This window comes from Panicum virgatum, chromosome 1N (genome assembly GCF_016808335.1).
Source record: "Panicum virgatum strain AP13 chromosome 1N, P.virgatum_v5, whole genome shotgun sequence".
Taxonomy (NCBI): Eukaryota; Viridiplantae; Streptophyta; class Magnoliopsida; order Poales; family Poaceae; genus Panicum; species Panicum virgatum.
In genome coordinates this window covers 39110916-39183004 of record NC_053145.1, presented here as the reverse complement: position 1 = coordinate 39183004, position 72089 = coordinate 39110916, and the positions used below count along the sequence as shown (strand labels likewise).

The 72089-nt window shown below is 46.4% G+C and overlaps 1 non-coding gene across 1 annotated transcript; it reads left to right on the top strand.

The window, feature by feature from the left end:
* Positions 1–33832: 33832 nt before the first annotated feature.
* Positions 33833–33941, top strand: LOC120657749. Its single transcript, XR_005668289.1, has one exon. It is a non-coding gene; the product is annotated as a small nucleolar RNA R71 (small nucleolar RNA).
* The last annotated feature ends 38148 nt before the right edge of the window (positions 33942–72089 follow it).

Genomic DNA, 72089 nt, shown 5'->3' with positions numbered 1-72089 from the left:
ACAAAAGGACTTTAGTTTTATTCAGTTTTTGACTTGATTTTGGCTGAAGTTCAATTGAGCACATGTCAATTGAAACACCTCTCATGAGCCAACAAAAATTTTGTGCACATTTTTGAATTAAATTTTGAGTAGCTTTTCATTTTTTTTTCTTTTTCCTTTAATTTCTTTTGTATGATTTGTCTTTTATTTGATCCTTTCTCTTTAAATTAATTTCTCAAATTTTTCTTTTAACTTTAACTAAGGTACATTGATTGGATTTAAAGGTGCTAACACCTGAGGTGTCACATACCTAAGGTTTTCCATCTAATCTAACGGATCTATCCTAACATGAAGCATGAATTGCACATATAGAGTAAACCATTGATAGATATGAGTGTTGTGTAAAGGTTGATCTCATCCATGAACATCGGTAAGGATAAAGCATGACCGAAGGTATGACTAAGCCTATCACACGCATTCTAGTTGTAGTTCTAGCTAAACGAGTAAGCACAACATGCATCTCATCCAAAGCCTCTTTAAATTGCGACCTCTAAATTGACCTCGAAACCCCAATCTTACACAGGCCACGCCCTGTCACGGCGCTCCCTATCGGTAGAGTAGTTTCAGAGCACGAAGATGTGTCGAACATCTTTGGCATGTCCGGCATGATCCCCTAGCCACCACGGCTACAAGAACACCCTAAGTGACCTATCTTAAGAATAGATCTAAGAACAAGTGCACCAAAGAAAGAACGAAATAAACAAAAGAGGTACTCCCAAGCGTCAACCCAGGAGATACTTGATCGCTAAATAGATCGGATGACAAGAAGACATTATTCATATAATAGATTCGTTTGGATCGTCACCACCGAGTACATACCATCGACGACTCCAACTATCTCATGAACTCCACCATGATACAACCACGCAGGGAGGCCATGGTAGCTAGGGGCGGCCTAAACCATCTCCTAGACAACTTCAAAGACTTGCGGCGGCCGTCGTCTCCCTCCGGTCTTGGCCCTAGATTTTCGTCGAGTTCTGGGTGGATGGATGCCCCGAGTTGAATAAGGTGCGAGCTATTCATGAATCGAGGAAGCCACTGGTCGAAGGGGAGGCCGAACCGCCTCGGAAACGGGCTAGGCCGGCCGGCTCATGGGCCTAGGCCGGCCGGCCTACCCTCTTTCGGGCCCGCCTCGGTCTCATCTTTCGCGTGTAGACTCGTCGCATCTTCTAGAGTTTATGTCCTTCACGATTGCGCCCCTTTGGACGTCGTTATCTTGGAGATATCTTCGAGGAAAGGATAGGATAGGGAATCCTTCCTTAAATCTTCATTTGCTTTGCTTAATCCCGAAGTATCTTGATCTCATCTTCGTGGGCTTGGTCCTTTGGGCTCTCTTGGAGGATGGATGTGCATGAATGGGCTTCGAATCAACATGGGCTTTGGTTTTTTCTTTGGGCTTTGGCCTTCGTCTTTCTCCGTGTTAGTGCTCGATCACGGGCCTCATCATTTCATGCTCCAAAATAGGCCAAAAACCTACAAAAATGAAGTTCCTCCAAAATATATGTGCAAATGTGAAAATGACCAATAATTATGCCGGAGTTAGGACGGTTAGTGATTTTGATATTAAATTCATGCCATTATCAAGGATAAACAAGGGATAAAATGGGTACTTAAGGAAAGCCAACATTCCCCCATGCTTAAACCTTGCTCGTCCTCAAGTAAGTCCAGGAGCTTTGCTTATAAAGAAATCAGCGTTGCCTCTCAATGTCCTCTTTGCACTTAGTCATACATAACAAGACATATTGCTCTCTCAAGTATTTAGCATTTAAGTTCATGTTGTAACTGGCTACTTTTTCATTATGGAAGATAGACTAGCAATTAAAGAGCAAGCCACAATAATAAATAAATGCCATGCTCTCAAACTTAAGCGAACTTCAAACCTTTACCTTGTTTCATCGTGAAGAGTTTTCAAAAGAATGCATATCAAACATAAGTGAGGTTCTCTTGCAAAAGATCATGGAAACACTCATCTCATCAAGTCGCTCAAGCCCACATTAGATTGTCTTCAACCTATTCTACTCATATATAAAAGTGGAAGGCTTATGTGGAGCTTGGTAGGTAAAAACAATCCTAGCAAAACATTATACTTGAAATATTATCAAACTAAGAGAGAGATCTAATGGAATTACCGAGACTAGTCAAAAAGGCCATTGGAAAATAATGTTGGAGAGGGAGAATGATAAAACACACATATTTAGATAGGTGGACATGTGCAAGTGGCAAATGGATGATCCCGAGACACAAATAAAGTTCTCATTATCGGATTACACATGGTTGGAAGATTTGAGTATGGAATAATTCTTCAAAGTAACTTGGAATTTTTTTTGAGGGCAAGTAACTTGGAAAATTAATAAAGCCAAAAAGAGCTAAGGAGCATTTTATTCTTCGCTTTTTTTCCTTTCATTTTTTGTTTTATTTTCTCCCTTTTTTCATTTTTCTATTATTCTCTTTCTTTCTTTTTTTCTTTCTTTTTGCTCCTTAGAACTTTTGATAATATAGAATACTTACCCAGCCATCCCCCCATGCTGGAACGAATGCTCGTCCTCGAGTATGAATAGTGGGAGAACCAACTAGCTAGGGGAAGTATCTCAAATTCACCTTCTTCGTAGAACCGCTTGAATCTCTGGGAGCCTTGTCTCCCAAAACTTTTCTTTATATGGTGCCCTTGATTCTTTTGATTCTGTCGAAATGATAATCCATACTCAAATTGGATTGTGGTCAAGGAGGTAATCACAAAAAGATATTTTTGGTTTAGGGTGGATATCCAGCGAGGTTTGCAAAATTCCCAAAGTAGAAACTCACAATGCATGGATAAATAGGCTAGCAAAAAGATGGTTACACAAAAAAAAAACGGAATGATCAGCTTCTTAGTCTCATACCAAAGAAATCATTCTTAATCCAACTCATCAAAATATAAGTTTGCAATCTAAAGGTTTCATCATGAAAGAATATGTATGTATAGGCTTTGGTAGGTAGAACTTCGCAAGAGATTCACAAATGTAGATAGTATAGGAATTAAGTTTTCAAATTAAACAACACAAGATGTAAGGTCATCGGCAGACTTAAATCAAAGAGCAACATAGAATATGTGGGTCTAGAATTTAGTCATTTAACCTCCACAAATAAAAGAGCCGGTATTTAATCATTTTAATTCCATTTAATTGAGAGCAAATGGTCAAGTCATATACAACATTGCGTAGGTAAAACAAAGCAGCAACTTTCATCATTTTTCCATAAGCAAAAGGCATTGCCAAAATGTATCAATGTGGTGAGCACAAATTATGGTGAGCCTACACTTATTGAAAACAAAAACAAAACTAGGTTGTCCTCCTAGAAGCCATGTGATAGGTTGAGAGATATATACAAAGTTTGCATCTATGGTTGAAGGCATATATGTACAAGCATTTAGAAAAAAAGAGAGTTGAGGAAGAATTACCGTTCTTCTCGATGCTCGTAATGAAGTGTAGCGCGGCCTCCCCCACACTTAAGCATTGCGCTAAGCATGGAAGAAGAATCATGAGCATCTTGTGGCCACCGTGATTATCTTACTCTATGAGTTATTTCTTCCTTGTCCAGGAAATCCTCCCCATGCTTAGCTTGATGCTAGGCGTGGAAGGAGAAGATGGACCATCTTGCAATTCTTGAAGTCCTTCCCTCATGTGTATGAATATCATCTTCAATGTGTCTTCACCTTTGTTGCCTCAATTTCCTTCAACTTCTTCTTGTACTAAGTCATGGTCCCAATCATTGCTTCACATCGTCGTCGCCTCCTTCAATTCCTCGTTGTCCCATTGCTGCCTCATCTTCACGAATTTTTCTTTCAATTTCCAAAACAGAACATGTACTGAAACATTGCTCCATTGTGAAGTGCACAAATTTTCATTTCCAACGAGTCCTCATTCACCCAAAATTGATTCCGAACAAGAGAGTTATGTCCATTTCATCCCAGCGCTGCAATCTGACGAATTTCAGAACGCACAACGTGCAATGTTCTTGCCATATCTCCTTGTACGGGTCTTCAAATTCATTGATCTTTGATGCGTTGGAACATGAATTTCATGGAGCTTCTGAATATCAACTTTTTCTTCCTTGTACATCTCTGTCCATGTGTAAAATTTGATGAAAACAGCGGGGTTTGCTCTCGAACTTTGGAGATGTTGACAAATTTGATTTCTTCTTTGATCACGAATTCATGGGAACGCTTTGTCATGCCTGCAAAATAATCAAGTGCACACACTACCCCTGGGGTGACGGTCGGGAGTAGAGACAAATGCCAACAAACCAACCATCCCTAGAATCTCAATTTGTGGGATAGCTAGCTTAGCGAAATCTGATGAGTGTATGTGTGTGCAAGTGTAAATGCAGATGAAAGGAAGATATATAAATAATGACAATGTTTGCCCCAAGTTATAAACACCATGTTTACAACTAGGTTGCTTAATTTTCTATATAGCCATAAAGATATAACCGAGGTCAAAACACCATGTTCATTTGAAGGTTAAAAATTCTTAACGACGCAAGAAAGGTAAAGCGCATTGCAAAGCTTATAAATCAACCTAAAGCAACATGAGAACAAAATGGATTGCTATCTTGGTCAAAAGAGCTTAAAGATGGAGGGAGGCAAACAAGTTTAAACACCATGTTTACACAAGATTGCAAAAGGTAAATGCTATCATGATAAGCATTACATGGATAGGAAAGCATACATCAATAAGATTGAGACCAAGCTAGCAAAATGAGGGCATGAACAATGGAATGGATGCAAAGTGCAAATGCAAATTTAGCAAAAACAAGTGTTAGCAGGGTTGAAAGGACCTTTTGATGTTGTTCCGCAACTAGCTTATTCAAAAATAATTGCTAAGAGTGACAAAAAGCCTCCGCGACACTTCATAAGAAGTGAGGCTTTTGTCAATGAAAAGGTTATTTATCGAAAAGGACCAAGCAACCGAGCTAACAAGGTTTTAGAAGTAGGTTTATGGGTTTCCTATATTTTTGGCTTAAAATAAAAATTTTGAAGAGAGAGTGTTGGGTATAGAAATTCTATCTAAGGTGGTTTTAAAAAACTAGAGAGAAACAAAAGTTAGATTTTTTTTGAATGAAAAACATAACCTATGGTTTTAGGATTGCTCTATGAGTGATTTTCCTAAGGGTTTTAGGATCTGAAAAGCGAGGCTAGTCAATGTTTTTAGAAAAAGTTTTTTTAAAATGCAACATGCAATGCAATGCAAGGGTGAGACGAACAACATGGTATGCAATGCAACACGGGGTGGGTGAACAAAATGATATGACATGATGAGGTGGTCTAAAACAAAACAAAAAGTTAGCCTAAGTTAACTAGCCACAAGTTTAGAATCAAAGGGTGGTGTAATGCTTCATAAATCTCTCTAAAAGACACAAAGAGAAAGACTCAAAACACTAATAGGCACACAAAAAGGTCTACAAGTTTCCCAAGATTAAATAACAAAGTGCTCCCTCAATAACATTTAGAATGAACAACATGAAGTTGTGGTTTTTGTTAGAGCAATGGTACAATGTTACTTGATATTCCGATTAAAGAGTGCAATGTAAACGGCCATATTAATAAAATAAAAGATCGGGTTGCCTCCCGCAAAGTGCTTCATTTAAATTCATAGAGCTCGACTTTCTTACCTTCAAATTGATGCGAAGCCATGGTCCTTCATGCAAGAGGTGAAGGTGTTCCATGCAGCTTGATGTCGCCTCTTGTAATCCATCATGGTTTGCTTGCAACATCTTCATTTGTCGAAGGTACACCGCTTGTGTCTTTATTTGTCGATGTTCTTGGGGTCTTTGTTTTGTTCTTCTCCTCTGAATTTGATCATGTACGCTTGATGAAAGCATTGCCCAAGCTCCTCCTCGTAGTCGTCATCGTTATCTCCTCTATCTTGTTCCCATTATGTTGCTCCTGCCTTGGATTTTCCCCTGTATACAGAATAGAACATATACCAAAATATTACTCTATTGAAAAGTTTATGAAATTACCTTTCCAACAAGTGGTCATTCGCTTTAAATGGAGTCCAAACGAGAGAGTTATGACCGTTTTACTTTAGCGCTGCGTGCTGTCCAGAAAATTTCAGAGTGCATGACCTTCGATGTTTTAGCCATAACTTCTTGTAGGAAACTTCGATTGACTTCATTCTTGATTCATTGGAACTGGGACTTCATAGGGCTTTTAAATATCCAAAAATATACTGCAATTTTCTTCTGAGGTCGAGTAGAATATTGATGATAACAATGACTTCTTACGAATCGATCCGAAGATGTCGATGATCTTGATCTTGTGGTCTTCGAAGCGTCTTGTTGTGCATACTTGGCTTCAAGGTCATCACCATTGATTCACCAGCGAGTAGCATGGCTCCAAGGGTCTATCTCCCTAGTTCTTGCTTTGCCTAAGGTGTCGGGATCGAAGGAGGCTCCCGTGCTTCGTGCCGATGATCATAGCGGTCTCTTTCTTTGATTGCACTCGACTAGAAGCTTCTTGAGCATCCCATGGAGAAGATGGGTGACATCATGGTTCCTCTAATATTGTTTCCTCCAGCGTTGGTCAACTTCAAATCATCAACTTTTGTGCACAAGGTCCTCCAAACATCTTGCGACATCGTCATCACTTTCTCTATTGTTTGTTGCTCCCTCTTCTTCGTTGAATTCCTTTATCATCATGCACAGAACATGTACCAAAATTCTACTCCATGGAAAGCCTTATGAAATTACCTTTTCAACGAGTGGTCATTGATCCCAAACGGACTCTGGATGAAGAAGTTATGGTCGTTTTACTCCGGCACTACGCTCTGTCCCGAGACATTTCAGAACGCGCAGCGTTGAAAGATTTTACCATAACTCTTCACACCGATCTCCAAAATTCATGATTCTTGATGCGTTGGAAAGAATACTTGATGGAGCTTTACAATATACAATTTTCTCTCATGGTACTTCTCTGATCATGGATGATAATCTCATCACAACAGCAGCACTTTGGAGATAATGATGATCCGATCGCACGATTTTCTTTTTGGGCATACTTCACATCTATTGCTTGAACAAACAAATCTCCAAGAAACATTAGTCTTCAAAATTAATTGACACAGTGGCATACCTTATTTATCATCTTTTGCTTTGGGGAGTGGGGACTCGATAGCGGATGCTGGGCCACTAACAAATGTTAGCACCTACCACTAAAGAGCGAATCTTGATGTTGCAGCCGTCATGTCGATGTGGACATTGTTGATATTCCATGTCGAGGCTCCTCGATCATCTTGTTGCCCATTGTTGAAATTTGTTGAAGTGGATTATGGACTTCTCGAAGTCCAAGTTTGGTGTCTAGCTTTTTCCACCTGCTTTCAAGGACACAAACAAGAAAACAAGGGTATATGCAATAATAAAAATTAGGGTTAGTCCAAAAAACTAGATAGATCGCCCTAGGGTTCGAGTTGCCGATCCCCGGCAATGGCGCCAGAAAAGCTTGTTGACGCTCCTTAGCGCCCTAATTTATGTACCGCAAGCGCACGGATCATGATAGATTTTCCCTTAGAGTACTCCCCCAAGGTTTATCAATCCGTGGATCGACAAAGAACTACCTAAGGTTTTCCATCTAATCTAATGGATCTATCCTAACATGAAGCATGAATTACACATATAGAGTAAACCTTTGATAGATATGAGTGTTGTGTGAAGGTTGATCTCATCCATGAACATCGGTAAGGATAAAGCATGACCGAAGGTATGACTAAGCCTATCACATGCATTCTAGTTGTAGTTCTAGCTAAACGAGTAAGCACAACATGCATCTCATCCAAAGCCTCTTTAAATCGCGACCTCTAAATTGACCCTCGAAACCCCAATCTTACACAGGCCACGCCCTGTCACGGCGCTCCCTATCGGTAGAGTAGTTTCAGAGCACGAAGATGTGTCGAACCCCTTTGGTATGTCCGGCATGAACCCCTAGCCACCACGGCTACAAGAACACCCTAAGTGACCTATCTTAAGAATAGATGTAAGAACAAGTGCACCAAACAAAGAACAAAATCAACAAAAGAGGTACTCCCAAGAGTCAACCCACGAGATACTTGATCGCTAAATAGATCAGATGACATGAAGACATTATTCACATAATAGATTCGTTTGGATCGTCACCACCGAGTACATACCATAGACGACTGCAACAAGCTCATGAACTCCACCATGACACAACCACGCAAAGAGGCCATGGCAGCTAGGGGCGGCCTAAGCCATCTCCTAGACAACTTCGAAGACTTGCGGCGGCCGTCGTCTCCCTCCGGTCTTGGCCCTAGGTTTTCGTCGAGTTCTGGGTGGATGGATGCCCCGAGTTGAATAAGGTGCGAGCTATTTATGAGCCGAGGAAGCCACCGGTCGAAGGGGAGGCCGAACCGCCTCGGAAACGGGCTAGGCCGGCCGGCCTACCCTCTTTCGGGCCTGCCTCGGTCTCATCTTTCGCGTGTAGACTCCCAGAAGGATAAGACTCAAGGCCATGAAGTATGTTCTGATAGGGATAACATGTTCTACAGGACCTTGGAAGGACTACTGCTTAAATGTCTGGGACCTTCAGAGTCAAATCGGCTCTTGCATGAGGTTCATGAAGGAGCCTGCGGTACTCATCAATCGGCTCATAAGATGAAGTGGCTGATTAGGCGATCGGGTTATTACTGGCCCACTATACTCGAAGATTGCTTCAAATATTACAAAGGATGTCAGGCATGTCAGAGGTTTGGCAAAATTCAGATAGTGCCAGCATCAGTGATGAATCCTATCATCAAACCGTGGACATTCAGAGGTTGGGCCATGGACATGATTGGTCAGATCAACCCGTCGTCTAGCAAGGGTCACCAATGGGTATTAGTTGCTACAGATTATTTCACAAAATGGGTAGAAGCAGTGCCCATGAGGTCAGTAGCGTCGAAAGATGTGATCGGCTTTGTCAAAGAGCATATCATTCACAGATTTGGGATTCCTCAAACTATTACGACCAATGGAGGGTCGGTTTTTATATCAGAGGAACTCATGAAGTTTGCCGATGACATGGGAATTAAGCTAATCAGATCATCTCCATATTATGCCCAGGCTAATGGACAAGCTGAAGCATCCAACCAGAGCCTCATCAAGCTCATAAAGAGAAAGATCGATGAATATCCTAGGCGCTGGCATGAGGTTTTGTCAGAGGCTTTGTGGGCATATCGTATTTCATGTCACGGATCCACCAAGACATCGCCGTATCATTTAGTATATGGCCAAGATGCAGTGCTACCATGGGAAATTACGGCTGAATCAAGGCGTGTCGAGTTCCAGAATGATCTATCTGCTGAACAGTATGCAGCCTTGATGAACGATAATGTGGAGGATCTGACAGAGCTAAGGCTTTGGTCACTGGAGAAGATCAAGGAGAATAAGGCTAATGTTGCTCGTGCGTACAACAAGAAGGTCAGGCCAAAGAATTTTCAGGTTGGAGACTTGGTTTGGGAGGCAGTATTGCCATTGGGAACTAAAGATAGAAAATATGGCAAGTGGTCTCCGACTTGGCACGGACCATACAAGATTGATCAAGTCTTACCTGGGAATGCATACATGCTTGAGGAGCTAGACGGTGTCAAGTTTCCTGTTGTTGTTAATGGTCAACACCTCAAGAAGTATTTCCCGAGCATGTGGGAAAGCGAGTAACAAGAGCCGATGAGATCCATCTGGCTATACTAAGATAGGCCAACACATTGAGTTGGCCGGTAAAAAAAGAAGAAGAAAAGAAATAGGCCAACACGTTGAGTTGGCCGATAAAAAAGAAAGAGATAGGCCAACACGTTGAGTTGGCCGGTAAAAAAAAAGCCAACACGCTGAGTTGGCTAGTAAAAATACATATGAGAAGCAAGATAGCCGATGTGCGACCATCGACTTAAGATGTTTTAAATGAGTACAAGTTTCAGGTTTAATAGGCCACATCAGATGTTTTCTGAACAGTTCTACTAGTTCAGGATTTTTTCTATGGCATGGATGGCGTCCGCACGTACAGCATCAGCTCTTGCAATGATTTCTTCGTCGTCCTTGTCATCGCCTGATATTATCTGTCGACTCAAGGTGCTTATCTCTGCAAACTCTGTCTGTATTTGTTCAGTCATTTCTTGGGCTTCCTGCCTAGAGTTTGCGATCGAAGCCTGCTCCTCTTGGATTAGTCTTTGGGTAGTGCGGACCTTTTCTTCAAGTTCGATCAGTTCCTTTTCCAAGAGGTTGAGTCGTCTTGTGTTCTCGGAGATATCAGCTTTAGCATCCAGAGTTGCTTTCTTTTGGTTGAGGGCTTTGCACTTTTGAGCTATGTCAGTTTTCAGAGAGACTTGAGAACGACGTGCTTCTATTCTTTGTTGAGCTGCCTTCGCCTCTGCCCGAAAGAAAGGAAGATGGCCGGCTGGCCAGAGTTTGACTCGAAGTAATTCTGGAAGCTGGGATTCTATCTTCCCAAGAATTTCTTTTATCTTGCTGGAATCATCAACCAGAGCAGTGATTGGAGCGGATAGTAGATCCTTGATGAATTGAAGCTAATTTGCCAAGTTAGCCGATTGCTGCAAAGATGGTGTTTCTGCTCTGGGCGCAGTTAGACCCATTGATGCTGGGTCAAAGGAAAGCAAACCTGAAATATCAAAGCCCTATGGACATATTTGGAGTTAGAGCAAGATGCATTTATAAAGCTATCGGCTGAATCAGAATTGGTTCTCATGAAAGTTACCTGTTCTGAACAAGAGGTGTTGATCGGCTCTGGTGTAGCTGATCCTGTTGGATTGGAGGTGACAACAAGGGCTTCGACTGTGTTAGCTTGTTTGCCATGCATATCCGTCAGAGTGTCTGAAGTTTCAGTTGTTCCAGTATCAACTTCATGAGAGATGATTTCGTGTTGTGTTGGGTTATTGGTTTCAAGGATGTCTTCAGTTGCGTCCTGAAAATAGAATTGCAGTCAACCAGAGTACCTGTGTATGCAATAAAGAAGGAGTTTTTGAAAGATGAGTTACCTGGTTGGTGTCGAACTCCGATGGACTCGGGGGAGCTGGTGCAGGTTTCTTGATGACTCGCCTCGTGATCATCTTCCTTTTCTTTGTCAAGACTCGGGGGGCAACACTTGCAGAAGTTTGTCTCCGTTTGGAAGCCGACTGAAGTAAGTTTGGGTGAATAGTCATTATCACTTTCTTCATTGACAGTGATCCTTTGCAGAAGAGTACATTAGGGGCGATTGGAAGAAAGTGGAATGGCTCCCCGTTGCTGGTCATAGGTTCTGGACCATCTTGTTGCTGCAAACAGGGTGAGTAAGAATTAGACAAGTGGAAGGATGGGTGATCTAGAAAGAGTAAGGTGCATAAATTCAGTACCTCTTCCTCAGGGATTACATATTCAGGATCAATTTGCTGCAGTCGAGGACCTAGAGCTTTCCTGAATACATGTGTTTTCCACATTCCCCACCATGTGCTGAAGTCGATTGATGAGGAGGTGAAGGACAGATCGGCTGGTATTGGAATGTGGAGATCATCAAACATGCCGTAGCATCTTGAACTGGTGAAGCCGTCAGGCAGATCGGCTTTGCTCTCCACCAAGTGGTGAATATGGAAGTGGGGAGGGACCTATCCTAGGCCAAATTGCCGGGTTGATATGACCGGTTGGTAAGATTCATAACCTGGCTTGATAATTCTGTTAGAAGTGCTAATGCCAACAGGAAGAAAGCCAGGTCGGATCATTAAAGAATATAAATGCCGAGTGCTGTCGTCATCGGCAAAGCTATCTAATCTGAAGGCAGTTGGGTTCTCAAAGGATTCAGATTCAGTAAATGGGAAATAGAGTGGATTATCTAGTCCTTTGTAGAAGATTCTGAACCAATTTGCTGCATCTGCTGAATTCAGTTTATTGCCAGAAAGACTAAATAAAGATTGGCCATAGCTGGTACATCTGATTGGTTTGCCACTTTCTTCAGGAAAAGAGTTCTTGGTCAGGCCTTGGAAGTTTGGGATATGATGCTGAAAGTATAGTTGTGCCCACAACTGAATAAACCACCAAGGGCCTCCAGTTCTCAGTTTCTTTTGGTTAAGCAAGTTAGATGTCATCAAATGGAGATATCTGTAGGTTTCTCCAAGGAAAAGTTTACCTAGGCCGGTGCGATTGCCATGGGCCAGGTGATAGGCCAAGGGAAGATAGTTCTTAGTTGGAGCTAAAGAAGGACCACAGAAGATGAAGTGTTCTAGCCAAAGATTTAAGAAGGTTGTGTATTCCTTCTCAGTCACTGGACCTTTTGTTTTCATGTGCTGACTCATATAAGTGCCCCAATTTGTGCAGTTAACCTTGAATGAAAGTTTGAAGGGAACTTCTGCCATTTTATGGGCAGCTGGATTAGGAGATCCAATATCTAGGCCAGTGATCATGGTGACATCTAGCAGAGTGGGAGTCATGGGTCCATGACCAAAGAGAAAACAGTTCAGGGCATCAGACCAAAAATAGCCGATGGTTTTCAGAAGGTTATCATCTTTCAAGAGGTGATAATGATAAGCTAAGTGCATCGGCTATGTTCAAATCTTGCCATAAGGGCATATGAGTTTTTGCAACTCTGCTGTACCATGTAATCCAACTTTCAGGGGGTTAGGCCAGACTCTTAAGCAGTCGGCCCAGGAGGTTCAGATTGATGTTTTGGCTCACAAAAGGAATCCTATTTTCTTCACAAGAGATCAAATCTATGGGATTTTCATAGGTTCGTGGGCCAAGACAGAAAGATTTTGGGTTGGAAGGATGCGGCAAAAGGATGTCTGACACCTGAAGTTCAAAAATTCAGAAGTATGCATACGGCGTCAGGTTTCAAGATTTAAAGTCTCAGAGGCTTAGTAAGCTGAAGAAAACTAAAGGATTAGGCCGAATATTATCTTCAGGCCGCAGATTGCCGCATCATCGATTGCAGAGCTTGTTGACTGAGCTGCAGAATCTGCCATGGTCCAGATCCATTGACTTAGGGTTTGTTTGCTGTGGGTTCTGATTCGAATTCCGGGTGCTTGGAGAGTTCTTGCTCGAATTTGTAGAGCTTGGTTTTCGAATTACACTCGGATTTGAGAGCTTGTTTCGAGTTCGGTTCAAGGTGGAAGTGTTACTCTACTCTTATGCGGGTTGCTTCTAGTTTGAATTTCGTCGGCTCTTGGATATTTATAGCAGCCTGATGCGTTGCCATCGGCTTTTTTGGAAGTAAGTAAACAGATGCACGGAATTGAAAGAAATTTGATTTCATTAAAGGAAAGTTCATTACAAGGAAAGCCGATTGTTACAAAGGAATTAATCCTTCGGCTTTGTGATCCTACCCCTACGATGCTACTACTACTGTTCGTAGGTACCTAGTACCTACGGCGCTTGGGGCTTCGGGCCAGCACATTCCCGCTGCCATCGTTGTCGTCGTCATCATCGTCGCTGCTGAAGGCGCTGCTGCCACCTTCAGACCCGAAGTCGCTCTTCTCTTCCTCGCTGTCCTCCTCGGAGGACCCGAGGAACCGAAAGGGCTTTCTGCCCATCGGCTCATCGTCGTCAGAGGGGGAGTCGATCTCCTCTTCCGAGGAGGAGTCGACTCCCTCCCAAGAGAAGGCGTCGTCTTCACTGCTCTCCAGTTCCTCTTGGAACAGGAACTGGATGCCTTCCTCTCCTTCGGTCTCGGGCTCGTCTTCCTCGGAGACGACCCCGAAATCGAACTCCTCTGCATCCCAATGCAGAGGAGCCAGCGCTTTGTGCGCTGCTATCGGGTCCCATTCGGGGGTCGGCTCTCGGCTCTCTGGGATAGAGTCGATGGAGGAGGTGGAGAGGAAAGAAGAAAGAGGAGATGAAGAGGAGGGAGAAGAGGAATCTCCAAAAGAGTTGGAACCAGAGGAAGAAGAGATGGCCATGGCTGGTGAAGGATTGGGGTTTTCTGTGTTACTAGCTTTGGGAGGAAGAAGGAGTTCGCTGTGAAGAAGAGCCGATTCGGGGTAGGATTAAATAGTGAGAAGATGGAAGATGGATCGGCAGTTTCACGTTCTACGAGGAGCCAGTTGCAGAGATGTTGCATCTTCCTTGGTGGTTGCAGTGTGTTTAATGAGCATTAACGGGAAGATGAAGCGATGGATTGGTTTTGAAACTATCATTGCCAAAACCAGTGGGGCATGTGTTATCGCCGTAAATTAACAAGATTAATTTATGGGCCGAAAGCAGGATGGGCTTAAAGCAGAAGATTGAAGAAGGCTTGTAAATCGGCTCCTGCGTGAGTATTTGGGCCACATGGGCCATGTATCTTAGATTTGGTTTAAGATTAGAGATAGAGTCCGATCGAGACAAGATTAGTTTAGATTGTTTCCCAAGTCTCCGGACTATAAATATGTACCCTATGTTATTCATGAAAAGAAGAACGTCATCACGTCTCGCAATCAACAATCTCGGCGCATCGCCACCCCTAATCTTAGGGCTTCATCCAAGTAAGCGCCATGCTGCCCTGATCGCTTCTCGCGATCAGGGCAGCGTTGTTCTTACTTTTACTTTGGTATTACTCGTACTGAAGCATTTTTGATGGCGAGTAATGCTAGTTATCTTGGTGTTCGTAGCATGGCTTTTAGTAGATCTATTGTGCCTTGTTTTTTATCATCTATGGATATCATGTTGTCTCTGTGCAGTTACGTTTCAATCTTATGCTAGTTCTTGTCATATAGAATTAGTTGCACAGAGGCGACACCCTGCTTCTTTTATGTTTAGTAGATCTGATCTGTTACAATTTGCTCTTATTCTTAAGAGTTGGCGCAATATCTGCTAGGTTAGGCCTTGCAAACGGGTTGGATGATCCGGTGGTGTTTTAGATGCTTTATCTTAGCTTTAACAGGGAATTGATCCGGGAATCGGCTCTCGCTAGTTCTTAGGCCTCTGTTTTTTGTTATGGTTTAGTTATCTGTTATGTTCATTAGGCCGACTACGGCTCGGACTTATGTTTTCACGTGTTTGTGTATGCAGGTCAATCATCGCAAGCACGTCCTCACCTTCCTGATCGGGTATAGGTCAGGTGGCACGCCCTGCGTCTTCACATGCCGCGGCGCGTTGCAGGAATTGCGGGCCATCGACGAGGGAGCAGTGCCTGCCAGCGCCCCGGCGACCTCCTGGCTCTTCGTGTTGCCTTTCGCAGCTTGTCGGTGGGTTTCGACCGACAACAGGGGTCTACCCGCAGAATAAGGGATTTTGATTTAAGGCTCGGGGGCTGCGGGATATGTGCATTAGAGATTTATTTTTCAATTTTTTTGGAAAATAATGAAGGAAAAAGTCTGAAGTGACCCTCAGCCTGATTCTGCGATTCAACCTAAGGCTCGGGGGCTACTCCATATGGGGAGCGAGTACTTAGTCCACCATATACGATCAAGATTTCGGGGCTTGAGCACCTCACAGCCTCGAAGCAACCGAAAGTACTTGGAGGACTACTCGACGTATCTGAAAAAAGGACAAGAAGAAACCAGAAGGACGTTCTGACTACTTGAAGTACTCGAAGACGCCCGACCAAGTACTCAACGCCTGCAGGACTCGGCTACGAAGAGCTCGGGGGTTTGTCAGACCTGGGGCAGCGGGACTGCTTATAGGCATAGAATGTTCTAGAGTAAGGGATAACTCATGGATGTACCCTATCTCTCTTGTAACTACCCGAATAGGCGTAGAACTAGTTGCAGTACAAAGGAAACTACCCGATTGTGTTGTAGTAGGACTCCAACTGTACTCGGCTAGGACTTTCCATGTAACCCTGTCCCCCCTGATATATAAGGGCGGGCAGGGACCCCCTCAAAACATCATCAACACCTAAGGCAATACAAACAACCACACAGGATGTAGGGTATTACGCAACTCGCGGCCCGAACCTATCAAAATCTTTGTGTTCCTTGCACCATCGAGTTCCAGAGCAGTCGATCCCTACCTACAAACCTTAGTGCTAAGTGTATCCCTGAGCAGGCTTGGCGGTAAACACCAACAAAATCTTGGCCGCAACAAACTCTTCCAACAAGTGCCGACCCCCACAGACCCGGCTTGCGGTATCAAAAGCACTAAGACAAGATTTGAACTCTGTACAATGCCTGTTGAATCCAGGCTGATAAGTGTGCTTGAAGAGCTCGATCCCTATCGGTGTTTACCGCCAAACCTGCTCAGGGATACCCTTAGCAGTAAGGTTTGTAGGTAGGGATCGACTGCTCTGGAACTCGATGGTGCAAGGGACACAAAGAGTTAGACAGGTTCGGGCCGCGAGTTGCGTAGTACCCTACGTCCTGTGTTGTCATTTGTATTGCCTTAGGTGTTGATGTGTTTCGAGGGGGTCCCTGTCCGCCCTTATATATTTGGGGGGGGGGGGCTGGGTTACATGAAAAGTTCTTGCCGTGTACAGTTGGACTCCTACTTCAACACAATCGGGTAGTTTCCTTTGTACTGCAGCTAGTTCTACGCCTATTCAGGTAGTTACAAGAGAGGTATGGTACATCCATGAGCTATCCCTTACTCTAGAATATTTTATGCCTATAAGCAGTCCCGCTGCCCCGGGTCTGACAAGCCCCCGAGCTCTTCGTAGCCAAGTCCTGTAGGCATCGAGTACTTGGCAGGGCGTCTTCGAGTACTTTAGGTGGTTTGAACATTCTTCTAGTCGCTTCTGGGCCTTCCTTCATGTACTTCAAGAAGTTCTCCAAGTACTTGCAATTGCTTCAAGGCTGTGAGGTGCTCAAGCCCCGAAATCTTGATCATATATGGTGCGCGAAGTATTCACGCTCCATATAGAGTAGCTCCTGAGCCTTAGGTTGAATCGTAGAATCAGGCTGAGGGTCACTTCAATCTTTTTCCTTCATTAGTTCCAAAAAATTTGAAAAATAAATCTTCTGATGCATGTATTCCGCCCGAGTCTTGAATTTAAATTTCTGAATTTAGATTTAAGAATCCAAAACTCGTGACGAAAAATATACGCCAAAAACTGCTCAGAAAAGTGAACAACTATTGATCTTCCAGGTATTCACAGAATTGCCATTTGGAACTATATAAACCCTTGCAGCGATTTTTAGGGTTTTACCCCTTTAATTCCTGGCCTCCGTCATATTTAGATCTGTAACACCCTAATTTAAATTTCAGTATTTAATAATAAATTTAATTGTCTTTATTTAATTTTCTAAGGTTTATATGCTTAGTCTTGCATTTAATTTAATTTTTCTTTCACAAGTAATTAAAATTTTTCTAGGTCAAACATGTTTGTGCATTCATGCTGGTGCATAAGTTTTATTTGGTTGAGTGCATAGGGTTTGAATTCAAATTTCATTTGAATTCAAATTAGTTTGAGTTGGTTTGAAAAAAATGGAAATAGAAAAGAAAACAAAGAGACCCAAACCCAGGAAAACCCAGCTCAGCCGGCCCGAGTCAGCCCAATCCAGCGCCCGCGCTCGGCCCAGTCGCCTTTCCCTTTCTCCCTCCGATCCGGCCCAACTTCCTCCCTCGGCCCAGCACAGCCCGGCGTGTTGCGCGCGCCCTCTCCCTTACAAGCTGGGCCCACCTGTCGGCGCCCCTTCTTTCTCCTTTCCTTCTTCTTCCCCGTGCAGCTCCGCTCCGCCCGCTTCGCTGAGAACCCCGGTCACCTCGCCTGCACGTGGGCCACCCCAACCCCGGAGGACCCACTGGCCAGCCTCCCGTGCGCGCCCTCCTTCTAGAAGCTCCCCCACCCGAGCTGGGATTGTGCGAGGCCATTGCGCGATCCGATTCCTACGCGTCCTGCGCAGCCGTGATCCCCGCCGCAATTGCGTCGTGCACGCACGCCCAGACCCCCGGCCCCGTGTTTTAATTGCCCCCCCCTGCGCACCCCCTGAGCCCTAACACGCCGTTCCACAGCCACCTCTGCACCCCAGTGCCCGCTCCGCCACGCCATTGCCAAGCCACAGCACTGCTCCGCCGTGGACCGGCCGCCCCGCTGCACCTCCATCCCTGCAATCCTCAACAATAGCTTCGCCGTGAGTCAAGGACGCTCCCTGAGCCCTCCACCCTCGACCACGCCTCTTGCAGCGCCGGAATTTCGCCGTGCGCCGCCGTAGGTGAGTTCGGTGCGCCGCCGCAATTCCTCGCCGCCGTTGAACCTTCTCTCTCCCTGACCTCCTCCTTGGCTTCACAGCTCGACGTGGAAGCCGTTCGTGGAGACCAGACGCTCGGAGAGCCACTGCATCAACCTAGTCTGCGAGCTCTGTTCCTACGCTGCCGCCGGAGCACGACGCCGACAACCCTGCTCAACGCCTCCATCCAATCCAGTGCACGGTGAGCACCGCCTCGACCTCCTACACCTTTTGTGCTAGCTGTTGTAGCCCCTGGCGAGCCCTAGGTGCCAGAGCATAGCACGCCGGTGCACCTCCGCCGCACGTAGCGCCGCTCCACCGTGGCGAGCGCGCTGCTGCGAAGTAGAACCCCGCGCAAGCCACGTTCAGGCCTGCTCTTGCACCACACGCACTCACTGACACAATCCCGCCCAGAACCCGTACCGGAAACATGGGAACGCACGCGTGCCGGCGAGCGCCGCCACATAGACCCACCACCGCAGTTGGACCCGCCGCTCTGAGCCCCGCCAGCCCTCACCTTAGACACAGGTGGATCAAGCGTGTCACGCTGGTCATGCCTGACCCAAACCCGAGTCATTTTGACCTCTGGAGCGCCGTTTAAGGCGAAGTCCGGCGAGCTCCAGCGCAGCGCCGCCGCAGAGCTTGGCCTCTGGCGAGCCCCGCCGCCGCTGCAGCCCGTGAGCGAATCCTGGCCGCCCGATCCTCAGCCCACGGACGAAATTAGATCGCGTCCACATCTAATCAGAGCCACCGGATCAGGATCCAACAGATCAGATCCACGCGTACCGATTCGGCCTGCCATTTTTGCTAAAGAGACCCTGAAGTTTATGGAAATCAACCCGCAGTCCACGTTAGTTCAAAAGTAATTCCAGATCAGTCCTGTTTTTAACGTTTAGGCCTCTGTCAAAAATCGAACCCGCCGTCCAGCCCCTGTCTTTTTGCGCGTTAGACCCTAAAGCTAACCTCTAATTATGTTTTAGTCCCTAGTTTTTGCATAGAAGCCCCTGGAACCTTAGTTTTCTTGTAGTTTAGTCCTTAAACCTTGTTTTAGCCCTAGATTTCGCATTCTAGCTCCGTTTTAGGCGTTCTTTATGTCTACGCGATCGTTGCAACGCGTAGAATAGTTCTAGCTCTGTTTTGTTTTCTATTTTTATGTAATGTTGTATTGTTTCTTAGTTTTTTCCTTGTTTGCATGTATGTGTATGTGCTGGACTTTGTTTTGGCGTTGCGATCGTGAGTAGACGTTGAGCAGTCGGAGGAGTACCAGGAGCCACCTTCCGCGGGACACTTCGAGCAGCAGGAGTAGTTTGAGGAAGGTAAGTATAACATGAACATTCCTATCAACTTTAAATACAATTTCATACTGCATTTTAATACTATATGCCTATAAGGACTTTCCTAGCCACTTTATATCCTTTATATATATATATATCCCTTGGGTTGCATTTTGGTTAGTTGTGCTATGTGCTGCGCTCTCACACATGGTCCTTTTTAATTAAATTGTTAATGGTCTTATGCAACTTAATTCTGAGCTTTACCCTCTATGCTCTGTACTTGAGTGGTTTACGTCTCCTTAAAACATGTTTTTCTAGAAACTTGGTTAAGGGGGCTCGCACTGTGTTTTGTGCTAGCTACTCTCGATAAGGACCGTATGTCATTAGAGCGACAACCTGGGACAACCGCGCAACCACAAGATTGGAATGGGATGGTCTTGGCTTACTAATTAGGTCTTTTGGTTTGGAGTAACTTACCTGCGGGGCAAGGGTGGTAAGCTTCTATGGCCCTCGTGCTGAGTGGCCTCGTCTGTGACTTTGTGCTTGATGCCCACTAGACCTGCTCCATCGTCGCCGATCCAACCCTCGCGGTTACGCATTACCAACGAGATTCTTTGTAACGGCCTCATAGTTAGTTTGCTAGTCATCTCACCTACGGAAGTGTGATGAACAACTAGCGTAGCTCACGACTTGTGGGTAAAGATGTGCAACCTCTGCAGAGTGTAAAACTGGTATACTAGCCGTGCTCACAGTCATGAGCGGCCCGGATCCTCCTTTTGATTAGTGGGGTTACCTTGGTGGTTTTGGTGTGGTCCTCAGAAGTTCTTAATTAATTTGATTAATGTCTATGCAATTGGGTTATGGTAATTTCATCAACTTGTAGTAATTAGCTTTAATAAAATTTTGCCAAGATTAAAAGCTAATGCAGTTGAGTCAGCCAACCTTAGAGCCTCATAATTTGTGTTATACTTGTTGAGTACAAGTTGTGTACTCACTCTTGCCTACCCTACTCTTTTCCTCTTGTTCTCTTTGGGGACACCCCACTGCTGCTCAGTTCCCGGCGACGCGGAGGAGTTCACCTGGAGCTACCAGGAGTACGAGGACTTCTAGGCGGTCGTCTCCCAGTTGACATCCCTGTGGCGCCCAGCTTTAGAGAGAGTTTCGTACTTGTTCTACGCTTCCGCATATTTGTATCAGACATTTTGTCATTAATAAATAACATTCGTACTCGTTTTATTATATCTTTTTACATGTTATGTGATGTGATATACTGTTCATTCTGTTGTATATACGTGTGACTTGATACTAGCACGTATATGACTGCTAGGTTTATGCCCTTTTGTAAATCGGGTGTCACAAGATCCAAATTTCCCAATCACTTGTGTTCTCAGTTCTCCATCCTCTAGCCTCTCTCATAGCCCCCGAGCTTAAGATCATAGCTCGTGACACTAAGATGGCTCCGAAGAAGAGCAAGTCCAGGGTTGAAGATGATGAGATTGCTAATCTCTCCATGGGCTGGCGTAAAAGCAAAATGTCTAAAGCTGTTGTACAAGAGCTGGAGACTATGGGTCTTCTCCAAAGTCAAGCTGTATTCCAATGGCGTGCAGGTGAAGGAGAAGATTATCCTTTCGAAGGTATGCTTGAAACCGTTGTGTTCCGCGATTTCGTGGTACGTGGCCTTGCAGTGCCTGTTTTTGAATTCTTTCATACTCTTCTTCACTTCTTGGGGATCCAATTGCATCATTTGACCCCACAATCTATCTTTAACCTTTCTATATTCACTAATTTCTGTGAAGCATTCCTTGGCATCCTTCCCCATTTCCACCTTTTCCAACATTTCTTCATCCTTGTACCCATTTCAAATGCTACCAAACCCACCGTAATCGGGGGATGTGAATTGGTACTCCGTCCTGAGACCCGAGATGAGTACTTATCTTACAAGCCATCGAGTAAAGGAGTCGAGTGGAAAAGTTTTTGTTTCATGTTGGGAACTTTGAATCTCCACTTCCAGAAAGAATTCATGGCGCCCCCAAGTCCAAGCATGCTAGTCAAGTACTGGACCTGGTGGCGGCCAAGTAAAATGCCTTCTTGATGCCATTGCAACGCTCAAGAACAAAGGAATTACTGGCGACCATGTGGTCTTTTCCTTTGTGAGTCATCGGATCCAACCCCTGCAACGTCGAAAGCATCCTGCCTTCAGATATGAAGGTGTAAAAGATCCCACCAGGCTTACTCTAGAGGCAATGTCTCGTGCTGAGTGTTGGTGTCTCTTATGCTCAATCTGAATAGGTATTCTGCAAGTGCACAGAATTCACCAGTGTAGCACTTCATCTTGGAGTATTCCAGGGTATCATGAAATCCTCAGGGAAGCACTATAGTAAAGTGTATCGTAAATTGTAGTGACAACCCTTACTGAAGTTATTGACCGACTAATTCAGCAGGGGTAAGCTAGATAACTGATGAGATAAATATCCAAGCTATGATCGTGTGACACACAGGAGATTCTATACCTTAGAGTGGTAGCAGCTGAGAGGACAACGAGCAAGAAAGGACTCCTGAAACACTTCTAAACTACTGAGCTAGCCTCACTAGTACTAATCTAAGCTTATAACTTGATGTCGGAACCAGGAGCTTACTTCGGCGGCCTAAGCGAAGGGCGCAGACAGGGGTGAGAAGGGGCCCAACATACTTTTGGCAATCCTACTGCTATGAAAACACCCAAACGTGGTGGACTACAAGGGACGGACAAGGCTGTCACCACTTGCCGCCTACCACTGCGGTGCCGTGGGGTGGAACACACTTTCTAGCTAGCACTGAGTCAGACACCACGTCTGCTCTCGGTACTAGGATTTCTCTTGAGGCCTTCAAGAGAAATCCCCCTCAACCTAGTGAACTAACTTGAGTTACACTAGTACGGGCGAGAAAACCCGTAAGACTAACTCCGACAAGCAAGGAAGTGAACTTAAACTGAACTAGAGTTAAAACTTACTTCCACAGACAAGTACTAGTACTTGGGAAGATAAATACTTGCGGAAAGTAAAGCTGACTCAAGTAAATAAAGAAGATAACTTATATTGAAAATAGTCAAAGGAAAAGATACAAGAGCTTTATCGAGCTCCGTTGATGACTCCGGATCCCCGAGACAAGCTCGACTCGACTCTAACTCCCAACTACTAACCTACTCTAGACTTGAGAAGAGAGAATTGCTCCTTTGAGTGTGTGTTTACAAGTGAGGGGGAGAGTGCTATTTATAGGCTTCCAAGGTCGGTAGAAGGCTAGTAATTCCGTTAGCGCCAGGTGCACGCAACTGTAGAGGCGGTGCTTAACTTCCACACGAAGCCGGGAGCCGAGAGGCTGCAAGGTGGGGCCGGGCAGCCCAACCTAGGCCGGCCAGCCTTGGATGTGCCACCTGGCCACCGACCTTCTGTGGATGGCCTCTGATCCTCCCTGGGCATCGGTTCTTCGGGTATATTCCTCAGATGCTGGCATCTTATGCCGGGAGGCCCGGGGGAGGCCGGGCGGCCTGGCTCCGGGGCCTCTCAGCCCTCCATTTCGCCGACGTTGCAGATCAACCCTCCACATTGCCTATGGGATGGGTGGTTTCCCCCATTTGACAATCTTGGCACTGGTATGTGGGTCTTTGGGTTGAACCTTGTGCCTTCCGGGTCCACCGACAGGATATGAAATGTTTGTCTTGTTCTGGAACCTCATGAGCATGTCACATTGCTCCAGTGAAAGTATTGGACCCATGTATGTGGAGGTGTCAGGCTGGTCGGCATGGAATGTGCCAGCCGGCCGGGATTTTCTCTGATTTCGACCATCTTTGGACAGTGAATACCAGCAAGCACAACTCATCCAAAACTTGTGGAACTTATTAGAACCAAATAAAATATGCATGGAACATAGTGCAAAACTCAATTTATTCCCGAGAAGTTGACGGTCAAAAACATGAAATAATGGCCGTCAACACTGAGGTAGTTAGAAGATGTTGCAAAGTACTTGACGACTTCGACAACTCTTTGGTGCTAACAGCACTCTTTTCGGCAGTCAACCAACACGAGAAGACCTGGGTAAGTATTAGGAAGCATTGTCGAGTACTTGTAAGTAAGCCCTTTGATATTCTGATGAATCCTTTTTTTGCAGGAGAATTATAAGACATGGTACTGTATGCCTCCCTCTTCAGAAGATGCCACCCATTCTGGTGGCAATAAGAAGCGTAAAGCAGCTCCTGGATCTCTGTTGCAGAGGAAAACACACTGCCTCGATTGTGGCCAGTAAGAATCTGACTCTCTCTTATTAGATCCAATTAGCCGCAGCTTCCTTATTCTGAATCATGCTTGTCTAGGATCCAATATCTTCCTGTACACGAGAAGTATCAAGTCGAAGACATCCGTAACTGGGTGCAAAGCGATCCAGAAGCAACTACTCGATCAGCCCCTGAGTCACCAATAATTGGGTTGATCGAGAACCTTGCTATTGTTTATCAAGATGCAGGCACTTTCGGAACATCAAAGGAGTGAGCACCCGAAACAACCAAGCCTACTCCATCTGCGTCTACTAGGGAAACTACCACTGCTGCTGGAATTTGTGGTGGTGAGGCTGAAGGGTCAAAGAATCGTGCCATTCGAGTAGTACCCTTTCAGACTCTTCCTCAATCTGCCCAGAAAGAGTTGGGAAAGGAGCTCTTTGATGATCCGCTGCTGTCTATAGAAAATGTGAAGAAGCTTGCGGATTATATGCAATGGAGCTTCAAATATACAAAGGTAAAACTTCTGCTGCTATGTTTATTGATATCGAGTAATTCATGATATCTGACGCATCATCTGTCATACTTGTAGGATGTTTCCAATCGGTCTTTCCTGAAATCCCAAGCTTTGTATCAGACCGTAGATAATCGAAACACCTTGAATCAGAAGAATGCTGAAATAGCCAAACGTCTTGATGAAGCTCTTGCTGCACGGAACAAGCTTTATGAAGCTAACCATGAACATACTCGAGAGCTTTATAAAATGAAACATTAGATCAAGAGCCTTGAGGAGGAGAAAACCAAGCTCCAAGAACAACTGCAGACTGCCCAAGCCTGTAAGTACTTGAACCTTCTCTTGACAGTACTTTGCCAATAATTGAATAATCACTAAGATGTCCTTGTATCAGGTTCTTCAAGTGACCAAGCTCGACTAGGAGCAGCAGCTCAAGTCATTGTGGATATGGTAGATTCTGAAGGAGGATCGTCGAGTAGTAAGTCTTTAGTGGAGTGCTTAGAAGAGGCTCCCAGAAAGTTCTTCGACATCATGACGGCCACCTCCAAGAATTATTTGACCCATATGATTGGAATTGTTAAGTCTTACTGACCTCAGCATAACTTAGCTCCCATAGCTAAAGGAATAGCCGCTGATTGCTCTGATGAGGATTTCTAGGGATATTGTAAAGAATCAGAAGTGATTGCCGAGGAGATCTTGAAGAACTTGGCAAAATAATTTGCTTGTAACAGCTCTTGTAATCTTGTAAAGACTTGTCTTTGTATGTATTGCTTTTATCCTGTTGGTGTGTCTTCAGAAGCATGATTTGATACCGTACGATAAGTAGTGGCACAAACTACTCGAGTGGGCAAGTAGAGTGCTCACATGGAGTAATCTCCATAGTTGATCAGTTAGAATGAATCCCATCGGACTATCCAGATAGAAAGAACTGTGTAGTGATATCCATAATCTACTCGAGCGAGCGAGTAGGGTGTCCTAACCAAGGACTGGAGTAATTTCTAAGATAGATCTGTTAGAATGAACCCCATCGGGTTACCCAAGATGAAACCATCCTAAGAATTTCCAAGACCTACTCGAGCCAGCGAGTAGGGTGTGTAACATGTAGACTGAAGTAACTATTAAGATTGACCAGTTAGGATGAACCCCATCAGGTTACTGTTGGCGATCGATTTCGATGATTTTTACCGCCAACATTCCTTCAGATTTCATGCTTTTAGAACTATGTTGTTATAATTTTCACTAACATTAACAAGTTCCATGAGTTTGGATGAGCCTTTGAATCCAGGAGCAACATGTACGAAAATGGGCCGAAATGGGGTGAAACCCAAGCCGGCTGGCCTAGGCCAGGCCGGCCGGCCTACCCTTGCAATATTTCGTCATGCAACTTTGAGGAACATGGCGAATTCATCTTGGTGGCAGTGGACTACGTGTCCAAATGGGTCGAAGCACTTTCTTGTGTTGCGACCGATTCAAGGAGCTCCAAGAAAATATTTCAGGAAATCATATTTCCTCGCTTTGGAGTCCCAAGTGTTGTGATCAGCGATGGAGGCTCACACTTCATCGACAGAACCTTTAGGAAGTGCCTTAGTGAGTTAGGAGTAGACCACCGGGTTGCAACACCATACCATCCCCAAACAAGTGGACAGGCAGATATGTCCAATAAGCAAATCAAGAATATCCTGCAGAAGATGGTCAATGCCATGGGGAAGGGTTGTGTTGACATTTCTAAGCGTAACCACTAGGAATGGTTAATTCCCAGCAACGGCACCAGAAATGCCTGTTGGCGGTCCTTAGTGCAATCACTAGAAATGAGGGCGCCGAACCCATCCTAGCAACTACACACAAGGGGTGCCACTCTCGTGGTATAATCAATACGATTACAGATGGATCCGCAAGCGCACGGATATACCGTTGTAGCATTTCACCCGGAGAGTAAGGGTATCGTAATTTATTTGTGTCCCAAAGGACGGCAGTGGCAAAGGTATTGTACTCAACATTAACCATGACATTGTGCCTCAAGTAATAGGCAATGCTCTAACAGGGGTAAGTACAAATAAAGAATAAGCAAGGGTAATGTGACACAGCACACATCCGCACTCCAAGAGGAAGGAATAAAGGAGAGAAACTATAAAATAAGGAACTACTCTATCCTATGTCAAGTCAGCTGGAGCTTAGGCTAGGTTAGGTGTCCTAGTGCTTCTATCCAAAGCTGGGGTCATGTTAGATCATGGTCAGGACTGCAGGTGCCAGAAAAATGGGATAGCGGGGAGAAGGTCCCGCACTGGAAAACGTCCAGTTCCGTTACCTCTTTGCATGAACTCCTACACCGAACCTGAACGTCGGGGAGTACGCTAAATGCAACACCGCTGTTACGCCAGATGGACAGGGCTGTCACCACCTGCTGTCTATCCCAGTCACACCGTGGAGCACGGTCATATCTGAAGAATCCCGCATACCCGAGCACCACGCTCGTGTATGAAGTCACTACTCTAGTGCACCCAGGTCTCCTACCCTTCGGATGGACGAGTAAAACACTAAAGCAAGCCCGAAAGCACAACGAACCTCTATCCGTACCCGGATCATCTGGCCTAACCAAGACCGTAGCATAACTTATGAATGATCTAAGCATGGATTGATAAACTATCAAGATAGTAAAGCAACCATGGCAGAATTCTATATTATGAATAGAAGTCTGACAAGTTGGATACAAAGCCATACCAGGAGCCGAGGATTGCTCAACGACCCCGAGGACGACTTGCTCGCTAAAGAGAACTAGCCTAGCTCCACTACCTAGCTAAGAGAGCAAGAGAGAGGAGAGCCTTCTTGGAGAGAATGGAATAAAGTGTGTGTGTGTGTGTGTTGAGAGGGGGGAGAGAGGCCCTATTTATACTACTTGGAGGTCGGTTTCCCGCCAAAGCATATATGGAAGGTGATTAGGTGCCTTGGCCGTGACTCCTCCTAGAGATGCACCTGGACGCGTTGCAGGCCAGGTTCGGCCAACCCTAGGGGTCGGCCGACCCTACCTGTCAGCCGTTCATGCTGATCCTTTGCTGAGTGGTTGATTCGTTGGATCTTATCCTTATCCTCTAGTGCATCTTGCGTGGAGGCCCCGTTTCCTCTAACATGTGGACCCTCTTTGTAAGGGTGTGACGCCGGATGCGATATTCTGCGTTGTTAGGTGGCGTCTGCTGTGTTTTTTTGTCTTATTTCGCTCTTGCTCATCTGAAATGTACAAAACTCAAAAAGAACTCTGGAGCGAGGTTAGTGATACAAATATGTGAGTAAGGCATGTAGTTTTCCTTTATTATTGAGTATAGTTGACGGGTGAAAATGGCACTTAAGCACCATCAACAACTCCCCCAAGCTAGCCCGTTGCTTGTCCCAAGCAAAGTTTTAGACTTAGGTTGTTGATCAGGAGTTGCTACAAAGTCGCATTCCTGACTTATGCCCAAGGAACAACCGAGTGTTCTTACCTTTATTCTGAATAAGTTGGCCTTGTTCGCACCTTTTACCTTACTCCTGTGGGGCTTATAGCGTCATCCTCATCTTTGGTGGTTGAGGGTCAGAACGGTTTGTAGAGTACCACTTACCACTCCTTTGTTCAACTATCAATCCGGAGGTTTTATAAAGTTTTTGAAAATAAATATTGTAGTTCCTCGGGTGATCTCTCGGATCGCTCAAATGTGTTTCATTCCTCACCAAGGCCTTTTTATGTGCCTTTGTTTTTCCATCCTACTTCTAATGGCTCTTTTTGGTGGATCTATAGGTATGGAGGATATAATGGCAAACTTGCTTCTCATATTTTGCTAAGTCAAAGAGCGGATCCAAAGGAGAAACAAGTCATAAGCCTTGGTCAAGATGTGCAAGTGTGTGGATTTTTTTTTGGTGGATGGTGGATGAAACTCCTTTATATGATTTCTCTCTCCCTTGAAATATTTTTGGTATGGGCTATATTTTCTTTTTCTATTTTTTTTGACACACCTTGTGGGTGTGTGGCACACCTTCTTTGGGTGTGCATCTTTTCTCTCTTTCTTTCTTTTTTGACATGCCTTGTGGGCATGTGGCATACTTTCTTTGGGTATGCATCTTTTATTTCTTTTTGTATAGCCCATACATCATGATGATAACTTTGGAGAGAGATAAACATGGTACAACATGGAGTTTGATTTGTGGATGAATGGGGGATGTACTTGCTATCTTCCAGGTGTAGAAGTATAGCATGTGAGTGGACGTGTACGTGATCTTGATCATAGGCGTATGAAGTGATTCTCACAAAGGGTCACAACAATTTGACAAAGCTCAATGAGAAGACAAGTTGCATATGTAGAAAAGGCTTTTCAAACTTGTAACTCATTGGCTCTGGATAGGAATTGCATATCATCGAGGAACTTTATTCTATTTTTGTATTTTTGAAAAGAAATACTCCGGATATCAAGCATCACATAGGAGAAGATCATAGCAACTCTTTTTAGCCATATCATAACCCACAACAACCTAGATTCGAATTATGCTTTTCGCTACCCATAAGTTTCAAGCTTAAAGTTTGAACATCTAGCCACCAAACTCAGAACTTAGGGAGAGCACAAGGTTGTAACTAAGCATGTGAAAGGAACTAACAGAGCAACTATTCATCATCTCAACAAGGAAAAACTACACATGCTTACTACACATACTGGAAAGCAAGTAAATATTTTTGAGTTTTTAAAGGTTTTGTCAATTTTTATTTGATTTTAGTTATGCAAATTTTTATGGATTTACCAAATTTTGTAAATTTTTGTTTGGTTTCATGGAAGGTTTTGAAAAGCGGTAAAGAAAGAGTTTGATACAAGGTACCTCTCATGGGGGTCCTCCCCCAAGCTAGCTTCAGGCTCACTGCTACTGGTGGGGATTAAACCCAGCCCAACGGTAGTAGGCCCTCCACTCCTCCTGGGATTGCTGCAGTTGCTGCTCCAGGTTGCGGATCCTCTCGCCTGTGTATCGCTGCCAGTTCTGTGTTGACTCGATGTGCTGGCCCAGCGACTCGTCAATGTTGGTGGTGCGCACGTTCAGCTCGCCCATCTGCCGAGTCAGAGTGGCGAAGCCTCTGGACGAAGCTGTACGTCGCGGGGGACCACTAGAACTGGAACTGGTGAACCGGTGCCCTGAGGCCTACCGTGCCCATTCAGTGGAGCTGGCACTCTGCCATGACGAACCTCCAGCCTCATATTGCTGTGGTTGAGGCTGAGGTTGCTGCTGCATGAATTCCTACCTTCTGGCCCTGCTTTTTGTAACCCAACCAGGAAGACCAGAAACACAATGCCGGCGGCTCTCCTCTTGTGGAACAAGAGGGATGGTTAGCGAACGGTAGTTATACAAATGATACCCCGCATTTGGCAATGGGATTTCATTTGCATAACCAAGCGAAAAGAAAATCAAGGAGTCATCCAGACCTTTCTTGAGCGTGTGGCCTTGAACCAAGTACGCCTCATCGATCATAACACGGGGCTCCTCAATGAAGGAAACGGGGTTCCCATCTAAGATTCCCATGTTTGATGCGATGCGGGTAACCAAAGAAGTGCATTCAATAGGACCCGTCATTCGAAAATTTGTGAGCCATTGCTTAACCATTGCTTGTGCGGGGGAGATTCGGATCTTGTTATATTCATGACTAATAAATAGCTGGAATTTAGTTGATACTAGATACACTGCCACCTGACATAACCTACCCTATATAGGGCTTACGAACTAATCTCTCTTAATCCCTTAAGCACAAGGAGATGTATTTTTGTCAAAACTCATTTTTTTAAAACACCAAAATAATAATGTTGGTACCCCCCTGGTGCATTTCAGCTCTGATACCAGCTGTGACAGACCCACCGAGTTAAAACGCTTAATTAAGCGTAACCGCCATCATCTGGCGTATTAGCTTAATTAAGTGTAACTTGACAGGCCATAGGCTGACCGAAACACACCAGAAGTCTCGCACGAAGGCGAGCACAGAAGGTACTAGCACGATATAAACTTACAAAAATAGCAAATTATATTAAGACTTTTACAAAATAGCTTTAAATTTAAAACATACAAAAGAAAAGATAGCAACGGAAGAGAACCTAACTTACAGAGCATTTTTACTAGAGAATAAACAAAGCAACTAAATAAGTTGAGAACTACCGAGACGTGAAGACAAGGCGCCACATCGAGCCCAACGATGTGAAGCCTAGTTAGCTCCTATACCTGAAATAGGGTAAACAACAAACCCTGAGCAACTAATACTCAGCAAGACTTACCCGACCAGTGGGTATAACTTAGCCCACATATCTAGACATGCAAGACATCTGGCTGGTGGTTATTTTGCAGAAAAAGCGACTAATGTAATTCCTTACTTTTAGTATTTTAGCCCCAGATTCTATACAAATTAACTCTATTCTAATATTTGCAAGAACCAACTATAGCAAACATGGTGGTGAAATCAACAATAATTCAAGGTGTTCATCATCATATGTATATGAATATACTCATCATCTCGGCATAACACTACGATGTGATATAGTGATCAAAGTGCTCATATCCGAGAGCAACTGACGGCGAATCGATTTCATTTAACCTTGCAAGGTGGACCTAACCAACACGGCACGTATTTGCCCCGTCGGACTATACATGCTAACCATTCCCCTCCCCGCCTCGAACTACAGGAACCAGCCCAACGACATATGGTCAGCCGAGCTCAACATGAGACCACCAAAAGTAAACAATGCATCCCGATTTCTCCGCGACTACTTGACTACCCCAGGAGTTGGGTGCGGGTTCCTGTACTTTCGGAGCAAGGCAGTACTCGGCTTACCGGTTTCGACTACCTCCAACTCCCGGTATGCGGTTAGTACAATTCAAACTTGATCAGCAGGGCCAACAACAGTACGGTCCTTAACCGACTCGGACGGGACTAAGACAACCAGGAATCCTGTCCTGCTGCCATACCTATATATCATCATCAATTCCCGTCCGGTCTCAAATTTCCATGCATTCTATATCAATTTCAACATCTCATGTATTGGAATATAAATATATCTCAAAACTCGCGAGTAACCGGAAATTACTCAACTTCTAAATATCCTATATCTCGCGAGTGCAAGAAGTCACTCGACTTCTATCGAGAACTATTAAGCATAGCATTTCTATCGTCCTATACATGCTAGTATAACTCAGGGAAACCTAGGGATCATGCAACTAGGGTTCCAATCAACTCCTGAAACGTAATGCACAAGTAATAAATACATATATAGGTGTCATAATTTCAAATAATAGGATGTGCACCAGGGCTTGCCTGGGGGTAACACTAAGTCAGTGTTAATGCTATCAAGGCCTTGAGCCCTTCCGACCTTGGGCCAGGTCTTCGGTTGCCCCTTAGGGTCCTTCCATCTTCTGGAGATGTCCACCGAACACCGTCTTGGGGTTCGGCTCCAACATCGCGTGCTTCACGTCCATGTTTTGCATATCTATCATATCTAAATGAAACGCAACAATATTGATGTATGAATGCATGGGTGATGTATCAAAAAGACAAAGCAAGCTTAAAAGGAAAATAGTTCGACGCTACACTATGAGAGTTCATTCAATTTGTTTTAGCCTGAAGTGTGCCCTTTAAATAAAACTTACTAAACTCATTTAGAAGACTAGGCATGTACACAAAAGCAAAAGAGAGTACTAAAGGATTTCATTTAACTGACTCACATAACCCTCTAGTTTAATTTGAGATAACCCGACATCTACAATTCTGCAAAAACCCATAATATCCAGATTTTACATCCAGAATATCTAGATTTTTCGGAGTATCCGGGTTAATACCCGGAGTTTTCGGGTTTGCTCGCAGTTCTACCCTCAAAACTGAAAACCCTTGCAGTGCAAAAACTAGCCCGCCAAAACTCAAGGTTCTATTTGATACTAGTTTAGGGATGCATATAGATGTGCTTGACCAAAGGGAATCGATTAAAACCTCCTAACAAGATGGATGTGCCAAACCCTAGTTTAAATACCTTGGATGAGTCCTTTCTCCCGCAAGGAACTTGGAATCCACAGCACCCCAGGGGGGAGCACGTGGAGTAGATGGTCCTCCTCGCTGATTGGAGGCTCCCTTGGCCTTGAGATCAAATTGAGAGAGGGTTTGAGCCCTAGGGTTTGGGAGAAAAGAGTGAGAGCGTGAGGGAGAGAGAGCTGATGAGAGAGAGAGTGATATGGGCTGGTGAGTGAGAGAGAGATGTTTAAAACATTGGTGGGGCCTCGGTGATAAAATCACGCCCAGAGTATCCGGAAACAAACCCGGAGTATCCGGATTATTCCGGAATTTCCGGATTCACACCCGGAAGTTCCGGGTTCACAATGATTCCCAGAGATAAATTGCGATTGAGTCGACTTGATTTATTTTGAAAATTTGTTCAAACATCAAAACTGAGTCATTTGGCATCCACAACTATATTTTTAGCTAAAACACACTTATTTCCACGTTCTTGAATTTTAATATAATTTGATTTCAAAAATAGCTCGAACTTTTGTTAGAAGTCATTTTGAAAGAAATTTTCTGGTCTCTTCGGTTAAATTGCTAGCAAAAATTTATCCAGTGGTTTTACTCATGCAGGTTTTAATACTAATGATCATGTTAAGTCTGTGATTAATATTAACTATAGGTGATTAACACCTGGGGTGTTACATCAACGTCCATACCTGTTTTTTCGAGAAGGTCCGGATCGAAGGCTCTGGTATGACCAAAGCTTCGATTCTTGATCATGGCATAGGCTTGATGCTCTGGTCATCTTGCAAGTCGAGGTATGGTGCATCATCTTCATCTATTTCCATGTCCTCGGCTTGCGGTTCTTCAGCTTGCTCCTCGAATAGATCTTCTTGTTCGTATTGCCCATAGTCCATCATGGTCGGTGTTGGTGCAGGTTCGGGGGAATGATGAGAGCTCGACTCGCCCTTTGAACGGGACGAGCCCAACCTCGTCATCCTCTTGAGAGCTCAGGAAATTTTCCGCTCTCAACCGCAGGTAAAGCAGCAGCAATTTGTGCAAGCTGGGTTTCAATCATTTTGTTGAAACTTAACTGGTTTTTAAGAGTTGAAGCCAAAGTTTCAAGCTTGACATTTAAACTTTCCAGGGATTTGTCATTGGCCAAAAGCTTTTTATTTATATTTTCGTTGATTTTAACTTGGCCAAGACAAGTTCTCTCAAGGGAGGTTGGTTTGAATTGAAATTCGAATTATAAGAAGGATTGTAGTTATTACCTCCCTGAAAAGGTGGACGTGGCTGGTTCCACCCCTGGCCTCCTTGTTGTGGACGGTACCTGTTGTTGTTGTTGTTGAGGTAGGCACAGTCTTCACGAGTTTCGGGTTTCACATGAAGTGCGAACCCATGGCATAAACGGGAGCATGGATCGGTTGTTTTCTCCCTTCCTCCATCTTCTTGATTAGGAGGTCCAGCTTCGCGGCAATTATATCCGTTTCTTTGACGGTATGCATGCCTTTGGTGCGGGGTTGGAGTCGTTCATCGCTCCATCCCTGATTGGAGACCTTCTTCTCGACCAATGCTTTGGATTTGGCTATGGTTAGGTCGAGGAAGGCTCCTCCAGCAGCAGCATCAATATTGGCTCGAGATGTCGTTGTGAGCCTGTTGTAGAAGCTTTGCAGGACGAGCCACTCGTCCATGCCATGATGAGGACAGGCCAGGATGTATTCCCGCAGCCTCTCCCAAGCTTCTGGGATGGATTCCATCCCCGTCTGTTGGAAACTTGAAATTTTCCCGCGCAGGGCATTTGTTTTGCCCAGCGGGAAGAATTTTGCGAGGAGCGCCTTGGAGCATTTGGCCCAGGTGTCGATGTCCTTTTCTTTATAAAACCACTATTTCTCCTTCCCCAGAAGGGAAAAGGGAAACAGACGAAACTTGACAACGTCGGCGGCGACACCCCATATGACAACGGTGTCGCAGAGCTCCAGAAAATTCTGCAAATGTGCATTTGCGTCCTCATTTGGCTTGCCACAGAATGGGCTAGCCTGCACCATGTTGATGAGGCTTGATTTGAGCTTGAAGTTCACGTCCCCGACATTGATGTTGGGGCCAGTGGCCACATTGTCGGTGGAGGAGACGGAGAACTCGCGGAGAGTCTTTTCAGCCATAGCCTCAAGAACGAGTGGTGCTTCCAAAATGGGTTCCTGTGCCGGGAGGATAGCGAGAGGAGGAACGATGCGAGGTCGTGCCCTTCTCACGAGCCTCTCTGGATTGTCTGTGTAGTTTTCTGGTAGGGAGAAACCGGTCATACACTACCCCTGTCTTCTTTCAAATCAAAAATAAAAGAAGACATAAAGTGACATTAGCCTGAAAGAGTAAAGACTATATCCTGAGTACAAGGTCTAAGTTAATATCAGCACAATATCTTTCTTCACATGCCGTCCCCCGCAACGGTGCCAGAAATGATTGTTGACATTTCTTAGCGCAATCACTAGGAATGGTTAATCCCCAGCAACGGCGCTAGAAATGCTTGTTGACATTTCTTAGCGCAATCACTAGGAATGGTTAATTCCCAGCAACATCACCAGAAATGCCTATTGGCGGTCCTTAGTGCAATCACTAGAAATGAGGGCGCCGAACCCATCCTAGCAACTGCACCCAAGGGGTGCCCCTCTTGTGGTATAATCAATACGATTACAGATGGATCCGCAAGCGCACAGATATATCGTTATAGCATTTCACCCGGAGAGTAAGGGTATCGTCATTTATTTGTGTCCCAAAGAATGGCAGTGGCAAAGGTATTGTACTCAACATTAACCATGACATTGTGCCTCAAGTAATAGGCAATGCTCTAACAGGGGTAAGTACAAATAAAGAATAAGCAAGTGTAATGTGACACAACACACATCCGCACTCCAAGAGGAAGGAATAAAGGAGAGAAACTATAAAACAAGGAACTACTCTATCCTACGTCAAGTCAGCTGGAGCTTAGGCTAGGTTAGGTGTCCTAGTGCTTCTATCCAAAGCTGGGGTCATGTTAGATCATGGTTAGGACTGCAGGTGCTAGGAAAATGGGATAGCGGGGAGAAGGTCCTGCACTGGAGAACATCCAGTTCCGTTACCTCTTTGCATGAACTACTACACCGAACCCGAACGTCGGGGAGTACGCTAAATGCAACACCGCTGTTACGCCAGACGGACAGGGCTGTCACCACCTGCCGTCTACCCCAGTCACACCGTGGAGCACGGTCATATCCGAAGGATCCCGAATACCCGAGCACCACGCTCGTGTATGAAGTCACTACTCTAGTGCCCCCAGGTCTCCCACCCTTCGGATGGACGAGTAAAACACTAAAGCAAGCCCGAAAGCACAACGAACCTCTATCCGTACCCAGATAGAGGGGGAGATAGAGGCCCTATTTATACTACTTGGAGGTCGGTTTCCCGCCAGCGCATATATGGAAGGTGATCAGGTGCCTTGGCCGTGACTCCTCCTCAAGATGCACCTGGACACGTTGCAGGCCAATTTCGGCCGACCGTACCTGTCAGCCGTTCGTGCGGATCCTTTGCTGAGTGGTTGATTCGTTGGATCTTATCCTTATCCTCCAGTGCATCTTGCGTGGAGGCCCCGTTTCCTCTGACATGTGGGCCCTCTTTGTAAGGGTGTGACGCCGGATGCGATATTCTGCGTAGTTAGGTGGCGTCTGCTGCGTGTTTTCGTCTTATTCCGCTCTTGCTCATCTGAAATGTACAAAAATCAAAAACAACTGTAGAGCGAGGTTGGTGATACAAATATGTGAGTAAGGCATGTAGTTTTCCTTTATTATTGAGTATAGTTGATGGGTGAAAATGGCACTTAAGCACCGTCAACAGGTTGGAAGAGCAAATTACCCGAGTGTCAGACCCGGGGCAGCGGGACTGCATATAGGCATAGAATGTTCTAGAGTAAGGGATAGCTTATGGATGTACCTTACCTCTTTTGTAAATACCTGAATAGGCATAGAACTAGCTGCAGCACAAAGGAAACTACCCGATTGTGTTGTAGTAAAATTCCAACTGTACTCGACTAGGACTTTCCATGTAACCCTGTCCCCCCGGATATATAAGGGTAGGCAGGGACCCCCTCCAAACGATCATCAACACCTAAGGCAATACAAACTACCACACAGGATGTAAGGTATTACGCAATTCGTGGCCCGAACCTGTCTAAATCTTTGTGTTCCTTGTACCATCGAGTTACAGAGCAGTCGATCCCTACCTACAAACCTTACTGCTAAGGGTATCCCTAAGCAGGATTGGCGGTTGTAACACCCGGTTTATAAAAGAACATAAACCGAGCAATCATATACGTGCCAGGATCAAGTCACACGTATAAACAACAGAATGAACAGTATATCATAGCACATATCACGTAAAAAGATATAATAAATCGAAGTACGAATGTTATTTATTACAATAATGACATAAATGTCTGATACAGCGGTAGCGAAGTACAAAATACGATAAAGCTCTCCGAAGCTGAAGCAGGGCGCCACAGGGACGTCGACTGGGAGACGAACACCTAGAAGTCCTCGAAGTCCTGGTAGCGCTGGACGAACTCCCTCGAGTCGGCAGGAACTGAGCAGCAGTAGCGTAGCCAAGAGGAAAAAGTAGAGAAGAGGCAAGGGTGAGTACACAACTTGTACTCAACAAGTATAACACAAACTATGAGGCTCTAAGGTTGGCTGACTCAACTGCATTAGCTTTAAATCTTGGCAAAATTTTATTAAAGCTATTTACTACGAGTTGATGAATTACCATTGACCCAGTTACATAGTAATTAATCAGAATTAATTATACTACTACTGAGAACCATACCAAAACCAAGCCACCAAGGTAACCCCGAGAAGCACCTCCCCCGTCGGAAGGAGATAACTTCACTAATCAAAAGGAGGATCTGGGCCGCTCATAACAGTGAGCACGGCTAGTATACCAGTTTTACACTCTGCAGAGGTTGCACATCTTTACCCACAAGTCGTGAGCTACGCCAGAGGTTCATCACACTTCCTTAGGTGAGATGACTAGCGACTCACTACGAGGCCTTTACAAAGAATCTCGTTGGTAAGGCGTAACCGCGAGAGTTAGGTCGGCGACGATGGAGCCCACCTCCAGGGGTACAAGCACGTAGCACAGACCAAGCCGGAGGAGCAGGGACCATTGAAGCTTGCTACTCTTGCCCCGCAGGTAAGTTACTTCAAACCAAAAAGATCTAATTATTACGCCAAGTCTATCCCATTCTAGCCTTGTGGTAGCGCTGTTGTCCCAGGTTGTCGCTCTATGAACCGGTCCTTATGGAGAGTGGCCAACCAAGCACTAAGCACCGTGCTGGCCCCCTAAACCATGTTTCTACAAAAACCATCTTTTAACGAGACGTGAGTCACTCATCCACACAGAGGGCCACTCTCAGAATTAAGTTCAAGTAAACCATTAATCAAATTAATTAAAAAGGACCAGAGTGTGTTGTAGCGCAGCAACCTAGCACAACTAACCAAGATGCAACCCAAAGGATATATATAAAGGATATAAAGTGGCTAGGAAAGTCCTTATAGGCATATAGTATTAAATGCAGTATGAAGAAGTATTTAAAAGTGATGGGTTGTTCATGTTATACTTGCCTTCCTCGTACTGCTCTGGCTGCTGCTCAAACTGCTCGGAAGATGGCTGCTCCTGGTACTGGTACTGGTGCTCCTCAGATGGATCAACGTCTACTCACGAACACATGGCCAAAACAATACACGAAAATAAGCATACAAACAAACATTAACAAAAACAAAGAAACAGTACATCAATACATAAAAACAGCACACTAAACTACTCTAATACTGTTCTACACGTTACAACGATCGCGTGGATATAAAGAACGCTAAAAACGGAGCTAAAACGCGTTTTCTAGGCTAAAAACAAGGTTCAGGGACTAAACTGCAAGAAAACTAAGGTTCCAGGGGGTTTTCTGCAAAAACTGAGGGCCTAAACATAATTAAACCTTAGTTCTAGGGTCTAACTCACAAAAATGCCAGGGCTGGACCGCGTGTTCAAAATTTAAAGAGTTAAGGGGGCTGGGCGCTAATTCCTGGACTAATCTGCAAATACTTTTAACTAGAGGTGGACTGCGGGTTGATAGTCAGAAAGGCGGGGGTCTCTTTAACAAAATTCCAAGGCCGAACCGGTACGCGTGGATCCAAGCCGTTGGATCGCGATCACGCGGCCCAGGACGAGGCGGGTACCCCGATCTAATCTCGGTCGTGCGTCTAGGATCGGGCGGCCCAGGGAGGTTGGGCGCGGTGTGGCGGCGGGGACTCGCCGGGACAGAGGTCCCGCGGCGGCGCGTGGGGAAAAGCTCGCCGAACTTGGCCAAGACCGCCACTCCGGGGTCAATCCGACCCGAGCTTGGGTCAGGGAGTTTGTGCAAGGTGCGGGCAAACCGGTTCAGGGGTCGTGCGGTACTGTGGGGTGTTGCAGAGCCGCCACGGCGGAGCTACGGCGGCGGGGCGTCGGCGAGTGGCGCCCGGACAACGGAGTGGCCTACGGCCTAAAAGGCTTAGCGCAAAAGAAAGCTCGGGGATCTAGGGTTCTTACCGAGGATTTGCGGTGGACTGATTGCGGCGCAGGGGAGCCGACGTCGTTGACCGGCGGCGGGATGCTGGCGGTGGCCGTGGAAGGGTCGAAGCAGCGGTTCTCCGCGCCTCTGGACTCCACGGGCAGGCTCGGGGGAGGCGGCGTGATGGAATGAGGGGGCGCAGGGATGCGGGGCCAATTAAAGGAGGCCGGCGGGGATCCTGGGGATGCGCGCCGTGGAGGGCGCGACGCGATCTCCGGCGAGAAAAACGGATTTCGTTGGCGCAGTGGAGAGGGGAAGGTGACAAGGCTGCCAGGTGGGGCAGGTGGGTCAGCGGGGCGCTGCGCTTGTGCGGGGTGGAGCGGGGGTTGCTGGCTGGACTGGGCCGGCTTGTCAGTCACGGGGAGGGAAACGCGGCTGAGAGCTGGCCTGGGAACGTGGGAGCGGGGCGAGCGGGCTGCCGGGGGGGGGAAGCGGAGCGCTGGACTGGGCCAGGCGCGAGCTGCTGTGGGCCGCAGGGGAGAGAACGGGCCCGCGCTGGGCTGAGGAAAAGGGAGAAAGGTTGGGCCGGATCGGGCTGAGCGCGAGATTGGGCTGCGGGGAAAAAGGAATAGAGGAGAAAGGCTGGCCCGCTTCGGGTTTTGGTGGGCTGACTAGATTGGGTTCGGTTTCTGGGTTTTCTCGTTTTCTTTCTCTTTTCTTTTCCAACACACTCAAACTAATTTGAATTCAAACTTGAATTTGAATCCAACCCTAACATTCAAACAAAGTGAAAGCCATGCACCAACATGAATGCACCAATAAGTTGAACCTAAGATAAAATTTTAATTACTTTATGAAGCAAAAATTAGATTAAATGCAAGACTAAACCAATTAAATCCTTAGAAAATTAAATAAACCAATTAAATTTATTATTAAAGCTGAAATTTAAATTAGGGTGTTACAGCGGTAAACACCGACAGCTGGTCCGCCAGGTAGGGGATTCGGCGAGTTCATCGGCGAATTCGATGGCTGGATTAAGCGACACCAACAACGTGCCGGAAAGCACAACCCTCGTTTTCGGCTCCTGGGCATGCACGGTGTTGACGCTTCTTAAAGCGCCAATTTACGTACCGCAAGCGCACGGATCGTGTAGCTTTTCCCTTAGAGTATTCCCCCAAGGTTTATCAATCCACGGAATAAGTGTATTACTATGCTTAACTAAGCACTAATGATGTTGGTAAAAGATCTATATTGAGTGTATGAGTGTGAAATAGATCTAATCTAACCAATCTAATCTAATCTAGACTAGTGAGCAATGATAGACGTGTGCACAAGATATGAAGAGCATTTATCCATAGGGTCTAGGATCACTAGAGATGTAATCGCCAAGCAACGAAGAACGGATCTAATCTACCAAAGGTGTGTTCCAAGATCAAAACCTTTCCCTCCCGCATACTGTCACTACACGAGGATAATCGGTAACGAATCAACAAGAACACGATAGTTGATGTAATCTAAGCAAACCATGCAAGAGCAAAGCAAACCCAAAGCCAAGTCACGAACTATTAAGCATCAAAGCATCATCAACAAGAATCGTGATAGATCAATCTCATAAAGGATTCGGCAATTACAACTCAAGATCTCCTTACAACCCCATGAACAAACGAGGACTTTACTCCATGAAGCTAAGCGAAACGTAGTCGATCATGGTGACGAAATCTCCGGCAAGGGGTGGATCCCTTGCTGTCCTCCAACTTGCAGTGGCGCCGAGGGACGATGAGGTCTCCGGTGTCGCCTTTCTCTTGTGTCTAACTCGAATGTATCTCTGGATGCTCTTCTCTAGATCCTCTCGATGCTCTCTGTCCTCCCCCTTTGACGGCAGCTTCGGGGTATTTATAGGAAGATATGGTCGGTAGTTTTGGTAAAACATAGATTAGGGTTGACGCATACTTCGTGCTGAAGAAAACTGAGACCGATTGGGCTCCGAAATGGGCTAGGCCGGCCGGCCCAAGGGCTCCAGGCCGGCCGGCTTGGGCCCTTTCTTGCCCCTTTCGGTCCCATCTTTCGCGTGTGGCCTCTTCCTCTTATTCCTCATCTTAGCCCAGTTGTAATCATGCGTCAAAACATCTCCGAAAATGTCCAATTTCCTGTCAAAATGCAACATGCTCCAAAATCCAGGACAAAATCGAAAGCGGTCAAGTTCGGGTGCCAAGTGGCAGGTTAGTACATGAATCATCCCGAAGAATTTACCAAAACAACTCCTAATCATATAGTAAAATGGGTACTTAAGGAGCACCAATATTCCCCCCATGCTTAGCTTTTGCTCGTCCTCGAGCAAATCAAATCATCAAATCCTTCCAAAGGTTGCTCAAGAGTTCTCAAACAGCAAGATTTACTTATGCAAACAAGTCTAACAATATTTCTTCAAACAAAGGTCAGAGGAGCAGCGAGGATAATCATATCATGGGCATTTAAAAACTCATCCAATTTTACTCCACGACTCTTACCTTTAGCCGGCAACTCGAATATCGACAACACTTGCTTTTCTTGCCATCCTTGGAGGTTTTTCTCTTTTTTTAAGAAACAAAATACCCTACAACAAAGGTTAGACCAAAAATTCTTGCACAAGTCCTTTCATGTCTCTCAATATAAGTGGCTATCCTATTATTATTTGCAAACTCTCATCTCCCAAAAGTCTCTCAAGTATAAAGTGGGGCTATATGTGAGGCTTAGCAAAGTATATACATATATTGTCAAATTAAGAAAACCTTCTAATGATTGCTTACCTTCCGAGCCAATGATCATGAGAGTTTCTCCATAATGTAAAGGGTTCAAGGGTAAGAAGATTTAGAATGGTGGACATGTGCAAAGGCTTACAAAAAGATTGACTTCAAGGCACAAGCATCGTCCTCGTTGTCGGATTGCACATGGTTGGAATTGAGGATATTGTTCTCAAACAACAAGGTGATATCTCTTTGCACTTCTCTAACCATAGAATCCCTTCATTTATTCTTTTCTTCTCATACACATTTTTTTTCTTTCTTTCTTTCTCCCGAATTTTCTTTCTCTTTTCCGAACCTTTTCATAGGACACTTTCTATAAAACATAGATAGGCAAATCTCCAAAAAGGCTCCCTGAATTTTTGGAGCCCGAGCCGAGGCCAGAGGGGCCTAGGCCGGCCGGCCCAAGGGGTGTAGGCCGGCCGGCCTGGTGCTTTTCCAGGTCGGATTCGGTCCATCTTTCCAGTACTTCTTCCTTTCTTCGTCCCAAAATTATGTTTTATACAAATCATGCACAGAAACAGAACGTATCCTCATAATTGGGTTGTGGTCAAGGAAAAGGATAATAAACAAGATAATCTCAGGTTCAGGTTTTGGAATCCGGTAGATCTCATGAGTTATTCCAATGAGGAATTCTTATTACCGAATATTGACGTGGCTAGCAATTCAGAGATGAAAAATACGGACATGATCATTGCTCGAAATTAAAACTCCCAAGAGAAAGAAATCCTAACTCAACTCAATGCACATCCAATGCTTATGGTGGAACGAATAAAGCTTTTGGATGATAGGATTTTTACTCTCGACTTGTCAAGAACTTGATCAACATTATGTTTGTAGGGGTTTTATTAATTTTATGAAATTAAAGTCCTCCAAATCATGCCTTACTCGCAAGCGTAATCAAAACCAAGTGCTAGATCAAAGCTCAAGTGTGGGTATTAACATGGGCGAATAATTTACTAAGCTCCACAAATACGAAATAATTTTCATGACAACGCTCGTGAACAATTGCTTTAAAGAAAATAAAGTAAAATTGAATGCATAAATAAAATTGCATGATCCAACAAAAACAAAGACTCTTTTTATTTTTTTTCATGACTCAACACTAATTTAAGACTCACTATCACACATGCGAAAAATAAAGCACACAACACTAGACTATGACTCTCACACATGCGAAATTAAAGACACGTACACGACGAACTTTCGAGTAAACAAAGACCAAAATTCAATCTACGAGTCGTCACACACCTTCCCCCCCATGCTTAGATTATGCGGCATCCTCGTCGCAATGATATAAAAGACGGGTGTGACGCTCGTCGGCGTTCTCAACGGCACCTAGGGCAATTGCATCTAGGGCGCCCTCCTCCTTGCTTTTGTAGATCACCAACCATCCCGAATAACTTCCTTATGTTGCGGACAAGGAAGTTGTAGTCTCTCTCGGCCAAGCTCTCGATGTCGTCCATCCTTCGATCCATTGCCACGATTCGATCGTGGCACCGATCAATGGTGGCGCGGAGATCCGCGATTTCATTGCGGCACTTGACACAGCACCCGAAGTGATGGTCGCCGCGGTTGGGGCTGTCGTCTTCGGATTCGTCGTCGTCCTTCTTCTTCTTGCCGCTATCACCTCCGGAGGGGTCGTCTTCCTCTTTTCTCTCCTCTTCGGCCCACCCCGGCCAATCATCATCGTAGTCACGACCGGTGGCGCCCCATGAACCAAGGCTCATGATGCTCTCCCAATTGCTGTCCCCCGCATAATCCTTCAGCTCCGGGGTGTGCTCGATGTATTTCTTTCTTTTGACTCCGACGAGGCGCAAGGAACGCCTAGGCGCGGGTGGCTTTTTGTCTTGTCGCCTCTCGCCTTTGTCTTCGTCGCTGCTGATGACGACGACCACCCTTTGAGCTTGAGCTAGCTTCTCGTTGCACCATTGAAGGCTCTTCCCTCCGACGCTCATCCGTGCTTGGGTATTGAATTTCTTCGGAGAGGCCTTCGCTTCACATCGCTTTGCTTCAACAAGGAGGGGTGTCACACCGGTTGCCAAGATGGGGCTAGGTGTCTTTGGCGTGGGGGTGTCGGGCATCAAGCCCCTCTCCTCAATCTCCATTGCTGCAATCATGGCTCTTGCGCTCGTTGGACCGGCCATTGTCGAAGTCTCTCACGAGGTGGTGGTGTAGATTGAAAAGTATGAGAGAATAGATCTAACCCGCGCCTCTATTTATGTCCCGAAAAGACTTGGACGAGAAGTCCAATATCTCTTCAGTTTTGGCATGCGAAATCTATAAGGCACATGTTTGAAATTTCCTTATCTCATACTTACCAAAAATCGAGACCGAATCGCACACGAGGAGCCTCAGGCCGGCCGGCATAGGGGTGTTGGGTCGGCCGGCCCAGGGGGTTTTTCGGCCCCCTGGACTCCAGCTTTTTCCGAGGTGCTCACCAACAAATTATGAGTCTATGTTTTACTCAAAGTTCGTCCAGAATAAAAATAAAACTACGAAAATAAAATCTAAAAGAGAATATTTACAAACTTACCTTGCTTAATGTCGTTAGGCTTGACGTTCCGGTTCCTCCTCCATGGTGTATATGTCAATGTAATGAAGGGGCACGACGTCGGGCTCCAAGAATACCTTTAGTCACTGTCCGCTCACCACATATTGATCACCTTTCACATCCATGATTGTCACCTCTCCCGTGGGTGAAACCGAGTGTACGATGTATGGTCCATCCCATTTGCTTTGTAATTTTCCTTTGCCAAAAAGTTTGAATCTTGAATTGTAGAGTAGGACCTTGTCTCCTTCTTTGAATTCCTTGTTTTGTAATCGCTTGTCGTACCACCTCTTCATCCTTTCTTTGTAAATTGATGCACTATTGTACGCTTTCAATCTTAACTCCTCCAATTCGCTTATTTGGATTCTTCTTTTAATTCCAGCGGCTTCCGCATCAAAGTTCATTTCCTTCATTGCCCAATACGCCTTATGTTCTAGCTCAACTGGCAAGTGGCATGTTTTTCCATAAACAAATTGATAAGGAGTCATACCAATCGGGGTTTTGTGTGCCATACGATATGCCCATAGTGCATCATTTAGTCTCTTCGACCAATCTTTTCCTCCTTTTACCATGGTCTTCTTTAAAATGTCCTTCAATTGCTTATTCGAAGTTTCCGCTTGTCCGTTTGTTTGGGGGTGATAAGCCGTGGACACTCTATGTTCAATTCCCAACTTCTTCAAGCATCTACCAAAGTCTTTGCCCGTGAAGTGTGTTCCTCCATCGCTTATCAAGATTCTCGGGATGCCATATCGAGGGAAGATTACCGATTTAATTATGTATATGGACTCCTCCATTGATGCCTTCCGACATGGCATAGCTTCAACCCACTTAGAAACATAGTCCACCATCACCAATATATGCTCAAACCCATGTGAGTTCACGAATGGTCCCATGAAATCGATTCCCCAGACATCAAATAGATCTATTTGCAAGTTGTAGTTTAACGGCATGGCATTCCTTTGTGAGATATTCCCCGTCCTTTGGCATTCCGGACAAGTCGAAACAAATCTTTTCGCGTCTTCATGCATCTCGGGCCAATAGAATCCACTAGCCCATACCTTAGCTTGAGTTCTAAAGTGCCCATAATGTCCTCCATATCCCGACGAGTGACACTTCCTTAGAACTTCTTCACGTTCCTCCCTCGGTATGCATCTTCTTAGGACTCCATCTTCTCCATATCTATATAAGTATGGTGGATCCCAATAGTATTTTCTTCATTCCACGATCACTCTTTTCCATGCATTCTTGTCTAAGTGATCCAAGGGCATCCCTTTTATTGCCCTTATTATTTCATTCATCCAACTATCTTTGTTGAGAATTTTATATAGGTGATCATCTCTCATTTGATCCTCGATCGGTTCTTTTCCATCATCTCCATGGTTCATCCTTGATAGGTGGTCGGACACAACATTTTCTGCTCCTTTCTTGTCCCTTATCTCCACATCGAATTCTTATAGCAATAGGATCCATCGAATCAAGCGTGGTTTAGCATCTTTCTTGGACAAGAGATACTTGATTGCCGCATGGTCGGTATAAACTATCACCTTTGAATTTACTTTGTATGATCTGAATTTTTCGAAGGCGAATACCATGGCAAGCAATTCTTTCTCCGTTGTTGCATAATTGAATTGGGCTTCATTGAGAGTTTTGCTTGCGTAGTAGATAGCATTTACCTTCCCCTCTTTCCTTTGTCCAAGAACGGTTCCTACGGTGTAGTCGCTTGCATCACACATGATTTCAAAAGGTAGATTCCAATCTAGAGGTTGCATGATAGGAGCACTTATGAGGGATTGCTTGAGTATTCGAAATGCGTGAAGACAATCACTATCGAAGATGTATTCCACATCTTTTTGGAGAAGTTGTGTCAATGGCTTGGTGATTTTTGAAAAATCCTTTATGAACCTCCTATAGAATCCGGCATGACCGAGGAAGCTCCTCAAAGATTTGATGTCCGTAGGTGGTGGCAATTTCTCCACGGTTTCTATCTTTGCTCTGTCCACCTCTATCCCTCTCTCGGAGATAACATGACCGAGGACAATTCCTTCTTTCACCATGAAATGACACTTCTCCCAATTAAGCACAAGATCAACCTCTCCACATCTTTTAAGAACTTTCTCCAAATTTGCCAAGCAATTTTCAAAGCTAGTACCATGCACCGAGAAATCATCCATGAATACCTCCATAATCTCTTCTATGAAATCTGAAAATATAGACATCATGCACCTTTGAAAAGAAGCGGGCGCATTGCACAATCTAAAAGGCATCCTCCGATATGCAAAAGTTCCATACGGGCAAGTAAATGTGGTCTTATGTTGATCATCCGGATGAATAGGTATTTGGAAGAATCCCGAGTATCCATCAAGGTAACAAAAGTGTGAATGCTTTGCCAACCTTTCTAGCATCTCGTCAATGAATAGTAGTGGAAAATGATCCTTCCTCGTTGCCTTATTCATTTTTCTATAATCGATGCACATCCTCCATCCCGTGATGGTTCTTTGCGGTATCAATTGCGCTTTCTCATTTTTCACAACCGTGAGTCCTCCTTTCTTTGGAACGCAATGAACGGGGCTTACCCAATCACTATGTGGCACGGGGTATATTATTCCAGCATTCAACAATTTGATAATCTCCTTCTGCACCACATCACGCATAGTATGGCTCAACCTTCTTTGATGCTCTACGACCGGCTTGTATTGCTCCTCGAGTTGTATATGATGTGTGCAAAAAGCGGGGCTAATACCTTTCAAGTCATTAATCGAGTAGCCGATCACCTTTTTGTGCTTCTTCAATAAATTCAGCAACTTCTCCATCTCTTCCGGGCTCAATTCATCGCTAACAATTACCGGAAAAGTCTTGCCATCTCCCAAAAATTCATATTTCAATCCCTTGGAAAGTGGCTTCATCTCAACATCGGGCGCACCATCCTCTTCTTGATCTAACTCTCCAATGTCTTCAAATTTTTCTTCCTCCAAATTCCCATGTTGCGGCTTCAACTCTTCCATTGTTTCCACTAGTTCTCCATCTTGATCATCTTGAGCGTCTCCATTCTCCAAAGCGCGTTGGATAGGATCCCTGAAAGAATCAATGGAACGAATGCTCTCTACCTCTTCGTTATCAAGAGGTAGAGGTGAAGCAAAAGACGGTTTCGAATGAAATTCGAATATGCACTTCTCTCCATCTAGATCAAAAGTGACAATCCCTTTTCCAACATCTAGAACAGCATTTACTAATTTGAGAAAGGGTTTTCCAAGGATTATGCCTTCATGCTCATCATCAACAGCATTAATCACAAAAAAGTCGGTAGGAATTTTTTTACCCGCTATAGCAACATTTAGATTTCTAAGCACTCCTAGCGGTTTGATTAATCTACCATCTCCCATGATCAATTTAATGATTGTGGCATCTAGGTTTGATGTTTCGTTAAAAAGCTCAACATAAACCTTGGAACTCATCACACTAACATGGGCGCCAACGTCACATAAAACATTGCAACATTTTGTTCCGTCTATCATGCAATCAACACGAGGTGTGGGTGATGGATTACCTTCGCTTTGATCGCTTCCAATCGCATATACTTGGGCTATGTGCACGTAGGGTGATGATTCCGATTTTACTCCCATGATCTTTTTGACCTCCAGCACTTCGTCCAAGTCGATCTCTTCCTCTTTTTCTTCAAAAAGTTTCCAAATAATATCACCGGCCGATTCCTTGCCAAATGTATATCTCGTGTGATTATCTGGCGGAAAATCTTCCACTATCACCTTCCCCATTCCTCGCTGATTTGGATGCGGTCTTGCTTTGTCGAACAATCTTCCGAAGTCAATTGGTATCCAATCCATTTGCTCGAATTCCCTTAGCGATTTGGCGGTGCCCATGGTTCTTCCTTTCTTTTCTGGGTCATCTTTTGTTGCACTCCGGATCGATGCTTCTTCATCATGGCTTGTCTCTATGACTTTCTCATGCTTCGGTTGTTCTTCCCTTACTTCTGATGTCTCTTTTCTGAAAATTCCAGCAAGCACCCGCACTTGAGATTCTTCCTCGGAGCTTGCCAAACATCGTTTTCCCCAATCTCTTCGCATGGTCACCACCTTGCTGATTTTTTGTAGGAGTTGGGCAGCTTTCGTGAGTGTTTTCTCCATGAGATCTCCTCCTGCACACATTTGAACAAATTGCATGCACTCGAGGTTAGGGAAAAGTAAAAGGTATGCAAGAGTACTTCACCGGAAAATCCGAGCTTCGGTCCTTGTTCAATCAATCCATTGAATCTATCCCATGCTTGATCTATCCCTTCTTCTTCTCCTTGCGCAAAGTTGATCACTTGCTTCCGAATATGTTGAACCTTGCTTAACGGAAAGAACCGCTCGCAAACTTTCTTCATCAAGTCATCTCAATTTCCTTTTACCTCGAAAGATGCAAGTGCAAATCATCTTCTCGCTTCTTCTGCAAGTGAGTATGGGAAAAGATTCCATCTAAACCAAGCTAGCGGAACTCCGTCTTGTTGTACCGTGTTGCATAGCATTGTGAACCACTTGATATGTCTATATGGGTTGTCCGTCTCGTCTCCTCTAAAGGGGTTTGCCGCCGCCATCTTGATGATTTGAAGCTTGACCTCGTACTCGGTGGCTCGCAACACCGAATCTGATTTTTGCATGTCGAAGTCCTCCGATCACGGGCTTGCATAATCCCTTAGTGATTTTTCTCCTTCCTCCATGTGTTGAATGAGATGGGCCATCTAGACAATCAAAACAAAAACAAAAACAAAAATTTTCAGGAGAAAAAGGTCAGGTGTTAGTAACCAACAAAATTAATACAAAGTTAAACGTAGCAAAATCGCTTGTTCCCTGGCAACGGCGCCATAAAAGCTTGTTGACGCTTCTTAAAGCGCCAATTTACGTACCGCAAGCACACGGATCGTGTAGCTTTTCCCTTAGAGTATTCCCCCAAGGTTTATCAATCCACGGAACAAGTGTATTACTATGCTTAACTAAGCACTAATGATGTTGGTAAAAGATCTATATTGAGTGTATGAGTGTGAAATAGATCTAATCTAACCAATCTAATCTAATCTAGACTAGTGAGCAATGATAGACGTGTGCACAAGATATGAAGAGCATTTATCCATAGGGTCTAGGATCACTAGAGATGTAATCGCCAAGCAATGAAGAACGGATCTAATCTACCAAAGGTGTGTTCCAAGATCAAAACCTTTCCCTCCCGCATACTGTCACTACACGAGGATAATCGGTAACGAATCAACAAGAACATGATAGTTGATGCAATCTATGTAAACCATGCAAGAGCAAAGCAAACCCAAAGCCAAGTCGCGAACTATTAAGCATCAAAGAATCATCAACAAGAATCGTGATAGATCAATCTCATAAAGGATTCGGCAATTACAACTCAAGATCTCCTTACAACCCCATGAACAAACGAGGACTTTACCCCATGAAGCTAAGCGAAGTGTAGTCGATCATGGTGACGAAATCTCCGGCAAGGGGTGGATCCCTTGTTGTCCTCCAATTTCGCGTGTGGCCTCTTTGTCTTATTCCTCATCTTAGCCCAGTTGTAACCATGCGTCAAAACATCTCTGAAAATGTCCAATTTCCTGTCAAAATGCAACATGCTCCAAAATCCAGGACAAAATCGAAAACGGTCAAGTTTGGGTGCCAAGTGGCGGGTTAGTACATGAATCATCCCGAAGAATTTACCAAAACAACTCCTAATCATATAGTAAAATGGGTACTTAAGGAGCGCCAACACACGGCTGACGGATCGGGCGGCTTTTACAGCCACCTTGTCATACCAAACTCGCCTAAACCGAAAACCACCTCCCTAGTCGCCGAAACCCGCGAGTCTGCGGATCTCGACGAAAAAAGAGTTCTACCTGAACTCGACTCGGACAATCTAGAAAACGTGTTGACTCCAAACCAAATTCTCGGTTCAGTCGAGTTCGACACAAACTCTTATTCTGAAAAACCTGACTTTTCCAAAACCCTTGGAAAATACTTGACTCATCTAAAAATGATCAAACACCCCAAGATCAAGAATTCAGAACTTCTCGACGGAGTAAATTGAGTTTCACGATCAATAGAGGGTTGTATCAAACTTGCAGAAACCGCCCTTGGCTCATCTACGTCACAGCAGAACCCTAAAGTGTTAAACCCACCACAGAAAAGGTCAGGTGATTTGCTCTCAGGGATCGATCGGGTGAATTCAAATCTTGCTGACTACATCAAGGTAGCCAAAAGCATTCTGCAAAACAAGGGGCAGAAAACGGGAGGAGGAATCTGCGGGTGTCAGACCCGGGGGAGCGGGACTGCTCACAGGCGTAGAATGTTCTAGAGTAAGGGATAGCTCATGGATGTACCTTACCTCTTTTGTAACTACCCGAATAGGCGTAGAAACTAGCTGCAGTACAAGGAAACTACCCGATCGTATTGTAGTAGGACTCCAACTGTACTCAGCTAGGACTTTTCATGTAACCCTGTCCCCTCGGATACATAAGGGCGGGCAGGGACCCCCTCGAAACACATCAACACCTAAGGCAATACAAACCACCACACATGACGTAGGGTATTACGCAACTCGCGGTCCGAACCTGTCTAAATCTTTGTGTTGCTTGCACCATCGAGTTCCAGAGCCGTCGATCCCTAACTACAAACCTTACTGCTAAGGGTATCCCTAAGCAGGCTTGGCGGTAAACACCGTCAGCTGGCGTGCCAGGTAAGGGACTCGGCGAGTTCATCAGCGAGTTCGATGGCCACTTTCGCTTTCAGCACCATGGTGCCTCCTCAAGGCGCCACCTTCATCTTCGGTTCGTGGGTCTGCGTCGCCAATGGTTCAGGCGGCTTCAATAGCCACTTAACCAACTCTCCCACGCTGAAGAGCTCCACGTCGGAAGACTCCAACAAGCTCGCCAGATCTCATGATAGCGGCGTTAAGTTGCTTCCCGACCTCTCCAAGGAGATCGAGCCGAAACTCGAAAACAACTCGAGTTCTACTCAGACTCAGATTGATCTCAAACCAAAATCCACTCGGATTGGGACTCCTTTTGCTCAACCTGTTTTTGGATTGCGCAATTCATCATCTGTTTTACAGGCAGATGATCAGATCCATCTATGAAAGTAGCTTGGATCGCCTACTCCACTTCGAAAACCAATCAGTCACCGCTAGTCAGGAGGCACCTGTTGTCGATAAATATCCAGATCCAGTCGAGTCACCTCAAGACAGCCTGGACTTCATCACCAATGCACTGGCTAAGATGCAACTCAAATCTTGCCGACGCCATATCCTCGCAGAACTACTCGACAATCTACGAGAAATCGCCAGCATTGATGATCTCCCATTTCAACACGGCACTCCCCTCGAAACTGAGAGGGAAACTGGCTCCGGTGGAACTATCCTAGCTGATTACGAATCAAACCTAGAAAGCTTCTCTCACGAGCGTTTGGTTCCGGTAATCATCCAACCCGGGGGTGCTCCAAGCCACCATGATCCAAACAAAGCCTTGGGTCAGATCTCAGCACACAATCTGACCCAAGACGCTCCAGCTGATGAAGACGAAGCCACTCATACAGCCCGCACGGTAAGGAATCAAAGGAAAGAAGCACGTAGGGTTCATGCAGCTGAACGTGCTCGAATTCCACCGCGCAACCTCAATAACGAGTTCAACAACGTCGCAGATCCGGTTTTCAGAACACCAATTGCTGCGATGACAGAAGCAACCCTGCGACTCATGATGATGCCCCAGAATCCAGAGATAGACCGAGTCATAAATCTCACCAAGAACTCTATTGAACAACTCGAGAGACAAAACCCGCTGTCCTCACTGCATGGCACACGATCAAGGGCTACCGCAACAGTCATACCTCATGCAAGCCGTACCCCCGGAGGCCACCAGCATCAACAACAGCAGGAGCAGCAGAACCGAAGAAATCAAGAGGATCAAGAAGTCGCGAGCAGCCATCGCCCCAGTGGTGGCCAACCTCCAGTAAAGCAAGCCCCTGGGCCTCAGCCAAACCACAACAACAGCAATCGCGGGCACAACAGGGAAGAAGTAGCCGATTCCATCGTGGACACACGGGACATCATCAACGCAAGACGCAGAGCACACCTTGCGGACAACTCTGATCACTTCCAAGCCCTGAGCAGGGCTTTCGACAACATCGAGTACCCGAAGGATTTTAAGCCTACGAACATCCAAAAGTACGACGGCAAGCAAGACCCTACTCAATGGTTACGTTTATACTCGACCGCTATTAGTGTTGTAGGGGGAGATACCAACACCAAGGTCCTCTACCTCCCGATGGCCCTAGAACCCGCACCCCTCACATGGCTCGAAAGCTTGGCGCGCGAGTCAATCCGCTCGTGGGAGGACCTCAAGAAGGCATTCGTCGACAACTTCCAAGGGTCGTTACACCGAGTAGCAACTCGCCATGCCCTGTCCATGATCAAGCAGGAGCAAGGCGAGTTGATCAGATCCTATGTCAAGCGCTTCTTTGACACAAGAGCTATCATCCCCAATGTTGCCAACGACGATGTCATCGACTACTTCCAGAGCGGCATCACCGTCCAATCCCTGTACCGCGACTTCGGGCGTAATCGCCCCAAAATAGTGGTAGATCTGAGGGATATGATGCAGTGCTGGGCAGATGAAGAGGAGCAAGAACGCAGTCGCTTTCCCCGCCGCAACAACAACAACAACGGGAAGCGCCACAACGACCGTGGAGGGCCTAGCAACCAGCGGGATCCTACACGCAAGCGTAAGCCTGACGACACTATCGGCCCTATGGATCGCACACCGCGTGGCAAGAAGGGCAACAAGCCGTAGGATCAGTTCGACAAGATCTTACACAACAAAAGATGTCCAATCCATCCCAAGAGCAACCACTCGATGTGGGAGTGCACGATCCTGCGCAAATCCTTCTAGTTGTCACCTACAGCTGCTCCAAAGAAAGAACAAGACAAAGATGATGAAGACGACAAGAAAGACCGTGGCGGTTTCCAACAGCAGCAAAACGTTGTCAACGTCATATTTGGAGGAGATCCTAGTTTCTCCAAACGAGCTTAGAAGCTCCTACTCAGAGAGATCCTCTCAGTCGAGCCAGCAATTCAGAGGCCACTCAAATATAGCGAGGTCCCCATTACCTTCTCCAGGGAGGATCACTGGACCAGCTTCTCTGAACCTGGAAAGTTCCCACTAGTACTCGATCTAGTCGTTCAGGGCTCCAAGCTTAGTCGAGTACTCATCGACGGCGGAACTGGGCTCAACCTGATCTTTGCAAGCACATTGATAAAGATGAGCCTCAACTATATGAGTCTGCTTACTCCAAGCAAGGCTCTGTTCTACGACATCGTCCCCAGAAATTCCTCTACACCAATTGGCTCGGTTACTCTCCCAGTCACGTTTGGTACAGAACAGAACTTCCGGACAGAATATATCAAATTCGAAGTAGCCAACTTCGAATCTTCCTACCACGCTATCTTGGAAAGACCTGCACTAGCCAAGTTCATGGCAGTACCGCACTATGTTTACCTGCTCCTCAAGATGCCAGGCAATACAAGAGTCCTTTCACTACGGGGAGACCTCCTCAAGTCTTTCGAGTGCGACAAGGAAGCAATAGATCATGCCAGGCAATACAGGAGTCCTTTCACTATCCGAGTTCCTAGCTCTGTCAGCGAAATACTTGATGCCGCTAAAGAACTCTCACTCAAGGAGTCGATGCCTTCCAAGAAACCAAGCCAATCATCGGTTAAACCAACCGGTGATGTAGGCACCAAGACTATCCAGTTACAAGAGGGAGACGACTCCAAAATAGCCATCATAGGAGCAGGACTGGGTGACAAATAGGAACTTGAGCTCGTCAACTTCCTTAGAGCCAACCGAGACGTATTTGCGTGGAAACCAGCAGATATTCCAGGGGTGCCCAAGGAGTTGATCGAGCATGCCTTGAAGGTCGACCCTAAAGCCGTACCAAAGAAGCAACGGTTATGGCGTTTCTCACCGGACAAGCGATAAGCCATCAAGAAAGAGCTGGCAAAACTACTCGCAGCAGGGTTCATCAAGAAAGTCTATCATCCCGAATGGCTGGCTAACCCTGTGCTTGTCCAGAAGAACAACAACAACGAGTGGAGTATGTGTGTCGACTACACCGATCTAAACAAGCACTGCCCAAAGGATCCTTTCGGGCTACCATGCATTGATCAAGTAATCGACTCGACAGCAAGATGTGTCCTGTTGTCCTTCTCGACTGCTACTCAGGGTATCATCAGATCACCATAAAAGAAGAAGACCAAATCAAGACGGCCTTCATCACCCTTTATGGGGAGTACGCCTACAAGACCATGTCCTTCGGGTTGAAGAAAGCTGGTGCTACCTACCAGCGTGCGATACAGCTGTGCTTCTCCGACCAGCTACATCGCAATGTTGAAGCCTATGTTGATGACGTCGTTGTCAAAACCAAGACTCAGGATCAATTTATTACTAACCTGGAAGAGACCTTCAACAGCCTCCGAAAGTTCTGCTGGAAGCTCAACCCAACCAAGTGTGTCTTTTGTGTACCCTCTGGAAAACTACTCGGATTCATCGTCAATAACCAAGGAATTGAGGCTAATCCAGAGAAGATCAATGCCATCATGGCCATGGACGCTCCAGCTACCATCAAGGACGTCCAGAAGCTTACAGGCTGCATGGTAGCCTTGAATCGATTCTTGTCCTGGCTTGGCGAACGGGGATTACCCTTCTTCAAACTCCTAAAGCGACAAGATAAATTCGAGTGGAGGCGGCGCTGGAGTTCTATTCATCTCCCCTAAGGGAGAGCAATTGAAGTATGTGTTCCAAATTTTGTTCAAGGTTTCTAACAATGAAGCTGAATACGAGGCACTGCTACATGGTCTCCGACTAGCAGTTTCTCTTGGCATGTAACACCCGGTTTATAAAAGGACATAAACCGAGCAATCATATACGTGCCAGGATCAAGTCACACATATATACAACAGAATGAATAGTATATCACAGCACATATCACGTAAAAAGATATAATAAAGCGAGTACGAAAGTTATTTATTACATTAATGACAAAATGTCTGATACAGAGTATGCGGAAGCGTAAAACATATACGAGAAACTCTCGGAAGCAGGGCGCCACAGGGACGTCGATTGGGAGACAAAATGCCTAGAAGTCCTCGTAGTCCTGGTAGCGCTGAGCGAACTCCCTCGCGTCGGCAGGAACTGAGCAGCAGTAGGGTGTCCCCAAGAGGAAAAAGAGTAGAGTAGGCAAGAGTGAGTACACAACTTGTACTCAACAAGTATAACACAAACTACGAGGCTCTAAGGTTGGCTAACTGACTGCATTGGCTTTTAAGTCTTGGCAAAATTTTATTAAAGCTAATTACTACAAGTTGATGAATTACCATAAACCCAGTTACATAATAATTAATCAATATTAATCATGTTACTACTGAGAACCAAACCGAAACCACCAAGGTAACCCCGAGAGGCACCCCCCTCGTCGGAAGGAGATAACCCCACTAATCAAAAGGAGGATCTGGGCCGCTCATGACCGTGAGCACGGCTAGTATACCAGTTTTACACTCTGCAGAGGTTGCACATCTTTACCCACAAGTCGTGAGCTACGCTAGTTGTTCATCACACTTCCTTAGGTGAGATGACTAGCAAACTCACTACGAGGCCTTTACAAAAAATCTCGTTGGTAAGGAGTAACCGCGAGGGTTGGATCGGCGACTATGGAGCAGGTCTAGTGGGCGTCATCGACAACGCCACTCAGTACGAGGGACATAGAAGCTTACCACCCTTGCCCCGTCGGTAATGTAACACCCGGTTTATAAAAGAACATAAACCGAGCAATCATATACGTGCCAGGATCAAGTCACATGTATATACAACAGAATGAACAGTATATCACAGCACATATCACGAATAAGACATAATAATTCGAAATACGAATGTTATTTATTACATAAATGACAGAATGTCTGATACAGCGGAAGCGAAGTACAAAATACGGTAAAAGCTCTCCGAAGCTGAGCAGGGCACCACAGGGACGTCGACTGGGAGACGAACACCTAGAAGTCCTCGTAGTCCTAGTAGCGCTGGACGAACTCCCTCGTGTCGGCAGGAACTGAGCAGCAGTAGAGTATCCAAGAGGAAAAAGTAGAGAAGAGGCAAGAGTGAGTACACAACTTGTACTCAACAAGTATAACACAAACTATGAGGCTCTAAGGTTGGCTGACTCAACTGCATTAGCTTTTAAGTGTTGGCAAAATTTTATTAAAGCTATTTACTACGAGTTGATGAATTACCATTAACCTAGTTACATAGTAATTAATCAGAATTAATCATGCTACTACTGAGAACCAAACCAAAACCAAGCCACCAAGGTAACCCCGAGAGGCACCTCCCTCGTCGGAAGGAAACAACCCCACTAATTAAAAGGAGGATCTGGGCCACTCATAACCGTGAGCACGGCTAGTATACCAGTTTTACACTCTGCAGAGGTTGCACATCTTTACCCACAAGTCGTGAGCTACGCTAGAGGTTCATCACACTTCCTTAGGTGAGATGGCTAGCGACTCACTACGAGGCCGTTACAAAGAATCTCGTTGGTAAGGCGTAACCGCGAGAGTTAGGTCAGCGACGATGGGGCCCACCTCACGGGGGTACAAGCACAGGTACGCAAACCAAGCACAGACCAGCCGGAGGAGCAGGGACCATTGAAGCTTACTACTCTTGCCTCGCAGGTAAGTTACTCCAAACCAAAAAGACCTAATTAGTAAGCCAAGTCTATCCCATTCTAGCCTTGTGGTAGCGCTGTTGTCCCAGGTTGTCACTCTATGAACCGGTCCTTATGGAGAGTGGCCAACCAAGCACTAAACACCGTGCTGGCCCCCTAAACCATGTTTCTACAAAACCATCTTTTAACGAGACGTGAGCCACTCATCCACACAGAGGGCCACTCTCAGAATTAAGTTCAAGTAAACCATTAATCAGATTAATTAAAAAAAAGACCAGAGTGTGTTATAGCACGGCACCTAGCACAACTAACCAAAATGCAACCCAAAGGATATATATAAAGGATATAAAGTGGCTAGGAAAGTCCTTATAGGCATACAGTATTAAAATGCAGTATGAAAATGTATTTAAAAGTGATAGGTTGTTCATGTTATACTTGCCTTCCTCGTACTACTCCTGCTGCTGCTCAAAGTGCTTGGAAGACGGCTGCTCTGGGTTCTGGTACTAGGGCTCCTCAGATGGATCAACGTCTACTCACGAACACATGGCCAAAACAAAGCACAATAATAAGCATACAAGCAAACACTAACAAAAACTAAGAAACAGTATATCAATACATAAAAACAGCAAGAAAAACTAAGCCTAAACTGTTCTACGCGTTACAACGATCGCGTGGACATAAAGAACGCTTAAAACGGAGCTAAAACGCATAAACTAGGCCTAAAACAAGGTTCAGGGGCTAAACTGCAAGAAATCTAAGGTTCCAGGGGCTTTTCTGCAAAAACCGAGGGCCTAAATGTAATTAAACTATAGATCCAGGGTCTGACACGTAAAACTGCCAAGGGTGGACGGCGGGTTCAATTTTAAAGAAGCTCAGGGGGTTATCTGCTAAAATCTGGGACCAACTGTAATTAGTTTTGCATACAGATGGATGGCGGGTTGATTTCAAGAAAACCGAGGGGCTCTTTAGCAAAAGAACCAAGGCGAAATGGTATCTGCAGATCTGATCCGTTGGATCGGGATCTGGCGACTCAGATCTGATGGGTTCGGGTTTTAATCACGAACGTTGATTCAGATCGGGCGGCTGACGGTGTTCGTGGACGCCGGTGGTGAAGGGGCTCGCCGGGAATCGGTTTCCCGCGGTGGCGCAGTGCCAAAGCTCACCGGAGCTCGCCTATTGGGCGTTCCAGGGGTGGATTCCAGCAGAGGATTGGCCCAGGAGCATGATTGTGACATGTGTAAACCACTGGGCGTGCCTGCACGGGTCTACAGCGGCTCTAGCAGGGTGCGCAACGGTGGAGCGGCTCTGGGTGGTGAGGGTTCGCCGGCGCGGTGTGTTCCAGGGGTTCCAGGGGCTATGGCCCATCTAAACTAGCGCCAATGCGACAAAGGGGGTTGGGGATGCTTACCGAGGGTCCAGGGACAATGCGCTGTCGAGATGTGAGGGTGGTACAGAGGTCAGGAGGGTCCAGGGATAAACGGCGGTGACCAATCGGAGTGGCGGGCCGAGTTACCTACGAAAATTTCCGGTGCAAATCCGGCTACTGCAGAGGCTGCTGGCGAGGAGGGATGGCTCGGGGGCGATGTTGGACGTACGGCGAAGCTCTTGCAGTGGATTGCAGGGGCTAGCGGCCAGTAGGGCGGCTTGTCCGCGGCGGCACAGAGGCGCGGCGTGGCGGAGCACAGCGAGATGGCGGAGCGGCACGGGTGTGCGAGCTAGGGTTAAGATGGCGGCGCTGGTGTGGATGGGGTGCAAGGGGGGGCCTCGGGCCTTCTTATGGGGCGGCGGCCAGCCTAGGCGTGCGCGCCTGGGGTGGGAAGGCCGGCGAAATCCTCGGCGAGGATCACGGCTTCGGTTGCACGAGGGAGGGAGACGAGTCCGACTACGGGGCCCGGGCTGTCAGCGGCTGGGCAAGCGCGTGCGAGGTGAGCGGGGGCTGGTGCGGGCTGCGCTGAGGGGCGCACGCTAGGCCGGCGTGCGTCGCGGGCCGAGAGTGTGCGGGTGGAAGCGGGCCTATGCGGGGCGTTGAGCTGGGTTTGGTTGGGCCGAGGGGTGGGAGATGGGGTGATTGGGCCGGTTAGAGTGGGTTTTGGGTTTTCTGGGTTTGGGCTCCTTTTTTCTAATTTCTTTTCCTTTCTATATCTAATCCTAATTCAAACTCAAGGCAAATGAATTCAAATTTAAATTTGAATTCACACAAGCACTCAACAAACAAAACAATGCTCCAGCATGATGCAACAACAAATTTTTAAACTTAGACAAAATTTTAATTACTTATAGAACAGAAATTGAGATTAAATGCAAGTCTAACACAATAAACCTTAGAAATTTAAATAAAGCCATTTAAATTTATTAAAAAAATGCTGGAATTGAAATTAGGGTGTTACAGACCCTACCCCCTTAAAGAAATCTCATCCCCGAGATTTAGCTGGGCTGGCTAGCAAAGAGATCTGGATATGTCTTCTTTAGCTCATCTTCTCGCTCCCAAGTAGCCTCAGCTTCACTATGGTGACTCCACTGAACTCTACACATCTTGATGCGCTTGTTCCGAGTAACCCTCTCTGATGTCTCCAGAATCTTCACCGGATGCTCAGTATAAGTCAGGTCTTGCCGGACATCTACTCCATCCAGTGGTGCCTGCTCCTCGGGTACTCGCAAACACCTCTTTAGCTGAGATATATGGAAGACATCATGAACTTCTGAGAGGCTGAGAGGTAACTCCAGGTGATAAGAAACTTCGCCTTTCCGCTCTAGCACCTTGAATGGCCCCACATACCGAGGTGCTAACTTCCCCTTGACATTAAACCTGCGGATTCCTCTCATCGGAGACACCTTCAGGTATACATAATCACCAACACTGAAAGTCAGGTCTCTCCGTTTGCCATCTGCATAGCTCTTCTGCCTGCTCTGTGCAATCCTCAGATTTTCTCGCACAGCCTGAACCATCTACTCTGCATCATCTATGATCTCAGGGCCAAAGAGCTGCTTCTCACCAATCTGATCCCAATAGAGAGGAGTCCTGCACTTTCTGCCATACAATGCCTCGAAGGGGGACTTCTTCAGACTGGCCTGATAGCTGTTGTTATATGAGAACTCAGCATAAGAAAGGCACTTATCCCAACTAGTACCGTACTGAATGGCACAATCTCTCAGCATATCCTCCAACACTTGGTTGGTTCTCTCTGTCTGCCCATCTGTCTGAGGGTGATAAGCCGTACTGAAACGCAGCTTCGTATCCAACGAATCATGGAGCTGCTCCCAGAATCGAGAAGTGAACTGAGACCCTATGTCAGATATGATCTTCTTGGGCACACCATGCAAGCAGATAATCCGAGAGATGTACAACTCTGCCAGTCTAGCTCCGGAGTAAGTAGTGTTCACTGGAATGAAGTGAGCAACCTTCGTCAATCGATCCACTACTACCCAAATGGAGTTGTACCCTTTCTGAGTACGAGGCAATCCAACAATGAAGTCCATAGTGATTTCCTCCCATTTCCACTCTGGAATCTTCAAAGGCTGTAACAGACCTGCTGGCCTCTAATGCTCAGCCTTGACACGCTGACAGGTGTCACAGATGGCCACGTACTCTGCCACTGAATGCTTCATCCCATACCACCAGAAACGTTCCTTCAGATCATAATACATCTTCGTGCTGCCCGGATGAATAGAATAAGCTGTATCATGGGCCTCACTCAGAATCAACTTCCGGAGATCCTACACATCTGGCACACAGATCCGGTTCTTGTACCACAAGGTACCCTGATCATCCTCCCTGAAATGAGGAGCCTTGCCCTTCTTGAGCAACTCACGAATCTCCTGCAGCTTCTCATCTTCTTTCTGATGCTGCCTGATCTCTGACTCTAGAGTCGGTACTGCCTCAAACGCTGCACTCGAAGTATGATGCAAGAAGCCCAGACTCAACTGCTCGAACTCCTCGCATAACTCTGCAGGCATCTGGAAAGCCACGGCCATGTTGACATAACTTCTTCTGCTCAGAGCATCTGCTACAACATTGGCCTTGCCCGGATGATAGTGAATCTCCAGGTCATAATCCTTGACTAACTCTAGCCATCTTCTCTGCCGCATGTTCAGCTCATTCTGCGTGAAAATATACTTGAGGCTCTTGTGATCAGTGTAGATATCACACCGCTGTCCATACAAGTAATGTCTCCAAATCTTCAGAGCATGCACAACTGCGGCTAACTCAAGATCATGAGTAGGATAATTCAGCTCATGCCGACGTAACTGCCGTGAAGCATAAGCAATCACTCTGCTCTCCTGCATCAAAACACACCCAAGACCATCCTTCGAAGCATCACAATATACCGTGAACCTCTTCGTCTGGTCTGGCAGAGTCAGGACTGGCGCCGTAGTCAACCTCTTCTTCAGCTCATCAAAGGCCTTCTGACGCTCATCAATACATATGAATGCCACATTCTTCTCTAGCAAAGAAGTCAAAGGCTTCGCGATCTTGGAGAAATTCTCAATGAACCTCCGATAATATCCAGCTAAGCCCAAGAATGACCTGACTTCCTTTACTGTCTGCGGTGTCTCCCACTCTAGCACATCCTTCACCTTGCTCGGATCAACAGCAATGCCTCCCTGAGAGATAACATGACCGAGGAATGGAACCTCGTCAATCCAGAACTCGCACTTGCTGAACTTGGCATACAACTGATGCTCTCTCAATCTCTGCAATACGAGTCTCAGATGCTCCTCATGCTCTTCTTCTGTCTTGGAGAAGATCAGAATATCATCAATGAAGATCACCACGAAGACATCCAGATAGTCCATGAAAACCATGTTCATCAGATGCATGAAGAAAGCCGGGGCATTAGTCAAGCCGAAGGACATGACTGTATACTCATATAGCCCGTACTTGCAGGTGAATGCCGTCATCGGAATATCCCCAGGACGGATCCTCAGCTGAAAATAACCCGAACGAAGATCAATCTTCGAGAATATACGAGCACCTCGAAGCAAATCAAAGAGATCCTCAATACAGGGCAGTGGATGCTTGTTCTTGATAGTGACTGCATTCAGCTCCCGATAATCGACACACATTCTCTTCGAGCCATCCTTCTTATCTACCAGCAACAATGGAAAAGCCCAAGGAGAGAAGCTGCGACGAATATAGCCCTTGGCTAGCAACTCATCAATAGTTTTCTTGACTTCTTCATGCTCTATAGGTGCCATACGGTAGGGCCGCTTTGCAATAGGAGCTGTACCAAGCAAGAGATCAATACAAAACTCAATGGCGCGTTCAGGCGGCATACCTGGCAGATCATCCAGAAAGACATCCGGGAATTCAGACACCACGCGAATACCGTCCGTGGGTCTAGCCTCCATCTGATGAAGAAATCCAGAAGGCTCCACTGCACTGATAACAACCTCTTGGCCACTGGAAGCTGATAGCAAGACTGTCCTCTGAGCACAATCTATCCGGACTCCCCACTTGGCCAGAGTCTCCATTCCCAGAATGACATCAATGCCCTTGGTGTCTAGCACCATCAGATCAGTACAGAACTCTACTCCCCTCAAGGAAACACTGACTCTCGGGCAGTAAGTGTGAGACCTCAGCTGTCCTCCCGGTGAAGATACTAACAGGCACCTCTTTAATGTGCTAGTATGAATACCATGATGCTCGACAAAAGACTGAGTAATGAAGGAATGCGTAGCACCAGTATCGAAAAGCACTGTAGCTGGATATGAATTAACCATGAACGTACCAATAACCACGTTAGGAGCCTCGGCCGCTGACTCGGCCGTCACGTGGTTCACTCTGCCCTGAAGTGGCGCCCTGGGCTGAGCTGGGCACCCCTGCTGTCCCGCCTGCGCCTTCCGGGGGCAAGCGTTGGCGTAGTGCCCCGGCTGGCCGCAGTGAAAGCAGGTGCGAGGGGGTCCCTGAGCCTGCTGTCCGGTAGGAGCTGCCGGATGTGGAGCCTGCGGTGCCGGTGGAGCAGCACGAGCCGGAGGTGCCGGTAACCTCTGGCCCTGCCCCGCCTGCTGCTGCTGTCGAGGCGGGTACTACTGTGGTGGCCTCTGCTGGTACTACTGAGGAGGCCGGTACTGAGGCTGCTGGTACTGCTGGGGCCGCTGGAGGCGTGGACGAGTGTTGCTGCCGGAAGCAACGGGGACAATCTTCCTCTTCTTGTCCTCCATCTCCAGGTGCTTGCGCTCAGTGTTGAGCGCGCTGTCAACCAGATGGTTGAAGTCGTCGAAGTGGAGGTTGAGCCGCGCGTACTGGAGGTAGTCCTCAAGACCCTCCATGAAGTGCTCCTGCTTCTTGCAGTCATCCGCAACATCGGCAGGGGCGTAGCGAGCCAGCTGAAGAAAGCGATCACGATACTCCGTGACCGACATAGTCCACTGAAGTGAAAAAGACATACAGATATCGAAAGATTAACTCAAGATTCATAAGGATAGAACAAGGGGCATTAGCTCAAAAGAAACCGCTAAATGATTATATCTAAGATTACCTGCTTCAGTGCAAGGAACTCCTTCTACTTCATCTTCATAACGCCCGCGGGGACGTTGTGGCTGCGGAAACGCTCCCTAAACTGGAGCCAAGTGAGAGCCTCGCGGTCCTGAACTGGGTGGGACTCCCACCAGTCCAAAGCTGCCCCTCGCAGCTGTCCTGCTGCATACAAGACGTGCTCACGATCATCGCACTGGGCGATGTCCAACTGGCGCTCCACTGCACGGAGCCAGTCGTCAGCCTGAAGAGGGTCGGACGTGTGAGAAAACGTCGGCGGGTTACCCCTCAGGAACTCAGCACGCCTGTCGCGAGGCTGCGGCGGTGGAGGAGGCGGAGGCTGAGTGTGAGCCTGCTGAAGAGCCTGAACAGTGTTGTTCAGGGTGGCCATCATCTGCATCTGGAGCTGGAAGTACTGCTCCGGAGTCAAGCGCGGAGGCATCGGGATCCCGGTCCCCTGGGTGTTCTGACCCTGGTTGTTCTGCCCCTGCTGGTCAGAACCACGCCTGGTGTTCACCATCTGATTTTGGACAAAAGATTTCACGAGTAAGGATATTGCAGGAATAAATTCAGATGGATACGATAACTCTTTGCGGAAAAAGACTCAGATCCGATAAAGTAGACAGGATAGAGTGGACTGTTTTACCCCCAACGATCTAATCCATTTTATTAATTAGTTAACTTAACATAAGAGTGATTTTCTTTAAACAAATTTAAACTACTAAGCTATGCAATCAACCAAAGATCCAAATCAAGCATTTGCATAATAACAAGCAGACAATTCCCACAACTTAGCCGAGTTTAACACACGACTCGACTAACACAACGCGTCGCAGAGCGTGCTATCATATTATTATAAAAGGGTCACCTAGCTAATACTCATGGTGGTCAGATGATTGATTCAGGCGTAAATCTAGGAAAACTATTCTTCAGAGAGAGAAATCAAGGCAAGACGGGTAAAAAGTCAAAGAAGTCAAGGGGTATAATAGTAAAATAATTTCAGCAGGCAAGGATTGGAGAGAAGAAGTCCTATAACTCGACCAGTTCTATCTAGGCTTCGTCCTACAGTCGAAATGGCTCTGATACCATTCTGTAACACCCGGTTTATAAAAGAACATAAACCGAGCAATCATATACGTGCCAGGATCAAGTCACACGTATATACAACAGAATGAACAGTATATCACAGCACAAATCACGAATAAGACATAATAATTCGAAATACAAATGTTATTTATTACATAAATGACAAAATGTCTGATACAGCGGAAGCGAAGTACAAAATATGGTAAAAGCTCTCCGAAGCTGAGCAGGGCACCACAGGGACGTCGACTGGGAGATGAACACCTAGAAGTCCTCGTAGTCCTAGTAGCGCTGGACGAACTCCCTCGTGTCGGCAGGAACTGAGCAGCAGTAGAGTATCCAAGAGGAAAAAGTAGAGAAGAGGCAAGAGTGAGTACACAACTTGTACTCAACAAGTATAACACAAACTATGAGGCTCTAAGGTTGGCTGACTCAACTGCATTAGCTTTTAAGTGTTGGCAAAATTTTATTAAAGCTATTTACTACGAGTTGATGAATTACCATTAACCTAGTTACATAGTAATTAATCAGAATTAATCATGCTACTACTAAGAACCAAACCAAAACCAAGCCACCAAGGTAACCCCGAGAGGCACCTCCCTCGTCGGAAGGAGACAACCCCACTAATCAAAAGGAGGATCTGGGCCGCTCATAACCGTGAGCACGGCTAGTATACCAGTTTTACACTCTGCAGAGGTTGCACATCTTTACCCACAAGTCGTGAGCTACGCTAGAGGTTCATCACACTTCCTTAGGTGAGATGGCTAGCGACTCACTGCGAGGCTGTTACAAAGAATCTCGTTGGTAAGGCGTAACCGCGAGAGTTAGGTCAGCGACGATGGGGCCCACCTCACGGGGGTACAAGCACAGGTACGCAAACCAAGCACAGACCAGCCGGAGGAGCAGGGACCATTGAAGCTTACTACTCTTGCCCCGCAGGTAAGTTACTCCAAACCAAAAAGACCTAATTAGTAAGCCAAGTCTATCCCATTCTAGCCTTGTGGTAGCGCTGTTGTCCCAGGTTGTCGCTCTATGAACCGGTCCTTATGGAGAGTGGCCAACCAAGCACTAAGCACCGTGCTGGCCCCCTAAACCATGTTTCTACAAAACCATCTTTTAACGAGACGTGAGCCACTCATCCACACAGAGGGCCACTCTCAGAATTAAGTTCAAGTAAACCATTAATTAGATTAATTAAAAAAAAGACCAGAGTGTGTTATAGCGCGGCACCTAGCACAACTAACCAAAATGCAACCCAAAGGATATATATAAAGGATATAAAGTGGCTAGGAAAGTCCTTATAGGCATACAGTATTAAAATGCAGTATGAAAATGTATTTAAAAGTGATAGGTTGTTCATATTATACTTGCCTTCCTCGTACTGCTCCTGCTGCTGCTCAAAGTGCTCGGAAGACGGCTGCTCCGGGTTCTGGTACTGGGGCTCCTCAGATGGATCAACGTCTACTCACAAACACATGGCCAAAACAAAGCACAATAATAAGCATACAAGCAAACACTAACAAAAACTAAGAAACAGTACATCAATACATAAAAACAGCAAGAAAAACTAAGCCTAAACTGTTCTACGCATTACAACGATCGCGTGGACATAAAGAACGCTTAAAAAGGAGCTAAAACGCATAAACTAGGCCTAAATCAAGGTTCAGTGCTAAACTGCAATAAATCTAAGGTTCCAGGGGCTTTTCTGCAAAAACCCCTAGGCCTAAACATAATTAAACTATAGATCCAGGGTCTGACACATAAAACTGCCAAGGGTGGACGACGGGTTCAATTTTAAAGAAGCTCAGGGGGTTATCTGCTAAAATCTGGGCCCAACTGTAATTAGTTTTGCATACAGATGGATGGCGGGTTGATTTCAAGAAAACCGAGGGGCTCTTTAGCAAAAGAACCAAGGTGAAACGGTATCTACAGATCTGATCCGTTGGATCGGGATCTGGCGACTCAGATCTGATGGGTTCGGGTTTTAATCACGGACGTTGATTCAGATCGGGCGGCTGACGGTGTTCGTGGACGCCGGTGGCGAAGGGGCTCGCCGGGAATCGGTTTCCCGCGGCGGCGCAGTGCCAAAGCTCACCGGAGCTCGCCTATCGGGCGTTCCCGGGGTGGATTCCAGCAGTGGATTGGCCCTGGAGCATGATTGTGACATGCGTAAACCACTGGGCGTGCCTGCGCGGGTCTACAGCGGTTCTAGCAGGGTGCGCAACGGTGGGGCGGCTCTGGGCGGTGAGGGTTCGCCGGCGCGGTGTGTTCCGGGGATTCCAGGGGCTACGGCCCGTCTAAACTAGCGCCAATGCGACAAAGGGGGTTGGGGATGCTTACCGAGGGTCAGAACGGCTGGTGCGGCCGTGCAGGGCGGTCGGCGATGATGTCGAGCGGTGGGTCGCGGTGGCGCTCGCGGACGTGGGTGATGCAGAGCTCCTCCGGGCTTCGGTTCCCTACGGGACATTGTGCTGTCAAGCTGTGAGGGTGGTACAGAGGTCAGGAGGGTCCGGGGATAAACGGCGGTGACCAATCGGAGTGGCGGGCCGAGTTACCTGCGAAAATTTCCGGAGCAAATCCGGCTACTGCAGAGGCTGCTAGCGAGGAGGGACGGCTCGGGGGCGATGTTGGACGTACGGCGAAGCTCTTGCGGTAGATTGCAGGGGCTAGCGGCCAGTAGGGCGGCTTGTCCGCGGCGGCACAGAGGCAGGGCGTGGCGGAGCACAGCGAGATGGCGGAGCGGCGCGGGTGTGCGAGCTAGGGTTAAGATGGCGGCGCTGGTGTGGATGGGGTGCAAGGGGGGCCTTGGGCCTTCTTATGGGGCGGCGGCCAACCTAGGCGTGCGCGCCTGGGATGGGAAGGCCGGCGAAATCCTCGGCGAGGATCATGGCTTCGGTTGCGCGAGGGAGGGAGACGAGTCCGACTACGAGGCCCGGGCTGTCAGCGGCTGGGCGAGCGCGTGCGAGGTGAGCGGGGGCTGGTGCGGGCCGCGCTGAGGGGCGCACGCTGGGCCGGCGTGCGTCGCGGGCCGAGAGTGTGCGGGTGGAAGCGGGCCCATGCGGGTGGAAGCGTCCTTTTTTCTAATTTCTTTTCCTTTCTATATCTAATCCTAATTCAAACTCAAGACAAATGAATTCAAATTTAAATTTGAATTCACACAAGCACTCAACAAACAAAACAATGCTCCAGCATGATGCAACAACAAATTTTTAAACTTAGACAAAATTTTAATTACTTATAGAACATAAATTGAGATTAAATGCAAGTCTAACACAATAAACCTTAGAAATTTAAATAAAGCCATTTAAATTTATTAAAAAAATGCTGGAATTTAAATTAGGGTGTTATAGGTAAGTTACTCCAAACCAAAAAGACCTAATTATTACGTCAAGACCGTCCCATTCCAGTCTTGTGGTAGCGCTGTTGTCCCAGGTTGTCGCTCTATGAACCGGTCCTTATGGTGAGTGGCCAACCAGGCAGTAAGCACCGTGCTGGCCCCCTAAACCATGTTTCTAACAAAACCAAATTTTAACGAGATGTGGGCCACTCAAGCCACACAGAGGGCCACTCTCAGAATTAAGTTGCATATACCATTAATCAAGTTAATTAAAAAGGACCATTATGTGTTATAGCGTGGCACCTAGCACAACTAACCAAAATGCAACCCAAGGATATATATAAAGGATAAATGTGGCTAGGAAATCCTTATAGGCATACAGTATTAAAATGCAGTATGAAAGTGTATTTAAAATGATAGGTGGTGTTCATGTTATACTTGCCTTCCTCAAAGTTCTCCTGCTGCTCAAACTGCTCTGAAGATGGCTCTTGGCACTAGTACTGATGCTCCTCCGGTAGCTCAACGTCTACTCACGATCGCAACGCCAAAACAAGTCCACAACATAAACATACATGCAAACAAGAGTAAACACTAAGAAACAGTACAACAATACATAAAAATAGCACACTAAACTAGTCTAAAACTATTCTACGCGTTACAATGATCGTGTGGACATAAAGAACGCCTAAAACGGAGCTAGAACGCGAAAACTAGAGCAAAAACAAGTTCCAGGGACCTATTTGTAAGAAAACTGAAGTTCCAGGGGGTTTCTGGGCAAAACCGAGGACTAAAACATAATTAAAGGTTAGCTACAGGGGTTAGCACGCAAAACTGCCAAGGGTGGACTGCGGGTTCTAATTTAAAGGAACTCAGGGTGTTAAGTGCTAAAATCAGGACCTAAATCTAATTTCTTTTGAACTGGCCAGGAGCTCGGGTTGAATATAGGATAGATCAGGATCTCTTTAGCAAAAATTACAGGCCGAAGAGGTATCTTCAGATCTGATCCGTTGGATCAAGATCTGAGGGCTCTGATTCGATGGGATCCAAATCTAATCGTGGCCGTCGGTCTTGGATCGGGTGGCTGAGAGGATTTGCGCGCGGGAGCTGCGGCGGAACACCGCCGGAGCTCTGCTCCGCGGCGGGGGTCGCCGGGGTTGGCCAAACCGGCGCCCCAGGGGTCAATCCGACCCGGATCTGGGTCTAGGATGCTCGTCGGGGTACGCGTAATTCACCTGGAGGCTCGGTTGAGCTCGGCAGGGTTCTGGACGACGCGGGCACTGGCGGCGGCGGCCGTGGTTCGCCGGCGGCGGTGTTCTAGGCGCGGACGTGGGCTACGGGCCTAAATATCCAGCGCAAAAGAAAGGAGGGGGCTGACGTGATGCTCACCAAGGCTCGGGTTCGAAGGGAGGACCCGTGCAGGGGCACCGACGGCGAAGACCGGCGGCGGAGGTGGAGTGGAGTTCGCGGAGGGGGTCGACGCAGCACTGACCCAGGCTTCCAGGCTGCACGGATCGGCTAGTGGTGCTCCTGCGAAGAACTCACGGGGGTCAGGGAGTGCTGAAACGCGCCGATGGCATGAAATTGCGGCGGCAGACGATCCTACCCGAGATGGCGTCCGGGCTCAAAATCCGGGGAGTGCAGGCCGGGATCGAGGGTAGCGTGCTCGGGTTTGGTCCCTGGGTACACGGCGAAGATGTTGCGCGGGCTGTGGGGGCTTTCGGTGCAGCGGGGCGGTGTGCTCGCGGTGGAGCAGAGGCGCGGCGAGGCAGGGCGGCGCGGAGGCGGCGGTTAGGGCTAGAGACGGCGGCTACGGAATAGATAGGATGCAAGGGGGGGTCGCAGGGTGGTTTAAAAGGAGGGGCGCTGGAGATCTCGGCGTCCACACCCCGGATAGGGATCCCGGTGAGACTCCCGGGCGTGATCCGGGGGTCGTTGAGTGTGGGCGTGAGGAGGAAGGGGAAACTGACGAGTGGGGTCGCGGCTGTCAGCGAGACGTGGGATCGGGCGAGCGGGCCGTGTGGTGTGTGAGGCACGGTGCGGATGAAGCGGAGCAGGCCGGTTCCGCGTGTGCGGGGAGTTAGCGAGCGGGGCCGGTGGGACGTGGGTTGCTGGGTCCACGCGGAAAGGAGCGGGGCTGGGGTGAGAGAGAGTGGGCCGGCCGAGCGCGGCTGGGCTGAGTGGGAGGCTGGGTCGCGGCCCGTGCTCCGTGGAGCTGGGCTGCAGTGCTGGGAGCGGTGAAGGGCTAGGCTGCCTGAGTGGATTTGGGCCGGGTCTGGTTGGCTTGCTGGGTTTGGATTTTCTATTTTCCTTCCCTTTTCTAATTCTAGTTCCTATTCAAACTCAACCAAAACTAGTTGAATTCAAACCACACTCAAACAAATAAGACAATGCACCAGCATGAATGCAACAACGAGTTTATCCTAGAAAAATTTTAATTACTTGAGGAACAAAATTTAGATTAAATGCAAGACTAACACAATAATCCTTAGAAAATTAAATAAACCAATTAAATTTATTATTAACTAGGAAAATTAAGTTAGGGTGTTACATGGCATCAAGCGACTTCTCGTTTACGGCGATTCTCTACTCGTTGTCCAACAAGTCAATAAGGAATGGGACATCAACAAGGATACCTTGGACGCATACATTGAAGAAATCAGAAAGCTTGAAAACAAGTTCTCCGGATTGGAAATCCACCACGTCGATCGCGACAACAATGTGGGAGCCGGTGTCCTTTCCAAACTTGGATCTACTCCAGCAGCTGTTCCACCGGGAGTTTTTGTCCATGAACTTCATCACCCATCAGTTCAGGCACAAAGCCAACAAGCCACTGACACGGAGGCCCTGGCCACAGTCAAAGAAGTACTGATGATTGAAGAAGATTGGCGTACTCAGTTTATCGACTTCATCAAGGAGTTCAAGCTTCCACCACATGTTGATCCTAAAAGCGCTGAAGCTGCCGCATCATCAGGTGTAGCAAGGGTTTGGTCCTCATTGGTGACAACCTATACAAGCGCTCTGCTTCAGGCATCCTCATAAAAGAAGGCAAAGACATCCTCCGAGAAATACACGAAGGAGTTTGCGGTAATCACGCTACGTCAAGGACATTAGTCGGCAAGGCATATAGGTCAGGATTCTTCTGGCCAACAGCTATTTCAGATGCAGAAGACCTGGTCAGACGGTGCCCTGGCTGCCAATTTTTCGGCAAGAAGACTCACGTCCCAGCACATAACTTGATAACAATCCCTCCATCATGGCCGTTCGCCTGCTGGAGTTTGGACATGATCGGACCATTAACCGTAGCTCCAGGAGGATTCAATCATGTGCTGGTTGCAGTCGACAAGTTCACCAAGTGGATCGAGTACAAGCCCATTGTCAAAATCTCATCCGACAGAGTAGTGGATTTCATCTCTGACATTATCCATCGATTCGGCTTTCCTCACACCATCATTACAGATCTTGGTTCTAACTTCACATCACAATCTTTTTGGGATTTCTGTGACAACTTCTGCATTGAGGTCAAATATGCCTCAGTAGCTCATCCTCGGGCAAACGGACAAGTTGAGCAAATCAATGGTTTTGTACTCGACGGCTTGAAGAAAAGACTCTACGATTCCAACACCAAGAAAGGTGGCAAGTGGATTCAAGAACTTTCTCATGTAGTCTGGGGGCTGCGAACCCAACCTAGCAATGCAACTGGACAATTTCCTTTCTTTCTCACCTACGGGTCAGAGGCCATACTACTGGCAGACATCATGTGGAGATCTCCAAGAGTGGAAGCTTATCAAGAAGGAGAAGCAGATGAAGCTCGACAACTCGAGTTAGATTCAGTCGAAGAGGCCAGAGTCAACGCTCTAACTCAATCAGCTTGATATCTTCAAGGAGTCAGATGCTACCATGACCGCAACGTCCAGCAAAGATCCTTCAGCATTGGAGATCTAGTTCTACGAAGGATCCAGGATGAGACAGGACTACACAAGTTAAATTCCAGATGGGAGGACCATTTATCGTAACCAAGGTTACAAGACCAGGATCATACAGAATCACAGATGCAGATGGCAATGAGGTACCGAATTCCTAGAATATTGAGCACTTGCACAAGTTCTACCCTTGATCCAAGCAATATGGTGATGTCAGTTGATTTCTTTAATAAAGCAAGGGTCCTTACTGGCATATCGACTACATTAAAGGCAATTTCTCTAGCTGACAGCATCACTAGTCCAGGATAGCTTACACAGTTCTCCATCAGGATAACTACACAAGCCGTATCCTTGTCCTTAATATAAGGGCGCAACCTACTCGCCTAGCTCGAGAAGGTGTATGGATACCTTTACTAGTTGTCCATCTTGGGTAAAACTAACAGGTCAACTATAAAGAACAATAAAGAACTCCAGCCTTGC